At 32.5% G+C, this 71,353-nt stretch overlaps 7 protein-coding genes, 3 long non-coding RNA genes and 1 pseudogene across 15 annotated transcripts; 5 read left to right on the top strand and 6 right to left on the bottom strand.

Moving 5' to 3' along the window:
• Positions 1-738: 738 nt before the first annotated feature.
• Positions 739-1,663, bottom strand: LOC148191950 (bZIP transcription factor 53-like). Its single transcript, XM_088100987.1, has one exon. The coding sequence runs from the start codon at positions 1,616-1,618 to the stop codon at positions 1,094-1,096; it is 525 nt and encodes a 174-aa protein (XP_087957113.1). The 5' UTR covers positions 1,619-1,663; the 3' UTR covers positions 739-1,093.
• Positions 1,664-10,634: 8,971 nt separating this feature from the next.
• Positions 10,635-11,343, top strand: LOC148191951 (uncharacterized). The gene is made up of 2 exons (XR_015782739.1): positions 10,635-10,985; positions 11,093-11,343. It is a non-coding gene; the product is annotated as an uncharacterized LOC148191951 (long non-coding RNA).
• Positions 11,344-19,469: 8,126 nt separating this feature from the next.
• LOC124838502 (protein PHLOEM PROTEIN 2-LIKE A10 pseudogene) lies at positions 19,470-21,412 on the bottom strand (annotated as a pseudogene).
• Positions 21,413-22,168: 756 nt separating this feature from the next.
• On the top strand, positions 22,169-24,450 carry LOC148191952 (uncharacterized). The gene is made up of 2 exons (XR_015782619.1): positions 22,169-22,316; positions 24,192-24,450. It is a non-coding gene; the product is annotated as an uncharacterized LOC148191952 (long non-coding RNA).
• A 5,576-nt stretch (positions 24,451-30,026) lies between these two features.
• Positions 30,027-36,516, top strand: LOC148191953 (uncharacterized). The gene is made up of 3 exons (XR_015782698.1): positions 30,027-31,746; positions 36,230-36,312; positions 36,353-36,516. It is a non-coding gene; the product is annotated as an uncharacterized LOC148191953 (long non-coding RNA).
• Positions 36,517-41,915: 5,399 nt separating this feature from the next.
• On the top strand, positions 41,916-45,950 carry LOC124833072 (ACT domain-containing protein ACR1-like). 3 transcript variants are annotated; one of them, XM_047307449.2, is made up of 8 exons: positions 41,916-42,241; positions 42,701-42,832; positions 42,976-43,021; positions 43,780-43,894; positions 44,140-44,207; positions 44,498-45,142; positions 45,220-45,324; positions 45,402-45,950. In XM_047307449.2, exons 2-8 carry the CDS (start codon positions 42,762-42,764, stop codon positions 45,777-45,779), a joined length of 1,428 nt encoding a protein of 475 aa, XP_047163405.2. In that variant the 5' UTR covers positions 41,916-42,241; positions 42,701-42,761; the 3' UTR covers positions 45,780-45,950. The 3 variants fall into 3 exon arrangements, with proteins under 3 accessions (XP_047163405.2, XP_047163404.2, XP_087956549.1); XM_047307448.2 differs by having other exon boundaries at positions 42,704-42,832; XM_088100423.1 differs by having other exon boundaries at positions 42,704-42,832; positions 45,220-45,328; positions 45,402-45,560.
• A 2,569-nt stretch (positions 45,951-48,519) lies between these two features.
• Positions 48,520-50,903, bottom strand: LOC124833073 (uncharacterized). The gene is made up of 3 exons (XM_047307452.2): positions 50,226-50,903; positions 49,823-50,010; positions 48,520-49,399 (listed from the first exon to the last, which is right to left on the bottom strand). The coding sequence occupies exons 1-3, from the start codon at positions 50,773-50,775 to the stop codon at positions 48,716-48,718; spliced, it is 1,422 nt and encodes a 473-aa protein (XP_047163408.1). The 5' UTR covers positions 50,776-50,903; the 3' UTR covers positions 48,520-48,715.
• A 2,167-nt stretch (positions 50,904-53,070) lies between these two features.
• On the bottom strand, positions 53,071-53,955 carry LOC124833032 (uncharacterized). Its single transcript, XM_047307399.2, has one exon. It carries the CDS (start codon positions 53,588-53,590, stop codon positions 53,147-53,149), a length of 444 nt encoding a protein of 147 aa, XP_047163355.1. The 5' UTR covers positions 53,591-53,955; the 3' UTR covers positions 53,071-53,146.
• Positions 53,956-56,242: 2,287 nt separating this feature from the next.
• Positions 56,243-57,438, top strand: LOC124833034 (uncharacterized). The gene is made up of 4 exons (XM_047307400.2): positions 56,243-56,551; positions 56,622-56,685; positions 56,757-56,978; positions 57,080-57,438. Exons 1-4 carry the CDS (start codon positions 56,477-56,479, stop codon positions 57,223-57,225), a joined length of 507 nt encoding a protein of 168 aa, XP_047163356.1. The 5' UTR covers positions 56,243-56,476; the 3' UTR covers positions 57,226-57,438.
• Positions 57,439-59,193: 1,755 nt separating this feature from the next.
• LOC124833030 (galactomannan galactosyltransferase 1-like) lies at positions 59,194-62,550 on the bottom strand. Its single transcript, XM_047307396.2, has 2 exons — positions 60,949-62,550; positions 59,194-59,657 (listed from the first exon to the last, which is right to left on the bottom strand). Exon 1 carries the CDS (start codon positions 62,340-62,342, stop codon positions 60,984-60,986), a length of 1,359 nt encoding a protein of 452 aa, XP_047163352.2. The 5' UTR covers positions 62,343-62,550; the 3' UTR covers positions 59,194-59,657; positions 60,949-60,983.
• A 4,161-nt stretch (positions 62,551-66,711) lies between these two features.
• Positions 66,712-70,230, bottom strand: LOC124833029 (heptahelical transmembrane protein 4-like). 4 transcript variants are annotated; one of them, XM_047307393.2, is made up of 4 exons: positions 70,039-70,230; positions 69,682-69,917; positions 68,220-68,493; positions 66,712-67,752 (listed from the first exon to the last, which is right to left on the bottom strand). In XM_047307393.2, exons 2-4 carry the CDS (start codon positions 69,912-69,914, stop codon positions 67,099-67,101), a joined length of 1,161 nt encoding a protein of 386 aa, XP_047163349.1. In that variant the 5' UTR covers positions 69,915-69,917; positions 70,039-70,230; the 3' UTR covers positions 66,712-67,098. The 4 variants fall into 4 exon arrangements, with proteins under 4 accessions (XP_047163349.1, XP_047163350.1, XP_047163348.1 ...); XM_047307394.2 differs by having other exon boundaries at positions 68,262-68,493; positions 69,682-69,949; XM_047307392.2 differs by having other exon boundaries at positions 69,682-69,949; positions 70,039-70,229.
• Positions 70,231-71,353: the final 1,123 nt, after the last annotated feature.

Raw genomic sequence — 71,353 nt, forward strand, 5'->3', positions numbered from 1 at the left:
AATATGTCCTATCGAGTTTCTTGAGTCTAATATGACCGATCGGGCGGGCCTCTAAAACTGTTTGGAGACAGCGGTTGAATACTCATGAATGTGTAATTAATGAGGTAACGGTCGTTGCCTGCCGAGTATTTAAGATTAACATTGAAAGTCATTAAGAGGTAAATTAATGGGAAGCTAAACTCTCTGTTTTTTTGATAATTACATAGGCTTGCAAAGACCAATTCTGACTTGAACGTCGGAGTGTTTTCTTACAGGTCACCCCATTTACACTGATACCAAGCGTACATGAGACTAGAAGTGACGGACCGATTGACGAAAGAAAAGCGTTTCCGGACGGAGGTAACAGGAGTTTTCCCGGTCCCAGCAGAAACAACAATTATTACCACTCACTTTCGTTTTTTATTACATTATATCACCAATTATAAATGTTTTAGTTCGAGCACTTCTCATGCAGTACACGTCAGATCTATGTTGATTTGATCTGAGTGTGCGTATTTTTAGGGCATTGGACTCGAATCGGGTCAATATTATGTCATCTGATATTGTTTTATTTTTTTCCCTTTTACTCTCGGATTAGCTGCCATTTTTATTCTTATTGGTATGATTTGAACTCCGCACCACAACCTTGCGTTAACGAAATTGTCTGTAACTCCAGAAAGTGAACAATGGATAATAAGACAATATAAATATACATATACACATATAAATATTCATAGTAATTTTTATGACGGCTCTACATTTTGCTCTTCGTCGCAATAATTCTTTTATTTAAAGATTATTTAATTTCTTATTAACATTTGATCGGCAAAACAACCACAAAAGCTACATTCACAGTAGAATAACTAAAACACTGAGTAATACTTTACATAGTATAATAACTATAACCCTTCTGGTTTTGAAAAAAAATAACATGTATTTTCCAAAACCGTAACCGTGTTTCCAAAAAAAGAACCGGTACCACCCACCCTACTTCACCTTTAACTACTCTAAATATTTTACACAGAAAATAAATTAAGACAAGTTACTGTCTTCAGTTACTTAAGGAACACCGAACTGTGATTAGTAGTTTATGTGGTTAATGGTGATCAAAGGTTTATTCTGCCATGACAATATTGCACGGCCATGCAGTGGAAAATGGTTGTAATTGTCGGAAGAGCAAAATTTGGTTTATGTCGGCCAGTTTTTGGCGGAGCATGGTTCGTTCGGACCGGAGCCACTCGTTTTCGGTTCGTAAACGGTTACAGTGGTGAAGGAGGAACTGAAACCCGTTGTTCAGTTCCCGGTTTTCAACGCGAAACAGGTTCATCTGGTTCCGTAAGTTCTCTAGGTGTCTCTGTTTACGCATGCGTGACCTTCGGGCGGAATCCCGGTTCGATATCATTCTCCTGCGTTTTCGCTCCTCCGTGAGGGACACAACCCGGTTGGACTGGTCCGAGGGCGGTTTTTGGTGGGCAGGGGTTGTTTTGGGGTCGTCCGAAGCGGAACTGGAGGTGACGGGGTTGGGGCTAGTGTGGTTGAAGGCCAAAAAATCAAGCCCATCCCAGGGCGCGAGAGCATAGTCGAACGCCGGGAATGCATTTCCCAGCAGAGAATCGGAAGAAGTAAGATGAGAAAGCATGGTGTGAAACTTGGGAGGGGGAAAGGAAGGAGAGAGAAAGGGAAGAAACGCAGCTTAGGGTGGTCGTATTTAAAGAGATGGGGTAGGGCTAAATCTGCGTAATTGGGTAGGGTTAAGAGGGTATTATGGGGATGGCTTTTGAGTCAGTGAGCACTAGGGTGGTGGAATTACTTTTTTATTCAGTGACCTCAGCCAGTGGGTCCCTGCATTTTAAGCTTACGGGCGAAGGTAAAATTACGAGCAGGGGTCCACGCTTGACACGTGTGAGAGCGTGTCTATGAATGTCCAATGATTGGGAGTATATGTTGATGACGTTGATCCTCCATTCTAACCCAAACCAGAGCTAGCAGTTGTAGCGGGTGTATCAACACACTCCACTTAAACCATCTAATTTGCTTATTCATTCATGACATCTAATTAACACAAGTGGCCGGATTTGGTAGTAGGTCATCTTCGCGCATACGCAAATTATTTATCATTATGCCTATCATTAATGTTAAATATATTGTTTTATCTTTAAATTCGGCTATATCCATCTCCCACCATGTTAAAGGCAGAAAATTGGTTAACCGCAATTCTGATATTAATTAGTACATCAATAAAAGTTGTTGAAAAAATTCACGTATGCAGTCTTTCAGTAGCATTAAATTATTAAATGATGTGTATGAAAATGGCCACGTATTGTACATGCTATCATACGCACGTATTGTATGGAAATGGCCAAGCAGCTAGGTATTGTATTGTTCGGAGTATAATGGTACTTAAAAGTCTGAGGTAGGAGAATCTCTAGGTTGCTAGAATCATAATAGGAGTTGGAAACAAGGTTGGAAAACAAATATATTTTCCTACTTACTCTCTCTGTTGTTATGATTGTTTTATATTTTGAAAGAGATATAAATAATTAACGTGGTTAAAAGTTAAAAAGTCACCTTCAATTACTGTTAAATAGTTTTTTAACATTATTATAACGTAATGAGATTAGCTTATTAATTATATATTTTTTGTTTTAATTTTTTATAAACTAATTAAATCAATATAATATAGGGAAACAGACTGGTGAATCTATATGATTCAAATTAACCTTTGTTACAAGTCCAAGAGACCACTATCATTATGTGACTGATTATGTTTGGTGACTTTAAACTTCACTTTGGAACATCAAGATATTGTGCCTTATACATGTTTTTATATGTTTGGTTGTCTCAAGAAACCATTTTATCATTAATATTATTCCCAAAATAGAGTTTATTTTGGAAGCAGAGATTGACTCATTTTACGTTTTGTTTTTCTAAGTTTGGATTTTAATCACTAACCATTTATTATTCTTTTACAAATTTGTATATGTAGTCAATTAATCCCTTCAATAGATTTGAAACCCTTTTAAACCATTACACAGTAAAAGTATCTTAGCTTTAAATGAACGATTTTCGTTTCGTTAAACGTATACTTTTGGACAAAGAAAAACATCCAAATATAAACTATGTTCTACTAGCTTTTCTCTGGACAAGATTAAGTTCTCAACCTACTTTTAACTCAAACTTTAGTTCGTCAACTTTAAATCAAACACTAGTTTGCTGATAAAAAACCACAAGAGGGAAGAGAAACACTGGAGAGTATAACTGCTAACTCCCCTTAACCTTAAGTATTATTAATTTGCATATTACTATGACATATTTCTTTTTCAGTTAAAACCTCAATCGAATTTAAAGTTTATGTTTTTGGTAACACGAGTTCAATTAAATATTTGGTCGTTCCAAAGGAAAAATAAGCATACCCAATATCCTGTCTGTAAATATACCATTATCTTCTTTATTTATTATTGTAAGATGCACTTACTCTACTTTTTGTGCATCAAGCATAGCTTATATGCTTTTGTTTATCTTAGATAAACCTTTTTTTTCACACACCTTTAGTTATTATATAAGATTAAGCTTTGCTTCAATTCTGATGTTATCTTTTTGATAAATTCTATTTTTACAGATCTGATTATATGTACATAAAGAAACACAACATATACGGAGTCAAAATTTGATCTATTTATCAACTTCCTCTTCCTACTATTTTTCATTGACTCTATCATCAGTGGAATTTTTCATATTTTATTCTTTCTTTTTTAAATATTTTTTTATAAAGTTCAAAAAGAAAATCTACCGATTTATATGTGGATTTTGTATAGGTCGAAAAAAATATTCCCAGAAAAGCGTCTAGAAAATATGAAAATTGTATTTACGCGTGAATATGTTGAGAATAAGTTAGTCGAAGGAAGGAATATAGAAATAGTGACAAGTGTAAGAAACATCCGTATAAAACCATTTCGTGCCAAACCAGGAAAGGAAACAGAGCGTCAGTTGAGATTCTGCTCAGTCATAATATATATATATATATAGCTGGTGAGTTGAAGACTTGAAATAGAGTGTAACAATTTTGAGGAATATTCTTAGGCTGAGGTTTTAAATGATTGCTACAAATCACCACGATTGAAAGAAGCACGCATCACTGGCATGGTTAAACAACATGAACCAAGCTCGAAAACTCTTGGCTCACATGTGTGGCTGGCTTTATTTTAAGGGTAGAAGTACAATGATTGCTGAAAAATATGGTGAAAGGAGGAACGCGGTAAGCAAAACCATGTGAACAGGAAGGAGATAAAAAGTTAGGAAGAGAAAAAAGCAACAAGATATTTGGATGAGAGGCATAGGAAGAAAGAAATTTGCAAGGGGTTACTTTAGGTACCTCTATTTTGCTTTTGGCTAGGTAGTCTGGTCCTATTATGTTCAAGGAAACATGAAGCACGAGTTTATTATTCAAATCGCCTCATTCACGTGGTTCGACATGGATTATCTTTTTAACACAGTCAATTACGTACCATCACCTCATTCATTTAGATACCACTCATCCTCACTTTCATTAGTTTATAAGCCAAAATTAAAAACCCAACTCTTTCACTCTTCAACAACCACAGGACTTAGATTTCCAAATTTTATGTCGCACATGCCAACTTTACAATCTTCTTCTCAAATTAATATCAGCTTTAGGTTTTCCACTTATAACTGTTAACTTCAACACTTGAAGACACTTTCTTCTAAAACAAGTGTATTTTTATGGGTCTAATAAATATATTAAAGTATGCTATTCTTTTAAGTTTTATGAATAATCCAAACTTATGTTTATTTAGATTATATCTATATATAATAATTAAACTTTAAAAATTTGATGTATTGATTATTATTTATCATTATATTATTATTTATTATATTGTTATTATATTATTTAGGTAATATTATTTTAATAGACACATGTTGACTCTATAAATATAACTATTATTTTATAAGGAATACTTACTTCATAAATAATTAGTCTTATCCTATTTTAAAATATTCTAACTTTTTCGTCAAAGGAGAATCTTTTATAAATATATCTCTCACTCTCACTAACAAGAAAACTCTTTTCAAATAAAAGGAAAATCACAGTCACGTATCTACAAATCCATACTCAACATCCGAATAAGAATAAAATAAAATTCCAAAATCACTACTTATAAAAAAGTTTCTTTCAATAATTTGTACACCTAAATAATTTACTGATATTTCCAAATCAAGGAAACGTAAATAATATAACAATATCCAACATAACTATTATCGGGCTTAACTAAGTTGCTTCTCTTAGCTGTGTTAGAGTAGGCATTTGCTTCCTCCACCTCATCAAATTTTTTCTCCGACCCGTCAAAAGTTTCTGGAAAATGCTTTCCATAAAAGAGGACATGTTTGACTTCCGCAAAAAAATTCTGAATTTGTTTATTGTATTCCAGAAAATGAATTTAAAAAATATAAGGTGAAAGAAGAAAATGATGGGATGCAGGAAGTAATTGCCCTTATATTATGCTTACGTTGCTTGGTTTTCTTCGAATTGGTCCAACATGGAACCCGAGCCTGTTTTTGTCTACACGCTTAAGTTGGGCCTCCATTTTTGTCCTTTTTTTTTCGTCGGCTTTGTAAACCAGGCCAAACAAAAATATTCCTTCTATGCAACGAAACGACAAAAATCTCCCTATGGAATGTTGAGCACATAGCAATTATTGGCCCAAATTCGGTTGTGTCGCAATCGGAATCGCGACGAGACGGCGAGTCGAAAAACAAACGGGTTTAAGAAAATATTTTGGGAGTCGTTACCATAATTTATTTTCGAAAAACAATGGAAAACCATAAAATAAGACATGAACTATGAAAACTAGATTTTAGGTTTGGGAATTGATTAAGCGTAAGAAAGGTGTTAACACCGTCTGTCCAAAGGCAATACCTCTAATTAAATGCATAAAGTTTACGTGATTTTTCAAAATACTTAATTTTCCTAAACAAAATAATAATATAAAGAAACTATTAAGAAAAATAATATTTTTTTGTTTTATGAACCCGACAAGGATTGACCTTGCTCCTACGTATATTCATTTATGATGGACAATCAGGATCACCTACTTCTTTATCTAGAAAAATGTTTCTGAGTTTGTTTGAAAATTATTATGACAAATTATATTAATATATTATTTTAATTACTACTTGGCATAATATTGACTCAAATTATTACCATATCAAACTAATATTTCAAAAATATTTTCTAGTGATGTGTCCTGCATTAAGGAAACTTATTTTATTATTTTTTTTTTCATTTTTTTCTTTAACCACCATTAATTATTATTCTCTTATTCTTATTTTTACTTTTAATTTTTATTTTATTAACTTATCCAGACGAAATTGAGTGTTGACAGTTGTCTCTCTTTATTTAGATTTTGTTAGATAACATGAACTTTAGAGTTTTTTGTGTTATCATAGTAAAAGCTAAATAAAGATAAAGACACTAATTTCGTTCGGGTCCAAAGAGATGGAAAAAGATTACCTCGAAGCGTATCTTATAGAGAGTGTAACAACCTTGTGGATTTTGCTGAAGAGTCGTGACACCTGTGGAAGGTGTGTCAAACCCTATGAACTTCACAAGAACCTCGTGAACCTGGAGAGGCGCGAAAACCTCGTAAACTTGAAGAGGCGTGAAAACCTCATAAACCTGGAGAGGTGCGAAAACCTCGTAAACCTGGAGAGGCGCAAAAACCTGGAGAGGCGCGAAAATCTTGTAAACCTGGAGAGGCACGAAAACCTCGTAAACTTGGATAGGCGCGAAAACCTCGTAAACCTGGAGAGGCGCGAAAACCTTGTAAACCTGGAGATGCACGAAAACCTCGTAAACCTGGAGAAGCGCAAAAACCTCATAAACTTGCATACACGCAAAAACCTCATAAATTTGGAGAGGCGTAAAAACTCGTAAACCTGGAGAGAGAAGAAAATCTCATAAACGTGGAAAGGTGCAGAAATTTCGTAAATTGGGTGTTGAAAAATCAAAACTGATTGAAGTCAGCGGAGTGGTAGAGACTTAGACTAGTTTCCATTTTTTAACTGGGAGAGAGTTACTAAAATTTGCACTCATCAGAAATGAAATGAATCGAACAGAGTCCAAATCTAGATTAACATATAGACATGTTGGTCACAATAAGGAAAAAAATTCAATATTTTCTTCTGGATAATGACGCCGACAAAATTGAAAATCAACTATAATTCTCATTTATCGTTATAATTGTGGTCAAAGTTCGTTACCTTATTACTTTTTTTATATGCCTTATATGCATACATTAAAAGCTGAAGCAAAAGAACAAAATCAAATATAACCCCATCCATCACAAACCATAAATAATTTCCACTTCAGATTTATTAACCATAGTTCTTTTATAATCTTATAATTCCAACCGTATGGATTAAGACATAAAACGAAACACTGTCAAAATTTAGTAAATCTTCCAGCATTACATTAACACAACATAAAGTGTTATTCTAGTAAGGTATTCTAATCATGCACAATATTAAAAGCCGTTTTGAGTGTGTTTATTTTCAATGATTTGCCTAATCACTGTTTCTGTACATTTCTACAGTACTATACCTTATTATAATAATTCTCTTCGGTCTTTTAAAAGAAACACACAAAATATAATTGTCAATTTTCGCTAAAAAATTAAATTCAATGACTCGTAGGTTTGGTTATACCATATACCAATTCTAGTGAACTAATATACCAACTTGCATTTAGAAACCAAGTACATCAGTGTAGGTTTGGTTATATTTGTTTTTATTTTCAAAGTAAAAAATTATATTTTCTATTTATTTTTGTTGGGTATAAAATTTATCTTTCATTTTTATCCTTATGGAGTGATTATATATTTATATATGCACTTATATTTATTCTTAGACCATCTCAAATATTAGTTCAATTTTTTCCTTATAAAAAATGAAAAGTAGCAAATAAAATAATATTGTAAAAAATTTAATGTCAATTTTAAAAAATATATATATGAAGATAGATATTAAAATAAAATATCAAATAACAATTACATAAATATCAAGTAATTATAAAGCATCAAATAAAAATTGAAATTTCACAATTATAACATTAATTATTTTGAAAATTGTTAAAACAGGAAATACTTAAAGGATTTAATAAACTTAGTGGATATAAAATAAAGTAAAACAATTATAAATATTTGTATAAAGGACTATATATTAAAAATAAAAAGAAAAAAAAGATAATATAGAGTAGTGAATAATACCATAGTTAGTACTGTAATTTAAAAAAAAACATATAAAATCGTAAACTGAATTAGCAATATAAATATTACAACTAACCAAAACACACTAAAAAAAAGAAAGAGAAAAAGCAAGAAAACCTATGAGATAAGATAACAGTGCGATCTTGGAATGTATCCTGTAGTGAGTGGTTTGTAAAGAAATATAGTGTGAAAGAGGTTTAGCATGTTTGACTCTCTGTTCAAGAGTTTGTTTTCTAGATTACATACAGCTTTAATTAAACTTTGCCGAAAGCTGCATCCTTAATTTGACACGAGATATACAATGACACTGAATGTGGATTTCGAGTTTTAGATCCTCACGACGCTGGCGTAGATTCTTGTTTTTTTTGTCTCTTATTTTTGGTACAAATATTTTTTGGCACAATTTTCTTAAATGAACTATTTATTTTTACTAGCTTGCATGTTAACTTTCCTTTGCTCTGTTACTAATGGCGCCAGTAAAAATTGTTATATATGCATAAAAAAATTTGCAATTATTCATTAAACCAATTAAGAAGCTTAGTTTTAGGAAGGAAAAAAATGGCTAAAATTGAGCTTGAAGAGATGCATAAAGACAATAGTTGTGATATAGACATAGATTAATTGTCCTTTGGAGATGATTTATGTACATGATTTTGTTGTCGATACGGAGTGTTAGGGATCATATTCCACTCTCAGTAATCCTGTCTAGTTTGTCAAGATTCACCAGTCTTCTATTTCTACAAACTCATCAATTACAAATCAGAGCTTTGACAACTCATCATCACACGGGACACTTATGTATAATACAAGGGTTACTTTGTTTGTGTATTTAAGATTGTCTACTCATTGATGTTTTTTTTTTCAGAAAATAGATTTGTCTAAATAGAAGATACTTATGAAAATAAAATTGTGATAGAATTTTATGTGTGTGTTAAATTCATAAGTGAACCTGGTTTATAATAGATTTGAGTTGATTGAATACAAAAAAGATTTAGTTGTTTTAAATGTATGTTAAATTTAACGTATTTCAATTCAGATTATATACTAAAGATAGATTAGTATGTAATTTATAAGTTCTTTTCGTAAATATTAGTTGGGGTCCTTATTAAAAGTTATTTTATATAAAAGTCAGTGATTCAAATATGAAGAAAATAAATACATAATTAATATATAACTTATTTTTTTTATTTTTGATATTTATTTATGGAGTTTGTAAACTTTTTTTATTATGGTTGAGTTTAAATGTAGCTAATCATAATTAAGCTTTTAAACAAGATGGTTTCAAAGTTAATCTATTTTGACTTGACCGTTTGATTTTTATCATATTCAATTCTCGGTCTTATTTCACCTATCAGATTAATCGTTCCATTAATAGTTAATAGAAAAATAAATTATAATTAGAGATAATTTAGATGCTGATTCTTCTAATAGTAAATTTTAGTAATTAATATTAGTGACTAATTTAATATTAATTGATCACTAATTAAATTTTTTTATTCATAATAACTATTTTATAAATCATAATTTTTAATTTATAAATTAATTAATTTTTATTTGAAATTTTTTTATAGTGTTTGAGAACTATCGTAGATTTATTTTTCTAGATTATAAAATTTTAGCAATATGATATCTTAAATTATTACGGTTTCATTTCATTCAATTTTATAATATAACAATTTAATCATTTATAATGCCATTTACATTAATATTTTAGTTTCAATAAAGTGTGTGAAATAAGTTCCATAACTAATAGAGATGGAAATACTCTTGTGGGTTAGTGTGGTAAAGATTAATGCTGCAACTAATGTGCCCTCCCTACCTTCCATAACTTTCTTTATATTTTACATCTAGTAATTTCTTTAATATTAATCCTATTCTTAAAAGGCTATAAGATGCTCATTTATAAAAGTAAATGCTCCTCATCTGAAAAAGAGGTTAAAAATTACAGACAATTTCTTATTTGCCAATTATGAGTCGAAACAATATTTTTAATATAACTTAGCATACATGTACCTGTGGATACATTCTACATGTTGCTGGTCAAAATAGTTTTTTTTATATAACTATTGAAATAATTATACAGAAAAAAAAAATAGTTCATTACAGAGTTCTCTGCCACTGCCATAGCTAAAGACTGCACACATTTACATTGTTCCTATATTAATCCTTTCTAGATTTTTCTTTCATGTTTTCTGGCACTCTTTTCCCTCTATAACTAAAAACAGAGACAAAGAAGAAATCCTATAAATAACAAAAATTCCAGCTTTTAGTTATCAAGTGCAGAATTTCGAAGTTGGAATCTTTCTTTTCTTGCTTTGTTCTTTTGGTTCAATACCTGTGGTTGTGCCTGTCTTTTGGTTCTGCTCAAAATTTCCCCACTATTGATATGACCGTTTATTTATTTTTCTTAAACAAAGAAAAAGGAGAATACTTTTTTTGGATTCTTTTTGGTCCTAGAGAATTTTGTTGCCACCCCATTAAATAAATTCTCTCTTCACCTTTCAAAGTTCACACCTTTATCCCTATAAAATCACAGTCACCATAAATTCAGCACACAAACTCTCCCTTCTTTCTCTTCCATTTTTCAGTTTTCTTCTCTAACACAAACCAAATATGAGAAAGATCACAGCCCTACTGCTCATGACTCTCTTACTCAGCTCCATCATCGCCCATGCTGCGGCACGCCCTGAGTCAACTTTTCTCAGGCGAGGCTCACTGAATCCGGTTCGTTGCGTTTAATGATGTTCTTGTTGGCTTTTACATTAGTTTTTTCTTTTATTCTCAGTAGATATTTCGTAAGGTTCTGATTCATACATTTCTCAAACGCGTAGGAATTTCTGGGAGAAGAGAATTGTCACGGCATTGACGAGGATGAATGTTTGAAGAGGAGGGAACTTGCGGCAAACCTAGATTATATTTATACCCAAGACGATAATAATTAAAGTTAATTGTTTTGTATTAAATGTTATCATTTTAATGTTTTACATATATCATATTATTTTGCTATATGCTACTTCTAGTTTTGTAAGTGTGATGTTTACGAATGAATAATTTATTAGGGGGAATTTTGCAGAGCAGTCTACTCTCAAATTCAAGTGTTTATTAGTTCTTCTACGTTTCAGTTCCATATAAATGTTTTCAATTTAATAAAAATAATTTTTTCAGGTTAACGTATTCTAAAAGTAGAAAATGTTATAAAATTAAGTTTTGCTTTTCTTTTACTAAGGAGGCTCTCGTATATTTGGTAACTGTTTTTCTCTTTCACAGTTTAATTAGCTTTTTCTCCACTCACTAAAATTAAACTAAGCTGCATATCATGTAGTGTTTCTATTCATGAATATGTACTTGACTTTTCTATAAGCACAGTTAAAAAATAAATGAAATAAGAATATAAAATGAATTAACATTTGGTAAAATTAAAAATTTAGATAAATGAATTGACAGAAGATGAGAAGAAACAGAAAGTGAGATAGCTGTTGACTTGAGTTGTAGGAATAGGCATAAGATTGAATTGAATGCAAGTTATTAATATTTTCTGAGAGTGTGTCTGTTGAGTGTTGAAGAGAGTGATCCTGCAAATGGTATTTAAAACTGGTATCGAAGAAATAAACTGGTATTTAAGTAGCCTTTATGTATGTTGCAGGCATTAACTTCCCATTATTCTTCAATACTTATTCAGTTGTCTTCTCAACTACTCTAAACAAATCTACCAGAGAATCCATTCCCTCACTCACAAACTAAGTAAATACTACTTTTTTAAAGAAATTTCTTAGTTAAATAATTAATCTCCAGAGAAACTGTTTTACTTTTATACTCTATTTTATTTTCCTTTAATTTTCAATTTTAATAAATATTATTTTTTTCATATTTGATAATGTCATATACAAATGTAGACTTTTAAATAATTATACGTTAACACATATGTTTTTTAGGAAAATGTCTCTTAATTTTTTAATAACAAATGTGATAGTGTGTGATTGTTCCGTTTCAAATATACGGACTAATAAAATAGTGATACATCTGTTGTCAAAAAATTGTTAAAAAAAATTGTTAAAATATCATTGCCTTTTTTCAAATAATATTTATTTTGATACAATATATATGTAATTTTTTTATTAAATTTAAAATATGTTAATATAATAATAAATTAGTGAAAAGATGACATATGTATTGTATCAAAACATTATTTAAAAATCCATATCAAAATATTTTTTTCCATATCATAAATACTAAATGCAAAAGAAAAATTAAGAAAGATGAACATAAAAATAAAATAAAATAACAATCAAGCTAAAACAGTCTTGTATTTATAATGAAAAAATATATTTTGATACAAATATTTTTACATATTTTAATATAACACACTTGTCACTTTTTTCTAATTTTTATTTATTTATTACTGTATTAACGTATTTTAAATTCAATAAAAAAATAATATAATGTTAGATCAAAATATTATTAAAATATGTATATTAACATATATATCATTATTCATTTTGTAATGATAATGACTTTAAATTTAAATTGTATCATTATATCATCGTACTTGTCTTAATAAATTTAGTTTCATGTATAAATTTTAGTTTCCTCATACATTTGGAAAATTTACATGTATCCTTATTTTTGTTTTGATTAACAATAAAATTTGTATATCCGTTTTACTGATATCCGTAAAGTGATAATTTGTCCCTTAATTAACGAATAAGTGGCAGAGTAAAACTGTGTATTCTTCTTTTAATCCTACAAATATTACATTTTTTCTTTTAATCCTTAATAAATGTATTTTTTCCCATAAAATATTTAAGAAGTGAGAGAATGGTGCTAACGAACGATAATGGTTTATGGTTTAGGCCCAACGCCTTTAATCAGTAAATCCCAAAGAGGTTCACAAAAAATATCTGATTCTAAATTCGGACAACTCTGCAGCACTATTACACTGCAACACGTTACCATTATCGGCGAGGAGCGGTGTGTTGGGATCACCACTGTTTTCTTTCGATTGAGATACTACGAGAAAAGAAGAAAACAGGGACTACCAGAAAATAAAATTGTTTAAATGTAAAAAAGAAGTGTAAATTTTGTAATTGATGTAATAGAAAGAATAGAAAATATTTATATTTATATATTTTTTCGATTCGTATTTAATTTTTATGTTTAATGTTTAATGTTTAATGTTTAATGTTTAATGTTTAATGTTTAATGTTTAATGTTTAATGTTTAATGTTTAATGTTTAATGTTTAATGTTTAATGTTTAATGTTTAATGTTTAATGTTTAATGTTTGATGTGGATTGATTTTATATTTGATCTGTAATTTTTTATGTATTGAAAAATATACTTGAATTTATAATTGAAATTGAATATCATGCTTGTATTTAAAAATAAAACATATTCATTAGTAATTTTAAGACTCTCAAATTTAATGTATGATTGCTAATGAAGAACTCATGGAATTTGAACTTGATGAGTTATGAAATACTTAAAAATTCTAGAGATATGATTTGAGTATAATTGTGAGTTGATTTTGACCAGAGTATGAAATTGAGATGTTTGTAAAGGCAAAAGAGTGAACTAGTTGAACTCTAATCCTAAGAAGTTGTAAATAGTATATATTACATTTTTTTAACAACAATTATTTCATGAAATTATCAAAAAAAGTTTTTTGTGTTTTTATAAATGTGAAGACCTAGAAAATGGTATTTTAGAAGTGGTAGTAAGTTAAAGAAAATGAGACTCCATTATTTTAATATTAAAACATTTTAATATAAAAAGAATTGTTATAAACGAGTTTCATTATTTTAAAACACACCAACTGTCTAGAAACCACTTTTCTAGAGTTCTCTTTCTTCTCTCTAGGTGTTTTTGCTCCTAAGTCATCTGTTTGACGATCGCGAGGTGTCTTTACGTTCACGACGTCAAGGTCTACATATCTAGCCGATCAATTTCAAGAATAGAGCAAGTAAGTTTCGACTCATTTTTCTTCTTCCGTTCCCAAATCTGTTTTAGAATAACCTAGTACTATTGCATGTGTAATCATGCTTCTTCTAGTCATTCTTGGTTAATCTAGAGTTATAAGAACTCCGTCCGCTTCCAATTCGGTGTTTCGTAGGTTCGTCTAGAGATTCCTTACATTCAAGCAATCAGCGAAACATTCCTTAAGTAGGGCAGTTTACTGTGAGGTAAGGGAAGCTAATTTGCTTTTCATAATTATAGTAAGATGTCTGTAATCTGTCATTTAAACCAAAACCGCTTAATAGTATAGAGACTAAAAACATATTTAACCCTATTTGTTACCCATTTTTTTTTAATTCTCTTTAAACATCAAATAATAAAAACAAAGTTAACTATGGAAAAAAAAACATTAATAATTGAGTAATTATTTATACTTTAATGTTAGAAATGTATGTTTTTATTGAAATTTATAAAATAAAAATCGATTTTAAAGAAATTAATTTTATCTAAATTGCATTAGAAAAAATAATTTTATTTATACTAATATTTTTTATGGTATAATTTTATTTAAATTAAACTTTCTAATAATATTTTATTTGAATCGTGTTTTTCAAGCCGTAGACAATACCCCGTGAGGAGAGAGAACTGGTGGGGATAGACCGAGGATGGCAAGACTGTGGGTGACGTCATTCATTTTGGAATGCAAATAGCTCTGAGAACCAATAAAGATGTTCTTCTGAATTTGGGTAAATCACTACCGCTGTGTTCAGGAATTTACAAAGATTATGGAGGATGAATTTGCGAGATGATTTTTTGTTTGACCCTATAAACGAAGACAAATTTATGATAATTTGCAGGATTTACACTTTTTCCTTACGGTTGCACGTTTTCTTGGATTTGGACAGATTTAATATAAAATTTCAATTTCATTTCCAAATTCTTTTAAAATACCACAACCTTTCTTACAATAGGATGTGCAAAATCTAAGGTATTCGATCCTAACTCTTATATAACGCGGTGCTTTATCTTTTGGTAAACCATGTACTGTTAAACACTGGGAGCTCATGAGTTTAAAATGGTTACTTTCACAGCTAGTGTGCCCTAACTGGGTTATTTGCAGAGATTTGATTTTCTGCTTTGAAACAACCACACACAAAAATCCTAAAAACATAATAATTAATTCACTTTCAAATCTATCAAGTCACTCTCTTTAAATCAATCTTATAAATAATAGTCAAATATTTATACATCATCATAATTATTTATAAATAATAGTCAAATATAATAATAATTAACACAAAAATAAATCTAATCTATTTATTTGATATTTAAAAAACGAAAAATAATAATCATTTAATATCTGTTTTTTTGTTTTTATAATTATAGTAAAATCTTATGAGTCATGTCAAAATCATAAGATAAAAATCATGCACCTGTTGGACTGAAGACACACAAATTATGGGACGTGTCGGAGCTTCCTAGCCATGTATACACTTGAGTATGCATATTGATATCCACACTAACGTTGTACTTCAATCTTCTATCCACCGTGGTAAAGTTGGATTTAACAGATGAAAGCACCCGTTGTTTACATCGGAATCCCTATTCTCAAACAAAAAATTATCTAATAACCGTAGTTCAGCTGGTTCATACAAACAAAGTAAAGTAATAATAACCTAACTTGTTGATTTGACAGTTGACATTGAGAATTCCTGTTTATAAAGTCGATTACAACTTCTGATATAGATTCTAATTGGAAAACGTTTCTTCAACAACAGATTTTTGACAACAATTTGACAACAACACGTGTCTCACTGTCATTGGTTGTTTTTATTAAATTTTGTTTAAAGATTCATTTTGTTTTGGAGGGCATTTTTGGAATAATTTTCAGAAACTTTTTGGCGTTTTTCAGAAACCCTGCAAAAGTCTCTTTTCTCATTTTCGAAACTCTCTCTCTATCTTTTCGAAACTTTCTCTCCCCCTTCACCGAAAGATCCTTCAAAATTCTATCTCCGTCATTGAAGTTCCTTCCTTTGAAACTCTCTCCGTCATTGAAGTGGTGTCTCTGTCCACCGTTGTTCGTTCGTCGCTTGGGTCCACCAATGTCTTTGGAGGAAGTCGTCTCTCTCTCTCCGCCATTGAAGTGCTTTCTGTGCGCCATTTCTCCAAAGCTCTCGTTTTTCCGCTGACACCGTTGTTCCTTCGTCGCTTAGGTGCATTGTTCCTTCCTCTTTGGTTAGCGAGTGGTTTTGTTGGCATCATTTCTCCAAAGGTATTGTTTTTTCGTATAAACAACCTATAAACAATGGTGCAGAACGTCACTTCTCAACCTATAAACAACCTTCGTGGGTCTTCCATCCACATAGGACTCACCAAACTCGAAATTGCTTGTTATGGACACCTTAAACCATGGCCAACAGGGGATCAATCCATAAAAACTTGAAAACACAGTCGTCAGGACTGTTGGGGAGTGCTTCAGCCATGTCTGGGTAGCACTCCTTAACTTTTGGTACAAAAGGGGATTTTTGCACTGGTGCAGGGAGCACACCCAATAACGTTTAACTCACTCACCCATCTCAAAAAATGAAAAATTCAACAAAAATAGAGAATGGGGAGTAGTGTTCATCTAGCTAGGGAGTACAGTTGAAGTTTCTGTACAAAATACCCATTTTCTTTTGGTAATCGATTACAGGGGTCTTGTAATCGATTAGCAGAGGAAAAAGCGTAATTTGTACAGAAACTTCAACTGTACTCCCGAGCTAGATGAACATTGCTCCCCAACTCTGTTTTTCTGACCTTTGCTACTTGTTTTGTTATTAAATTTCTCCACCGAACTCCAAATGACTTGATTCTTGTTTTGTTGGAATCTAGACTTAAAGATCTTTCCAACAAAACAAGAATCAACTCATTTGGAGTTCGGTGGAGAAAGTTTTGAGGAAAACAACCAGCAAAAGTCAGAGGTGGTAGAAATATATAAAACCTTAACTTTAAGGAATTAACTGCACCTACTCAGGTGTCCAAAAATTATAAATTAGTAGTCATTGGAAAGATATTTGAGTCTAATTTCTAATAAAAAAAGAATCACATCATTTGGAGGTCTGTGGAAAAAGTTATGATTAAAATAGTCAGTAAAGGTCAAAGTTGACAGCATGGGTTATGCACATCACCTCAATTGGAGAAAACCACCTAAATGAACATTTTTATTTTGAAGAAATCAATGACCTAACCTCATTATTGGTGCAGAGAGCTCACCGAATAACATTGAACTCACTCACCCATCTCAAAAAAGGAAAAATTCAACAAAAATAGAGAATGGGGAGCAGTGTTCATCTAGTTGGGGAGTACAGTTGAAGTTTCGATACAAATTACCCTTTTTCCTCTTGTAATCGATTACAGGGGTCTTGTAATCGATTACCAGAGGAAAAAGGGTAATTTGTACAAAAACTTCAACTGTACTCCCCATCTAGATGAACACTGCTCCCCAACTCTGTTTTTCTGAACTTTGCTACTTGTTTTATTCTTAACTTTCTCCACCGAACTCCAAATGACTTGATTCTTGTTTTGTTGGAATCTAGACTCAAAGAGCTTTCCAACAAAACAAGAATCAATGCATTTGGAGTTCGGTGGAGAAAGTTATGAGCAAAACAACCAGCAAAGGTTAGAGGTGGTAGAAATATATAAAACGTTAACTTTAAAGAATTAACTGCACCTACTCAGGTGTCCAAAAATTATAAATTAGTAGTCATTGGAAAGATATTTGAGTCTACTTTCTAATAAAAAAAGAATCACATCATTTGGAGGTCTGTGGAAAAAGTTATGATTAAAATAGTCAGTAAAGGTCAAAGTTGACAGCATGGATTATGCACCTCACCTCAATTGGAGAAAACCACCTATAGGTGTTTGAACCAAGGTAGTTCAAGTTCATGACAATTTTTGCACAACTCGTAGAGGAAGAAGTTATTAACTTCTGCAATCAATTTGATCGACAACCATCTTCTTATATTACATTTCATTGTATACTGTTATGTATCTTTTCATTTCAAAACTTGTTGTTTCGTGAAATGTCATTACGTTTTTTTATTAATGTATGTGCTTTTTAATATTGTTATAATTTTTCATTACTCAATACCCTTCATTATTTCGTTTATATTTGTTTAATATTGAAGTATTCCAACTTGAAGTGTTCCATTAATGATCCATCCATAAAACCTTCAAAAGACAGTCATAACGAATCCAAAATATTCCTCGGGAGTGCTTAAGCCACGTCTGGGTAGCACTCTTCAACTTTCGGTACAAAAGGAGATTTTTCTACTGGTAAGCGATTACCAGCTCCCTGTAATCGATTACAACAACATCAGTTCTTTGTCAATGGTGCAGGAACTCACCTCTCAACCCAGAAACACCTTAACTTGGTCTTTCAATGATGACGAACAAACAACTACAAAAATGGAGGAGGGAGAACACTGCTATGAAGAGAGAAGTTGAAATGAAATTCAAATCCCTAAAATGGAGAGAGAAGACAGTGATAAGGAGAGAAGATAGAGTTCGAAAACGAAGAGGGCAGTTTCGGAATCCAAACTTCAACCCATTCCAAATCAGATTTTAAATTAAAGAAAACATTCAAATTCGACCAATTAAAACTTGACACGTGGCGTTGTCAAATCTTTGTCAAATTGGCGTTGTTGGAATATCGCGATCCATTCTAATTGTATAACTAACTACCACATCTTTACAATTCCTATGTTGCACGACTCGTCAATTAAAGTTAGTTTTAGCTGTTTTAAATGTTGACTAATGTGAAACTAGCAAACTACGTATCAAACGTGCATAAGTGCAATTTCCTCTCCTATTGCCAGCCAGATATCAAACATTCCACTTTCATTCATGATGAAACGAATAATTCAAAAACGAAGGCCGTTCAAAGAATTTACGAGTACAGGTTGGGTGTCATGTCAGTTGAAATGCACTTTAAACACACCAATGCCAAAATTTCTATAAACACAGTTGGACAGATTAAGAAGTGTAACAGTAATAACTAATAGCAATTGCAGAACACGAATCTGCTCCTCCAACAGCAGATTAAAAACATTAGCCATAAGGGAATTCTAACCACACTAAGTTAACAAGGCATTAGAAAATCTCAGTTAGCATTTCACCTTCCCATTCAGTTTCGTCATAGAACAAAGTGGTTATATCCATAAGAGAACATGAAACAGAGTTGTCATATCCAAAAAGGGAGAGGGTAGCAGAGTTCAAATGACCCAAGGATGCACCCTGGCTAATAGAAAATATCATATCTTCATACTATACAGAAGGATGTATTTACAATAAGTTCCAAGTCAAGAATAGATCTAATCATGATTGATACACCTAAAACAAATAGTATTAATGGTTGATGAGTGCTTTATATGAGAGAGCGGTGGAGTTGGCCCATGAGTTTACAATTTAAGAGAAAACGTACCTTCTATGATCACTGTACATTTATAATATTAAGATTTACAAAGTTAATCCATGTATGGTATATAGAGATTATGACAAAGCTGCAAGCCCAAAGAAGCAGCACCTCCAGAAAATTTTCTAGTTTAGTTACCAATCACATATATTTGGTGAATGAAAAGTAGTCAGAAAAACTACTTAAGCAGGCACCAAAGCCCAGCCTCCACCCATTATGTGCAGATACAACGAGAGACATATAGTCACAATGACGGAGGACTTCGCTGCAAGATATCTCACAATCTCAAGCACTGCCTCTTGAGCAACATGAGCACATCTCCTCACAGAAGCACAAAATGTCTGCAAAACAAACTCCATGAAAGACCTAACAGTCTCAAACGTCACCCTTCCAGTCAGGTCAAGAACAAGCCTCCTATTACTGGGAACCGCCAATGTTGACGAAATTTTGCCCACCCAGCCACTCTTATTTTCTTCATCATAAACATCATCAGCCTTCGATTCAATGGACGACATTTCTCCACCCAAGTCCTCATTTATCAAAGTTTCTCCAATAGCCAAATATGAACCTGAACCTGAACCAACAACTGCATTTGAACTTGTTAACACTTTGTGAGACGTCTTGATGAGAGTCTCCACGGCACCATTACAAACAGAAACCAAGATTTCCCTCACATTGGTCTCATGCTTCGGGTTAGTTAAGCCAGCAAAGAAATCGTCATAGGTGTTGATATGCATGGTCTTATCAAGATAAACCGCAACCGCGGTGCTCACAAACAATTGCACACAATTCCCAATCAGTTCCCCACACTTATCACCACAAACTACATCCACCCAAGCAAGAACAGGATCCGAATTGGATCCAACATGTGTGACACCACTAGTCTCATTGCTGGAGTTCGACTCTCCACCTAAGTGGTTACGTTGATCCGTATAAAACGCAAGAACCAGGTTCCTAGCAAAGCTTCCAAGAACTACCGAAGCAAAACCTGACCCAGCTGGTGTAAACATTTTGTCAAGCACCCGGTCCACGGCCGTTGAACCGGATTGCTCACCACCAGTCCGGTTCATAGATTGATAACCGCGCAGGACTCCGACGGTGACAGCACTGGTGACGCCAACCAAGGACTCCGACAATTGTTGAGAGCGAGCAATCTTGGAAATCTGCTTCAGGCTATTGGGGATTTGATCTGAATCGGACTGCAGAAACTCTTTAACGTCTCTGGATACGATTCCGATGGTATCTGCAGATTCGGACACGGCTTCCGCTACGGAAACCAACGCACCCGCAAGCTTCGAAAGCCTCTTTCTCTTACGAACAACAGAAGGCGCATGAAAGAGCTTGTAAGCGCTGAAACCACCCAACCCAACAGCACACAGAATGAAAATCCATTTCTTTCTTTTACGGACGTAATCAAAACGAAAACCCTGACCAACTAACTGCACTTCCATTAACCCCACTTACGGATATTTAAACTCGCCAATTTATAATTACGATCGCTGCTGACCCAAACCAAACGATGTTAAATATACAGAGAAAAAAAGAGAGACAGAGCTTGGAGAAGGTTGTGAGGTCAAAAATTGAGGGTTTGAGCTGGAGTTCAAGCTGTTTGCTATTGCTTGATTTTGGTGGAAGCAATAGCCCCAACCGTCATCTTCAATTCAGCCGTCACGCCACAAACAAATCACACCCACCACTAATTATTTCAATTTTTGTTGTTGTTGAGATATATTCCTCTACGGACTGGTCTTCGTGGACGCTTCTCTCTTTTGGACCGACTGTCATTGCAGTTAACATAACTAATATTCAAACTATCTACATAGCAAACATATGTAGAAGATTTAACATTCAAGGTTGGCCTAGGGCTGCTGACTTGTTAAAATCTAAAAACTGAAAATGGAAAAGAATGGGTTAAACAGAGTGGAATTACTAGCAACACGATTGTCATATAAAACTAAAATGAAAATTACAGAATGAATGATATTAACAAGTTAAATTTTTTAATTTTACCTGTTTTACACAAATTTTAAACTTAAATAAGATTCTCACTCTGATTGTTTTATGAGATCAATTCATTAATTCTTTAAGATTAACATAAATTTAGCATTAAATTTTTTTAGTATTTGTTTACAAAATTACTCTTTGCAGTATGTAGACAATTTTCAAATCCCCTATTATTTGTAAGTCTTCTGGTTCTTCTTATCTTTGAGATATATAGACAAGAGTGGTGAAATATGTTTAACAAATTATTTTTAGTGTAGAAATATAAGAAAAATAAATATCATATTCTATGTAATAGTCTGAAGATTTTATAAAGTCATTGGGCTCTAATTTGACAAGCCAGACCCATTGACCCAAGGACACTTGAACCTTGGGATGGGCTCTTTCCTTGTAAGTCAGATTTCATTTCACATATTCCTCTCTCTCTCTCTAGAACAGAAATCTTGCCCTAACTCCAATGCTCTGACTTCTCTCTAGGTTTCTAGCCATTTCCACCGATTGAATCCTAATTTGGTGGTGTTTTCTTGTTCCTGGAGTCAAGAGCTACGAGACCATCCGATTGGTTTTGCGTTCCAGCGGGTTTTGTACAGTTTCGCACGGTGTAGGGGGTACTGTTAGAGCATCTGTGAACTGTGTTGAGCAACCCACCAGGTAAGGGGAGCTAATTATTTTTGTATGAATTTATGTTATAAAAATATATGCATATGAATGTTGAACTGGTGTGCTCTTGTGAAACTGTTTTATGACTTTTATTGTATTGGGTATTATAATTGAAATTGTGCATGCTGTGATGTGATGAATTTAATTTGTTTTGAATGAGTTTGTTGGCTAAAATTGATCTTGTTGGAAGGTTGGGAGTAAGGGTTCTGTAATAGCATGTATACAGGTATTAAATAGATGTACAGGTATTGTTTGAGGTTGCTGTGAGAGGAAGTGAAAATATTAAAATTAGGCATTTCAGATTTAGAGCATAAGAGAACAGTGTAGATAATTTAAATAAATTAATTGTTAATTATTGAGAGCCTTTCTTTGTTGGTAGGATAGAGGAACCTTAAAAACCTGAGTTGGCACATCCCTGATCATAGAGCAGCCCTGGCCTGGTCCAGTCAGTTGTGACTAGTCATATGTGTTGGCGTCGAAGGGGAGTTTGATGCGTTCAAACATCTGGGTCCTCTCCGGTGACCAATTGAAGTAAAGAAAGATCTCTACATGAAAATAAAATAAAACAAGTTGATTGTAGATGCATAAAGTTATCATGTGTTAATTTCTAGTCAATTATAATTTAAAAAAAATTGAGTGTTTGGAATTCAAAGTAAGAATCCATATATAAATATATACATATATATATATATATATATATATATATATATTTAATATAATATATATTAATTTAAGGGTTAAATATGTTTTTAGTCCCTAAACTATTGGCCGTTTTTGGTTTTCGTCCCTCTTTCAAAGTAAGGTACAATTTGGCCCTCATTCTTTTCGAAAAGTTCGTTTTAGTCCTCAGAATTTTGGTTTTAGTCCTCATTTGTTGCTAAATGAGGACCAAATTTTTAAACAGTGTTTAGTTTTCGAGGACTAAAACGAACGTTTCGAAATCGAGGACTAAAACGAACGTTTCGAAAAGAATGAGGACCAAATTGTACCTTACTTTGAAAGAGAGACGAAAACCAGAAACGGCCAATAGTTTAAGGACTAAAAACATATTTAACCCTTAATTTAATAATATATATATATATATATATATATATATATATATATATATATAATAAAGTAAGGGTAGTTGTTTATTATATTGAAACGTGAGTGTTAATAAATAATTATATTACTTGTAGGTATGTATAAATTGATGCATTTTATGAGCTGTTATGAATTAGTTGGAGTTGTTTGGTTCTTGGTATTGATTAACTTAGGTTTAATTGTGGAGATGTTAATTTTATAATTTGTAAGTGGTGAATGATGTATATTGTTGAGCTTGTGTATATGTTGATTTTGGTAGAAAGTATATGATTATAAAGTGATGAAAGTATGATCCAAGTTGTAAATCAAGTTCCATCAGTGTAGGATCTCTTGGTGAGATCCTTAGTGTTTTAGAATGAAAGTAGGAGCTCAGTCTTGGGGGTCATTCTGAAACTCCAATGGCTAATCATACTCAAGTAGAGGGATTAATCCATGTGGTGAGGAGTAGTAGGAGGTCTTAGTCTTGGGGGCTTCCAGTATGCCTCAAGGCCCGGAACAGGCTAACCTCGTGAGTGTGGCAGGGTGGGGAACCCAAGTTTCATAAGTCACCATGAGTGCAGGACCCGCCATAGCTCGACTATCATTCTGAAGTCCGGACGAGTCAAGTCTAGAAGATAACATGTTAGGATGTATGCCTTAAACTGCTTTGATTTAAATTAACTCTTGTATGTTATGTGCTTGATATGAGGCATGCTTTTATATAATTAGCTCACCCTTGCTTGTTTGTGTGCTTGTTGTATGTATTTTCTTTTGCAATGATCATCCACTTGTGGATGTGAGCAGAGGAAGATGAGGTTTCTTTGGAGGTAACATTGGAGAGGAATGAAGATGATGCTGCAGCTTAGTCTCTCTAGGAATTTCATAGCTTTCCATGTTTCTGAACAATTCCAGTTCTTGTATTTTGAAGTACTTTAGTATACCTTGTTATATTTTAAGTTTCAAATTCTGGGCATATTTTGGAATACTCTAGTGCTTGAAGTTTTAATTTCTTAGTAAATTCCGGATTACTGTAATCCTATAATATTTTAAGTACATCTCTTAACTGCTTTCTAATATTATAATTTGGTGATGTCTTTGCATATATATCTGCTATATATTTGGGATGTCACATTCTACATAAGTTGTGGTTTTGTTTATCGAGAATTTGACTCGATGTTTGTTCAAATATTATTTTTTTTAAAGTGAGCCAAATATACTTTATGTGAATTCTTATAATATAATCAAAAAATAAATTGGATTTTAATCATAATTATAGTATTTTAATTCAAGATTAATGATTGACACAGTTTATTTATAAAAGGTTTATATCTTGAACCAATTTTACAAATATATATAGTTTTATTAAATTGTCTTTTTATGTGGATATTAATTAAAACTTATGCACTTTATTTCAATAATTAGATTTTTTAAAAAGCTTTAGATAATTTTGAAATTTTAAAACATTGTTGTTTGAAACTCAAAACGTAAATTGACTAGCAAATAAGTAAATTAGAAATGTAAATAAAAGAAAGACAAAAAGGAAGAAAATGAATAAATAAATATATATATATATTACTAACAAGAAAAATCTGTGAGTAATGTTAATATTATATAATTCATTTATTGATATATTTTTTTGTCGATGAAATATATATTACAGATAATCTTTTTCATCGTTAAAATTTCTCAATATTAAAATTTATCAACAAAATTCGTATAATTTAAAATATTTATTATTGATAATGGTATTAATATTTTTAATTATTCATCTTCATTATTAACTATTGATGTTTTGATATTTTTAATTTGTGTGTTAATTAATTAATTAATTCATTTAAATTTTATTGTAAAAATAATTTTGACTATAGAAAAATATTTATCAAAAATTTACTTTCTTTTATATTGTATTATTTTTTTTCATCGTTAATTATTGATATTTTATTACTCTTTCAAATTAATTATTTAATTAATTCATTTAAATTTTATTGATAAAAGTAATGTTAATTAGAGACAAATATTTATTCCAGAATTCCTTTCTTTTATAGTATATAATTTTTTTAATATCATTACACTTTTATTTTTTGTGTTGATTAATTAATTATCTCATTTAAATTTTAATGATAAAAATTATTTTTAATTATAAATAAAAATTTATTACAAATTTTTTATTTAATAGTTTAAGATTTTTTTTCCCGCAATTAAATATTGATATTTTCACTCTTTTAATTTTTGTGTTAATTAATTAATTAATTTAAATGTTATTGATAAAAATAATTTTAATTATAGGAAAAAATTTATCCAATTTTTTTTATAGTATAATATTTTCTCACCATTAATTATTGATATTTTATTACTCTTTTAATTTTTGTGCTAATTAATTAATTTACCTATTTAAATTTTATTGATAAAATAATTTTAATCATAGAAAAAATTCATCTCAAATTTTATTTTTATTGTAGTATAAGATTTTTTCACCATTAATTATTGATATTTTACTATTCTTTTAATTTTTGTGTTAATTAATTAATTAATTCATTTAAATTTTATTGATAAAAATAATTTTAATCATAGAAAAATATTCATTCCAAATTTTATTTCTTTTATAATATAAGATTTTTATTATCCATAAATTACTTCTTATTGAATTATTTAAGAATATTGATGATTGTGTGCGTGAGTTAGAAAATAATTTAATTTTTTACATATATGTGCAATCATTATTTGATATATTCATATATATCAAGCTTTTTATTTTGTTTATTTAAATTTAATATTTACAAAACAAAGACACCAATAGTTAATAATAATAAAATTATAATAGTTTGAGGAAGGAGAGATAAAGTCAATTTAAATGTTGGTTCAATAAAAATTTATGAGCATAGAAAACTTTAATTGTTTCATTTTCACCAACAAACCCTGTTGCCTCCTTTTTGGATTTACACGATGCAACTTGACAATGATTTATATGAATGTTTTTTGTTTAAAACATGTAAGAAAGATAATGGATGAAATTAAAGTATGGTAACGAAAACTATTTGTTGAAATTTGTTTTGTAATTATAAATGTGTGAATAAATTTTATGTTTATGTGTTTTATTTTTTTTATAATTTTTGTTTTGGAATAAAAATAAAAATTGACTAAAAAGAAGTTTTAAAGCACAATAATAAAAATCTAATAATTTAACTTTTTTAATGGAATATCGAAAATCCAATAAAAATAACCAAATAATCAATACACATAATAAGTAACAATTAGTCAAGGAATATATTAGTAGGTAATTAGTTATGGAAGAAATTTATTAATAAATGTTATCTACAAAACCTTTATAAATGGATTTTAGCTTTCAGTAATCTATCAAATAAAAATATTATCGAATTTTTAATGAATATATAAGTATTCAACCATATTCTCGTATATATATATATATATATATATATATATATATATATATATATATATATATATATATATATATATATATATATATATATATATAATTAAGACTTTTTTATTTGGTATGCTTTAACAAAATGTACTATGTTTTAAGTTAAAAGAAATTTTTATTAAAAAAAACTAACTTAAAATCAAGAGTATTTTAATAATTTTAAAATTTAATTTAAAAAAAATGGTAGTTATTTATTAGTAGTTATTATCTTTTATTTTAAAAAATAACTACCTTTTAAAAAATATATAATAAAATGTAATAACTATTAATACCGACAATCATAGATGATAAATAACTACGTGGCAGCAATTATGGATAATAGGATATAGGGTATAGGGGTTAGGGTTTATGATTTAGGATTTATGATTTAGGGTTTAGGGTTTATGATTTAGGATTTATGATCTACTGCTTATAATTTAGAGTTTATGGTTTATGTTTTTTTTAAATAAAAAAATAAAAAGTAATTATTAAGTCATTGTAAATAACTAACTTTTATTTTTATTTTTTTAAATTAAATATTAAAATTATTAAAAGGTATGTTTTTCTTTGAATTAAATTTTTTTTATTAAAACTTGATACACTTTTTAACAACTAAAAAAAACTCTTAACAAACCCTATATATATATATATATATATATATATATATATATATATATATATATATATATATAACTTCCCTGGTATAATTTCGCTCTAAGAATACTTTTCACATTAGATTTTCAATCCTCTATTATTATTTATTAGCGAAACATGATAGAGGGTAGATATGTTCAGTTTCACAAATTGGTTCCAACTGTCCATATTTATATCAAGAGAATAAGTTGTTCCTTTACTCTTAATAATTAGTTTAAGACTGATCGTTATAGCATTTTTTCTTCTACAAAATTGTTACTTGTTATTTGACCAAAATCACAACAACAAAAATTCCGGTAGTAATTTAAAATCTAAAACCAATACAAATATGATAACTTCTGAAGTGAGATGTTCACTTTATAAATCAATTATTCAACAATAGATATAAAATATATATTTTTTACGATGTATTTTTTTATGAGCATAGAATATATATATTAGTAGAACAAGGATGCTTGAACCCAGAAAAAAAAATACATACATTAAATAGTACTAAAAAACACTTAAATATTGGTTCAACACATCTTTAATGAAAATCCCATTATATCCTCCCAAACAGTACCATATAATCTTAAAACTTAGAAGCTACCTGTGTATATAAGTTACCAAAACAGAGCAGTCACAATTACATTAAAGTATAGTTGTTTCATTTGCTTACTTGATGTTAGATCAATCTGTTTGGTAACTTTTGCTTGTTGTTTCTTTGAAGAAGCTTGAAAGGAGCATGTTGTTATTGGATCATCTATGTTAAATGTTGTTAAATTTGTCCAAGTCATATTAATCCTGAATATACTGGAAAAGATAAAACATAACTCCAGACTAAAATTCTGGTCAGGTTACACCATAGAAAGAATATATTTATCTCCATTTTCATGCTTAGGGATTTGTGTTTCCTATTAGTATTTTGGTAAAAAATCTTTTATTAACTCTAAATCTATTAAGGAGAGGTGAGATGGAAGGAGCGGATAATTCCTCAAATTCGTTTTATGCCTCGCTCGCAGATCGCTCAATTGCGAATATCCACTATCAATGTAAATTCGTCCTTTTCAATATCTTTCAACAGTAAATCGATGCAAGCGAGTATACTTTTAAGGTTTAAACGTTTATACTTATAAGAGCGTCTATGTGAAGAAAATTCACATTGTCCAATAAATTGTTGAATATTCAAATTTAAGTCAGTCCCAACTGGAATCGGAGACGGCGAAACTTTTAAAATAATAAATAAAACTTTTGAAAATAAGAGAGTTTGGAGTGGCTGTTTATTTTGAAAATCATAAAAAAATCATAAAATAAGACATGTTCTCTAAAAAAGATTTTGAGTATAAGTTGATTAAGTGTAAGGAAGCTATTCAGATTTTACTATTTCTGAAAGTATTATCTTTAATTAATGATACAAAATTGATGTAATTTTCAACATGATTATTTTTTTTCAAAAATAACAATGCAAGTTAACACAAAAAAAAAAAAAAATTTATTTTTAAGAAGTTCGACAATCATGTGAGAAATCAAGAATACATGATTTTTTTAGAAAATTTATTTGAAAAGTTTATTTAGAAAATTATTTGAAAATTTTGATTAAAAATGTTTAGATTTATGAAATGAACCTAAAAATGACTAGCCTTCTTTTATATATATATATATATATATGCGGGAAAATCAAAGATTATATAATTCTGACTAGATTATTTATATGAGAATTTTTATATTTTTGACTTTTTCGAGATTTTGCATTTTTTTTGTTATTTTTTTATATGATTGAGAAATTTAAGATAATGAGCACTAAAATGAGTACTAAGTTCTTCCAGATGATTGCACAAATACTCATACTTATATTTTAGGGTTAAATATGTTTTTAGTCCCTAAACTATTGACTGTTTCTGGTTTTCGTCCCTCTTCCAAAGTAAGTACAATTTAGTCTTCAATCTTTAAAAAACGTTTGTTTTAGTCGAAAAAACGAACGTTTTGAGGACTAAAACGAGGACTAAAAACAAAATTTTGAGAACTAAAACGAACGTTTTTCTAAACAATGAGGACCAAATTGTACCTTACTTTGGAAGAGGGACGAAAACCAGAAACGGCCAATAGTTTAGGGACTAAAAACATATTTAACCCTATATTTTATTATTTTTTATTTTTTACTTTATAGTATTTTATTTTTGTTACTAATTTTATGATATTAAAATAATATTTGGATAAAATGTTTAAAATATAATTATAAAAGTAATATTGTTATTTACATAATCATTTGTAAAGGAAAGTGTAAAAATAGAAAATAAGTTAAAATCATATTTAGTCATTAAAAAATACTAAGTGCTAAAAACATTAAATTTTATTTAATATATTTTTATACTTTATTCTTTTTATTTAGTAAAAACAAAATTCACACTAGAATACTAACCAATAAAAAAATATATTTAGTTATTAACAAAAGAAATATTAAATACAATAAACATGACAAACCAATTTATGTAATTTTAATATTTTATCTTTTTTTTATTTTTATCTTTTTGTTTTGTAATATTGAATATTTATTAATGAGTGTGTCCAAGAGATATTGAAGTACAGTAAACAAAAATGAAACAAGCCCATAAACAAATCACAAAATACAAGGGATGTGGAGACATCAATTACAGTCGTGTATAAACTAAAAATTAAATAAGATAATAACACAATAAAAAGAGGTAAAAAAAAAACATATTTTTTTCTGAAATCTGAAACCCTAGAGCTCCTTCTCCGTTACGAAGATTGCAATCTGTTATGATACCCCTTTTTCTCTTCTTCTCCCATGTGCTCTGGTCTTGGAGCCACACTGTCCCACCCTGCCGCAGTACCACGTCCAAATCCCCAAGGTCGCTCCTTCTCCATCCATCTTCTCGTTTCAGCCACGTAGAACGAGCTCCTCTGCACGTCACCGCTGGCACCATCCTCCACCAGACCTGTATGAAACATTACAGAGCCAAAACCATTACGCCACGATGCAATCCATGATGAAACCGAAAATCGTGATGCACACCAAACTAGCGAACCACTCAGACGCAAATCGATCTCGGGCTCTTTCAACTCTAATACAGGGAGGTCAATCAAATTTATTGGCGTCATTCCTGTTAGCTCTTTTATTCTGAAAACCCTCTGTCTTTCTCTTAACATTTTTTAGAGTTAATTGTTTGGTATTATGATGATTAAACTTGTGTATGAATTGGATTTTAACTGTAGTGAAATTATATTTATTATGTTCAGAGTTTTGATGCTTGTACATGGATGCCAAATTTAAAAGGAATTTACTTTTTAGTTTGATTTTTGTTTTTCCATGTTCCCCTTACCAAACCTAATGTTTCTCTTGCCAAACCTAATGTTCCCCTTACCAAATCTAATGTTCCCCTTACCAAACCTAATGTTCCTCTTGCCAAACCTAATGTTCCCTTGCCAAACTTAATGTTTTCTCTGTCCAACTCACTAAGTTTCCTTCAGAATGTTTTTTTTTATATTCATTTAATCATATTACTAATATACATTTTTTTCCGGGAACAAAGGCCAAGTTCTCTATATATACTCTAGCTAAGGTATAATATTCTAACATTTTCTCATTCAACTTCTTCTTCTTCTCACTTGCCACAAAACTATTCTGATCTCTGGATGGCGTAGCATATAGAAAACAACAAAGAAATATATTATGTGCATCTCTAAGAACCTGGTTTTTGGTAGCACAGAATAATTAACTGTTTTGTATGCACATGCTTCGAGAGAAAGTGTTTCAATGCATCAAAGAAAAAAAGAGGTGATGGCTGGATTTACATGAGCATCAAAGATGTGGTCAATGACAAAGATGACTATCATACATCGGTCAATGGCAAAGATGACTATCATACATCGGAGATGTGGTTAATGACAAAGATGACTTATAACTGTAAGATCAGTTGTACATATTTAAGGACTAAACCTTCGTTCTCATGTGTTCACTTTTTCTCTTTACTACATTCTTGGAAGTATATGTCTCACTTCTTCTCTTTTCTACATTCTTGGAATTCTTGGAAGTACGTGTACAAACTTTTATTTTAGTTAATTATTCTCTGTAATTCCACCCCTCATGAAAGGATGATAAACCCTTTCAAAGCAAATGCAGCACGTATATCATTGAAGACGCAGAGAATAATTAATTAAAATAAAAATTTGTACACACATACTTCCAAAATAAGAGTTTCTATACACATACTTCCAAGAATGCACTAAAGAAAGAGAAAAGTAAAGTGACGGCTGGATTTACGTGAGCACATGAGAAGGAAGGTGTTAGAATCGCTGCAGCGGAATTATTAGCATGATAACAAACCAAGAGGGGGGGTGAATTGGTTATATTCTTTTATTATGCCTTTTTAATATTTTTCTCTTAATTTTTCTTACTGGGCGAATGATTAAATATAAATGACAGAGTAAGGGAAAGAGAAAAATTGCACAGGTGATTTTATCCTGGTTCAGATCACTAGGATCCTACGTCCAGTCGCTTATCTCAAACAAGATAAACCTTTTTCACTATCACAAAACAGTTACAAATATTAGTCACACAGAAAAACAATTTGTAACAGTTTAGAAATTACCACCTCTCTTGAAACCACAAGAGATGAACTTACACCTCCTTTGAATCTTCACAAAGGATGACCACCTCCTTCGAATGCTTCACGAAGGATGATTCTCTTCCAGACACTTCCTCAGACACACCAAGGATGATCAAGCTATTCCTCTGTCACCGCAGTACCACTTCAGGACTTTGCAGACAAGAGTTTCCTTAGCTTCAGCAATTTCACAGAGTTCTCAAAAGAGTTCAGAGTACTAGAGCACAAGGGAAGAGTTATTTTTGAGATAAAGAGTGAGCCATTTTATAGACTCAGCCTAATACCCTTCCATTCTTCGAAAACGGGCCATCTAACGCATTTAATCGATTAACATAAATATTAATCGATTAATAATGAGTACAACGGCTAGTTTTTCAAATCTGAAACCCCCAACGGCTAGTTTTTCAAATCTGAAACCCCCAACGGCTAGTGTTAATTGATTATTCTCAGGAATAATCGATTAACTAAATAAATCAAATATAAATTACAAGAATCAACCCTAATACAAATTTGAGCACTATTACATCAACTTTGATTATTATAAAAGCTTTATAAAATACAGAGATCTTCAATTTGTCTTTATGAATCTTGACTTGTGCAAATATGTTCATCATCAAAACTTTATCTTTGATTTTTGCTAACATTCTCCCCCTTTTTGATGATGATCAAAAATTCTTCTGAGTTTAAAGCTTTTTAATAATAATCTGGATAAAACACAACTTATGGAAGAAAAAGTGCATTAGTGAATAAACACAAATAAGCAAACACAAATAAGCAAACACAAATAAGCAAATAAGCTTTAAACATTTTCTCCCCCTTTTTGATCATAATTAAAAAGTTGTGTTTGATGTTCTCCCCCTAAGATAATACTCCCCCTTAATAAAAGCATGTATGCATATGAGCTAAAAAAATTTCAAATTTAAAGATTCATTCAAACATACACAATAGGATATTTAAAGCAAATAATTTTAGGATAAAGAACTTATAAAACATTGTTTAAACATACATTAAACTATATAAGATAGGAATTTTAAAGCATACAAAAATATGGCTAGTTTTTCAAAATTGCAAAACTGGAACGCATTTAAAAATTCAATCCTAAGATATTTCTAAAAATTCTTAGATCTCTTCTAATGTTTACCCCTTTAGATATGCCTCCAACTTCGTAATGATAATCCTCTAGGTTGTTTCCACATTTTGTTTAGATCTTCATCTTGAGGATTGTCATCATTCTTCGCTTCATTTGTTGTCTTCTACAAATCTTCATCATTGCCTGCATCTTATTCAACTGACTCAAGAGGTTTTGCCTCAAGGTCTACAATTTCATCAAAGACAACATGCACACATTCTTCTATTTCAAATGTTTTCCGATTGAAAACTATATATGCTTTGTATATTAGAAGATATAAAAAAAATAGTTTCATCGGCCTTGGAATAAAATTTTCTTAAATTTTGTTTTAAAGAAATTCTAAATATTAAACAATAGGTACCCAACTACTTGTATGGGTCCTTTGGGTTAGATTTAGAAAAAAGAAATCATTTTACAACCCAAACATATCTACCACTTGGAACACCATAATGCTTAATTTTACATTTATTTGAAGTATGACCCTTTTTCATACAATAAAAGCATGATACAAAGTTTGTGTTCCTATAAGTTGTTCCTTTTTCTACCCATGTTCTACAGGTTCTATTATTATGTTTATTTTTAATTTTAGGAACACACTTATTTTTAACAACCTTATTTTCGTTATTTTTACTACATTCTCCTAAGGTTGTGTGTTCTAGTAGTTTCTTAAAATTTTCACAAGAAGCACATTCATCACTACTAGTAAATTTACCCTTTTCAAAAAATAAAACTTTATTTTTCAAATCTTTATTTTCTTCAAAAATACTTTCAAAATTTAATTTTAAATTTTTATTTTCTTCAAGAATATTTTCAAAGTCTGATTTCAAATTTTTAAAATCCTTTTTCAATTTCTTATGAGCTTTATCTAATTTTTCAGATTCTACTATTAAAGCAGCATAAGTTTCATGCAATTCATCTTCACTAATTTGACTATAATTATCAGAATCGCTAGATGTACTTACTTGGCTTCCAGCGTCGTCGTTCACCACTAAACAGATGTTTGCTTCTTCATCAAATTCGCTCAAATCGGAAATTGTTTCGTTGCCATCGTCCCATGCGATGTAGGCTTTCTTTTTCTTGAAGTTTTTCTTTTCCTTTATTTCTTCATTCTTTTTTTGATTTGGGCAGTCCGCTTTTAAGTGCCCCATTTCTCCGCAACCATAACATTTATAGTGTGAGGAAGATCCTTGATTTTCTTTCTTTTCGAATTTTAATCTTCCTTTGTCTTTTGATTTCATGAACCTGTTGAGCCTTTTTATCATGAGTCTCAAATTTTCTTCATCTTCTGAATCTTCATCTTCCATTTTGCTCTTGCTCCTTTCTACCTCAGATTTCAAGGCTAGACTCTTTTTCTTGGTTTTTGCTTTTGCTTCTTCTTCATCTAGTCTTCCGAGGTCAAGTTCATGTTCCCTCAACTTTCCAAAAAGTGCCGCCATAGTCATGGTGTTGAGATTTTGTGACTCCGAGATTGCAGTCACCTTAGGTTGCCACGACCTGTCTAAAGACTTCAAGATTTTAATGTTTAATTCATCAGTATCAAATGACTTACCTAGTCCAATGAGATGATTGACAATGTTGGTGAAGCGTTTTTGAACGTCGGAAATTGTTTCTCCTTGCTTCATCCGGAACATTTCATACTCTTGAATTAGGGAGTTCTTTCTTGCCCTCTTTACGTCATCCGTTCCTTCATGTGTCACTCTGAGCACGTCCCACATTTCTTGAGCAGTTTTGCAGACAGAAACTCTGTAGAACTCATCAACAGTCAATGCTGATGCAATAATATTCCGAGCTTTTATATCATTCTGAATTCTTTTCTTTTCTTCAATGGTCCATTGACCACGGGGCTTTGTTTCCTGTATATTGTTAGTAGGAACAGAAGAACCAGATGCAATAACATCCCAAATTTCACAATCAATAGATTCAATAAATATTTGCATTCTTACCTTCCAGAATGCATAGTTCTCACCTGTGAATAGTGGGGGTCTATTGATTGATGCACCCTCTGCAAAGGTTTGATGTGATCCTGCCATTTGAATGACTATCAAAGCAAGCTCTGATGCCAATTGTTAGAATCGCTGTAGCGGAATTATTAGCGTGGTAACAAACCAAGAGGGGGGTGAATTGGTTATATTCTCTTATTATGCCTTTTATTATTTTTCTCTTAATTTTTCTTACTGGGCGAATGATTGAATGTAAATAACAGAGTAAGGGAAAGAGAAAAATTGCACAGGTGATTTTATCCTGGTTCAGATCACTAGGATCCTACGTCCAGTCGCTTATCTCAAACAAGATAAACCTTTTTCACTATCACAAAACAGTTACAAATATTAGTCACACAGAAAAACAATTTGTAACAGTTTAGAAATTACCACCTCTCTTGAAACCACAAGAGATGAACTTACACCTCCTTTGAATCTTCACAAAGGATGACCACCTCCTTCGAATGCTTCACGAAGGATGATTCTCTTCCAGACACTTCCTCAGACACACCAAGGATGATCAAGCTATTCCTCTGTCACCGCAGTACCACTTCAGGACTTTGCAGACAAGAGTTTCCTTAGCTTCAGCAATTTCACAGAGTTCTCAAAAGAGTTCAGAGTACTAGAGCACAAGGGAAGAGTTATTTTTGAGATAAAGAGTGAGCCATTTTATAGACTCAGCCTAATACCCTTCCATTCTTCGAAAACGGGCCATCTAACGCATTTAATCGATTAACATAAATATTAATCGATTAATAATGAGTACAACGGCTAGTTTTTCAAATCTGAAACCCCCAACGGCTAGTTTTTCAAATCTGAAACCCCCAACGGCTAGTGTTAATTGATTATTCTCAGGAATAATCGATTAACTAAATAAATCAAATATAAATTACAAGAATCAACCCTAATACAAATTTGAGCACTATTACATCAACTTTGATTATTATAAAAGCTTTATAAAATACAGAGATCTTCAATTTGTCTTTATGAATCTTGACTTGTGCAAATATGTTCATCATCAAAACTTTATCTTTGATTTTTGCTAACAGAAGGTTTCACCCTTAGAGGCACATCTGGTCTTATACAATTATGATAGTCATCTTTGTCATTAACCACATCTCCGATGTAATTGCAGGTGGAAAAACTTGCAGAATAGCAGTGGGATGTAATAGCAGGTGGAAAAACTTGCAGAATAGCAGTGGGAGGCACTCTGATGCTCAACATACTAATAGCATGGTACATCTTTATGAAATTGATGGTTTATATGTACACGCTACTATACAATTATATTTACAAAATTAGTACATGTATATTTACAAATACATGAATATTTACAAAATTAGTACAGGTGTCATTCATTATATTCTATTTTCTCAATTTTGCTAACATAATATTGGTTAAGACATTAATTTTATATAGTTTACTAAATTTATTCATGTGTGATTTATATAATGATAAAAAGTATATAAAAATAAGAATTTTAATACAAAATTTAATCGTATGACTTCTTACAAAATTAAAAATTAAATTATAATTTTGAAAGAATAGCTAAAATGGTTCACATCAATTATGAGAAATAGTATATTTTTGGTAGAGTTGTTTAAAATTACTCCTAAAAAATGGAGTTTGTTTAAATATCCTTGAACTTAATTGCAGGCCAAGGGTCTTAAGGAACCTAGTAAGAACACTAGGTCCTGTTATTCATCACAGATAATTATAAAGCTATATGAATTTATATGATAACTCGTTTCTAGAGCTTTAGTCGGTGCATGTATCTATACTATCCAAAGAAGATGATGATGCTAAAGCAAAGGTTTCAACCACTTTCATGACTTGTTTTTATTGTCATCCATCATCATACCATTTAAAGATTAAACTTGGATACTACAACATGATGATACAATTCAGACGATATTATATAAATATTGTATAAAACAAGAAAAAAAGAAAGTTTGGTTCGCGGGGAAAGATGTGTAAAATATCTATTTTAATCTATATAAATGACAACACCTCTGATCGGATTACACAATCTGATCAATGTAGCTTGGTCCACCTAATGGAAGAGTTTGCGGTAGAGTGAGATAAAAGCCATAAAAATAACTGGAAGTGATGGGTAATTATGTAAAAATGAATTGTACTCAAAGAGAAGAAAAATAAACATATGGTTCAAAAAGATGAGCAATTAACCATAATTTGGATAAAAATCGATTAGAATATTATCCAATCGAAAATTATAGAGCATAAGAACATGCACACAAACTAAAAGATAAAAGTTGTAGAGTACTTAGATGGTGGAACTTCATGTTCAAGATAAGCAAATGGATGAGAATCACTTTCACATGTGTTTGCTTCAAATTCTCAATTTTTCATATATTTCAAAAGTTATTTAAAAAAAAAAAAGAAAACTGCAATATTTAGCAACTCATGCTAGCCTTGGCCCAAAATATTACAGAAAAATGTGAGAAAAAAAATCATTTTAAAACTTTTAGATTTAGGTCAATGGCCAAGATTATTCCAATACTTTTTATGTTTGTATTACACTTCCTATGCCTGTAAAATTGTCTTGTTTCTCCTCTTCGTCATCGAAATTGATTTTACTCTTTACGCATGATTGAAATTTTTAATTTAGACCCAATTTCAATACAAACTACGATTACTATTTGAACCTTGATATCACAAAAAAAAAAAAAATCACAAGAAATGGATACTACATTTTACAAGTCCAAAAAGTATAAAATAAAATGAAAAACTATTTTTATGAGCGAAAGTATTTTCTCATGTTCCTAGTAACTCTTATTGGAATTATGTATTCTTATTCGTTTTCTTTATTTTCAGTCATCCAATCATCATATTTGTATTTAAACGAGAGACTATCCAAAATAATCAATGCAACTCTTGCAGCTTGCACTCCATTTTTGTTATCCATTATACTATATTTGTTTTTGTTTTTTTGTTCTGTACATGTGTATGATTTCAATAAGGCTTTCTAACGTTTTAACGAGCTTATAACATTTTAGGCTATTATATTGACCATAAATTTTGTATAATTTGTATTATTTAGTTATTAAATTGTTTTCTTCATTTTCTATAGAATAGACACGTTAAAAAAACATTTTCCTAGTCAAGAGGGATTGCATGAACTTCATAATATTGCTCAAAGGGTGGAAGAAAACATATTTACTCTTGCAACAAGTTAAGTACATGTTTGATTAGAGATTTATCAATTTGTTGATAGTTTAACGTGGTATTCCCTTATCTTAGTCTGGTTATCTACGGAAAATATCTTTGAAAATGCTTATTGTGGAGACTAATTCAAAAGGCACCAGGACCAACCTGTAAAATTAAAGTGGTTCTAGGATTATCTAACTCGGAGGTTTTTCTAATTTAGGTTAAGTTATCGGGACTGTGTTGTGTGATTTTTTCACCCCAATAATACACATGGATACAAAAATTACTTAAATATATAATTTTCCAAAATGTTTACATATAGTATTGTTTTTTTTTTGTCAAATCTTTAAGTAGTAAAAACTATGCTTATTTTTTAGTCATTTTTATTTCAATAATCGTTTTTCTCTTTTTTTTTTTAAATGAAAACGAAAAAAGAAGAAGAAAAAAACCATTTCATAATTCAATTTTAAGGAACTAAATTCTATTTTGTTTTCAACTAGTTTCTTTTCAATCACACCTCATAATTCAATTTTCAAGGAATTAAATTCCAACATGAAAAAAAAAAACTTGTACTATTTAAATAAATATTTGACGCATTATGTTTAGGTAACATTTGATTCATGCGTGCTATTAGATAAAAAAAAGTCGTATTATGTCGTATCATAGATATGTAAAATATCATTATCATTTTATTTTTGTTTTGGAGATAGATATGTTCTTGGTAGTTTATTTGAGTAAGTTATTTTATTTAAAGGAGTTTATATAAGATTATGAATCAAATTCAATGTTTATTTGATATTGGAAATTGATTTTTTTTTTCAATTTAAACAACTCATATATTAAATTTTATTTTTAAGATTTTCACTTTGTAATTTTTATATAGCTAGCGCCATATAATAAAATACTAATTATTTTAAATTATAATGTTAACTTTTTTAACTTTTTAATTTCAATTAAATAAAGAATTAAAAAGTAATTTAACAAATATATAAAATAGTGTGAAAATTTATTATTTCTATAAAAAGAAAATAAGAAATAGTAATAAAAAGAAAACTAAAAGTAATAAAAAATATATATTAAAATATAAGATATAGTAGTCAAAGAAAATTAGTCTTAATGTGTGGCTGTGGTTATATTTCTTGATAGATTGAATGCAATAAATTAGGCAAAGAATCCAAGAAAAATTAACATTACCAATTTTATGTTTCATCCAAGTCCAAGCATTTAGTCGTGTCAAAATAAATGTCTCATTTGCATCCGTTTTCCTTTGCTAAAAACTATATTATTTTTATGATCCAATATATTATTTATAGAAAAATGTCCTTTTGAGAATTTTTTTTTATAACTTTTTAATAACAACCTTCCATAATTTATTCTCTTTAGTATTAAGGTTGAACAAATTAAAATGATGGAAGTGGTTTTTTAGCTTATTGTTTCGGCAGGATTTAGAACCCTAATCTAAAACATTCAAAGTTGTCAGTTTCGAGTTTCGATGTCCAGCTGTGTTATCTTCTCTATTCTCCTTGTCCAAGCTGTGAGGGAGGGTGTCTGCAAAAGACACTTCGACGCTCAAGTCAGTGACTTTGCGTAATAATCTTGTAATCAAGATTTAGTTATTAGAATTCAAAGTTCAGTTCAAGTTCAGTCCAAAGTTACATGTCCTGGCTGTTTTTACTGATCGGTTCATTGACCTGAGAGGTATCATCGGTCGACCGACTCTTCTGACCTTTACCGTTCGGTCGGCTACGAGCCCATTTTACCGAGCGGTTAACTGTTTGTCCGCTCGGTTCATTTGCCTAGGCGGTACCATCGGTCGACCACGAGCTCAATAACTTAGAGACTCCTCTACACCTTTACCGTTTCGTTGGTTACGATGGGCTCGTAATAAGTGTTACTATGGGCTCGTAACCAACCGAACGGTAAAGGTGTAGAGGAGTCTCTAAGTTATTGAGCTCGTGGTCGACCGATGGTATCGCCTAGGCAAATGAACCGAGCGGACAAACAGTTAACCGCTCGGTAAAATGGGCTCGTAGCCGACCGAACGATAAAGGTGCAGAAGAGACGGCCGACCGGTGATACCTCTCAGGTCAATGAACTGATAGGTAAAAACAGTGTTAAGGTAATCAATAATAATAACTATCGGGGGAGTTAATGAAAATAATTGTCATTTATTGATAATTAATATTGTCATTCATTGGTGATTAATGAGTCAGACCTAACGGTAAGCTCATTATAATTTATAAATATTTGTGAGGACAGGTAACTTTGGACTGAACTTTGAATTCTGATAACTAAATCTTGATTACAAGATTATTATGCAAAGTCACTTACTTGAGCGTCGACTTGAGCGTCGGAGTGTCTTTTGCAGGCACTCTCCCCCGCGGCTTGGGCAAGGAGAAGAGAGAAGACAACACAACTGGACATTGAAACTGACAACTTTGAATATTTTGAATTAGGATTCTAAATCCTGCCGAAACACTTTGTAATCTAGTCTGACTTACCATTCTAATAGACCCCAAGCCACTAACACAAATGGTGCTATAGAGTCACTTTGCCTCAGTCTTGTTGGATTAAATTTGGACTACCATTTACCAAAACTGAATTAGAGACCGACAAAACTGCTTAATTTAACTTATCCATTGCATGTAAAAACCTACCCTCTCCATCATATAATAAAGAAAATCTTAACTTACCGAATCATGTGTCTTCTCATAATCTATCTTCACTATTATCCTTTTTTTTAATCTCTTCCACTACCTCATTAGCTATATAAGTATGTTGTTCAACCATCATCTCCCTGATGTAAGTACATATTGACACAAATTAATTACTTTATATATAACCTTTTTTAATTTATCAGTTAGAATTTTTTATATTATCTTAAAATGGATGCTTTTAAAGAAATCAGTCTAGAATTGTCTATTTATATCAAACTAAGAGAATAAATATTAATTTTAGAAATAATTTTATGTGATATTTTTATGTTTTGCATCCGTTGAAAACTGAAACAGAAACGGCTACGTAAACTATTTCTAGAATGATGTATGCATATGGCCTTTTACTAACGTATGATTAAAAATATAAGATGAAAATATATTATACTTTTATATCTATTGATAGAAAAAAATAATAATGTAGTTTAAAGTGCTTTTACAAGACATTCGAAATTACTTCTAAAAATATAAAAGAAGTCAAAGGTATGTGTAGTTGCTTTAAAACGTTAGTCTACACAGTCATTGGAAGTTGTGTTGTGACTTCACATACGAGAGAAGAGTAGAAATTGGAAACAAGGTATGATACGATTCCAGAAGGGAACCAGTAAGTGGATAAAGTGAACACGTGGATTCCCCTTGAACAGGGAAATAATCATGATGCCACGACAACGTCATTAGTGGTAGTAATATTTGACTGCATCATGTTCCACAACTGCACACCTACAGAACAAAGGACACGTGGCATTACCACAATAATAGTTCACACTCTACCTGTGTCCCAGTTACTAGATTCACCCTGTCACAACACGTTCGCTTTTCTATTTTACTATTTGTTCCCATTTCCCAAGAACCAAGAACCAAGAACCAAGAACCACCTCTCTTATTATTTCTAGCAGTGTTGTGTCGTATCTCCAGATGCCACGGAGAAACGCAGCTCCCAACAACATATAAGAAAGAGAAGAGAACCCAGAATTTTTGCATTTTCGTTGTGTTTGAATTTTCCAATCGTTAAGGCTACGCGGGGTTTAGCTTATACTACGTGTGAGAACTGAACGCACTGCCAAAGATAGAAAATATCAAGATTTGGCCCGTTCTTTAATCCTCTTCTCTCTCCAATTCTTTCTCAAACCGAAACCTCCACTCAATGTATTTCACCTGCTGCTATTCCTTCCTCAACAGCAGGTAATCGCCCTATCACATTATTTCTCATTCATTCTACCTTTCAAATTCCTTATAATGCATCAATTTTTTCAAACCTTCGGTGCTACGAACAATGGAAAACCCTCTCAATTTCCACACAACTTTTCTTTTCGCTTTTAACAAATATAATTTGTTATGATACATGTCGCTATTCCTGCGTTATCGCTTCGGAAACGAGATATTCGGCGCTTCATTATACCCACGTTTTCTTTTTATTGCATATATTGAATATGCGCTTCTGTTCATTCCCTTTGAACGCTTCTTAATCTATATATGTCCGATTGTTTGTTTTGATTTTTCACGTTCTTTGGAAGCTATTAATTTTCCCAGGTCTCAAACATGATCTCTCTATCCTAAAGTTTCTAAACATGTGAAGTTTTATTTCTTTTGATAGATAATCATGTTAAGTTAACAGCCTGTGAATCTTTATTATACTGATAGCAGTTCAGGTTCTGGGGTTATTGTCCAATAGCCTCCAAATTCAAATAGCTAATAAGAAAGAATGGAAATATGTTACCACGCTCACATCGATCGCGAGATTGAATCGCTCATAGAAAGAATACATCCTCCCAGGTACTGCTGCAACCTCTCTGGCAATTTCTTGTCGTCTTCTTATTCTTGTTCAACTTGACAGATATCATTGTTTTTCTTGCTTAGCCGAATCATGGTGGATTGATTCCTTAATGAATTACACGTATTTGATCATGTGTTGGCAGGGTCTGCATCGATAATGATTCTTGCCGAGACTGCACTGTGGTGAAGGTTAGATTTAATTTCTATGGTCAAGTTGCATATATCTTAAATTATCATTTTGTAATTGACTATTTAATCATGCTTGTATACGTTGTGTGTTTCCAATTCGTCCTTTGTGGTTTTCAATGATCACCTCATCAACCACAGCTAGTATGTCCTAATGCTATTTCTTTGGCTAAATCATTGAGCACACTGTTGGAAAATGGGAAGGGCATGATACATGTTAGATTAATGTCCATTCTGCACATTACCACTTGGCTCTTAAGTATGATAACTAATCATTATTATATTATATTATTATATTAGATGCAAAGAAACTGAGTTGTCCCTCTAACACTTGGTACCAAAAGCCAATGCAAATTACAATACGTGCTTGCTTTTTTAACCATTAAAAGAGGATATGAATGACAAAGGATAAAAGGAGTTTGCTTTTTGTCATCTTATTAGAAGAAAAAGCTCCTCTTCTTTAAGAAAACTAAATCTTGATTGTATTCAATCAAAATGACGTAATCCTTTAGAAAGGAGTGTCACGGGTTATATTAGATAGATGAACGGGATAAGATGTTTAGCGATAGAGAGAAAAAGACCAATTTTACAGAAAGTATATAACATGAAATATGTAATTGAAAAAAGAAATACTTGGTAGCATGGCAATCAGGAGGCAAAAGCTGGGTGCAGCAAGCAAGTGCTAATTAATTAAGAGCTTGACTTGAGTTTGTTTTAGGAAAACGAAGATTAATTAAATATAGTGTGTTGTGAAAAAGCAGGTAGACAGTGCAAACAGGAAGGGGATATTACTGGAGATGGTCCAAGTGCTGACAGGTCTTGATCTCATCATTTCCAAATCATACATTTCCTCCGATGGTGGATGGTTTATGGACGGTCAGTGTCTCTCTCACGAGTCCCTTTTATTCCTCAGCTTTCTGCATTTTCCGCAATCAACCCAAATATGTATAATTATTAAATAAATACCTTGTCACTTTCTACAAATGCATGAGCTATGCATGCGTCATATATTACCAAGCCCCATAACTTGGTAGGACAGTCTCATTATCTGCAAACGTACGTCAGTAGTCCGGTTCTGATCCATGCCGCGTGGGTCTTTTTTTTTTTATTGCAAAGTTCAGTGTTCCACGTGACTGATGAAGCTGGCAAGAAGCTCACAGACGAAACGCTCATGCTCCACATCCAGCAGGTCATTCTGTCTATTTCTAGAAATATTATTCGCACTGAAAAATAATGCTGTCACACTCAAATTGTTAGAAAAACATAAAAATTCATAAATGAATTCTATGAATGTTATTATTAAATTACAACTTAACTTATTGAAGCGTTAAATTACATTTTAACAATATCATTGAAACTTCTCTACATAACTCGTGGTTGTTGAAGTTGAGAAACAAAATTGAAACAAAAAGATTAAGAGGAAGATTGGAAAGAAATGAGTGATTTGAAGCATTTGAAATAAAGATAATAATGGTACAGGAACTGTGCGTGACAAGAAACAAAGGAGAGATTTCAAGGGATAGAGAAGGAGGTAGTGAGAAAGGAGCAGAGGAAGAGGTGGTGGGAAAGGAGATAACAGCGATGGAGATGAGTGGGGTGGATCGAGCTGGCCTACTATCAGAGCTAGCAGGAGTGTTGGTTGAGCAGGAATGTGTCGTTACCGCTGCAACTGCATGGACCCACAACGACAGAGTGGCCTGTATAATATTGGTGGAGGATGCGTTAAAAGCAGGGCCCATAAGCGACCCAAAACGGCTGGGCCTAATGGAGGAGCAGCTGGAAAATGTGGTGGCGGCCCATAGGGGAGAGAGGAAGAGGGTGAGGGTGACGAGGTTGGGGGCGGGGCACACCCACAGGGAGCGGAGGCTCCACCAGCTGATGTACGCGGACAGGGATTACGAGAGTTGCCGCGCGTGTGACGGGGACAGTAGCGGGGCACACAAGAAGGGCTGTGATGGGACCCACGTGTCTGTCGGGAAATGCGAGGACAAAGGGTACTTGGTGGTTAACGTGAGAAGCAGGGATCGTCCTAAGCTCTTGTTCGACACCGTGTGCGTGTTAACGGACATGCAGTATGTGGTGTTCCACGCCGCCATCAGTTCCAAGAGATCCATGGCTCATCAGGTACATAATAATTTCTCACAACTTAGTTTAGTCATTGGTGGGCCTGTTGTTCTAATACGTGCTATTGTCATGCATAGGAGTACTACATAAGGCAGATGGGTAGTTCAGGTATTCCCAGCGAAAGCGAGAAGCAAAAACTAACCTTATGCTTAATCGCTGCAGTGGAGCGCAGAGTGTCGCATGTATGTATGTATGTTGTACTTACATTTTAAAAATTAAGTGAAATGTTGGATTTTGAATGTATATATGTCTGGTGCAGGGATTGAGAATGGATATTGTAACTGAAAATAGAGCGGGGCTACTGTCGAATGTGACGCGGGTGTTTCGTGAAAATGGGTTATCCATATCGAGATTTGAGATCGGAACGGAGGGAGGAAAAGCGGTAGGATCATTCTTTGTGACAGATTGTTCAGGTGAAGAAGTGAACCCAAATATCGTTGAATTGGTGAGACAAGAGACCGGTGGATCCGTCGTTATTGATCACAAGTCGCCCCATAGACTTCATCAATCATCGTCCTCCTCCTCCTCTGTTATACACCAAACCACCGACACAGAGGAAGGCAAGCCAAAATTCTCACTCGGAAGCTTGCTATGGTCTCGATTAGAACGCCTCTCCAGCGGTTTTGGTCCCCATTAGATCCTGACAACCTTATTCCCCCTCAATTATTTTCTTTACTTCAATCAATGTCGCTCCTAAATAGTTCTGTACATAGACTCTTTTTTTTTTTTTTAATTTGCCTTTTTCCTTTTACTTTGAAGAGTGAACAGCTGGCCACATTATAAGCATGCGTTTTTATTTTATGGTCATTGTACACATTCTTCTCACATCAATATCAAGGTCGTTACACGATCAGAAATGACTTTTTACAAATTCATCTGTGTACGTTACCAGGTAGGATGAGCATTTAGCCATGTAGAAATAGTTTTATCGATATTCTCGTTCCATTTCCAGTGTTTGATTTTGGTTTCATCTGGTGATATTATTAAGAGATAATGATACGTTGATGTTGAAAACTATTTTATAATTATATTTTTTAATTAAAAAGGGCACTATGATACTTTCTTTCTATGCAAAACTAATTCTCGTGTATTTTCGTTTATTAAAAAAATAACTTTCACTCTCAAGATATAATTTTCCAAATGAAAAGCTTCCAACTTATAATTAGTATGTATCTTAACGTTTAGGCCTACCCGCCTCTAAGGTGCTAATAAAATCCCACTGTGATTTCTAGTTCCTAATAATTTTCTGTTGTTAACCTAGATTTGACAGAGTTTATTTTGTAGACAATGATTCTTCGTGTCTATTACCAAAGCTACCAGACTAATTTTTAAGCACTAATGAAGTTACGTGGGTATTGGGTAATGAAGAAAATAAAACACAAGGTTTTTCTTTTTTGTTAAAATGTACTGGCTCTGGCTATCATCCTCCTACTCATATTGACGCTTGCTACGAAAATAAAATCTAATTCAAATTTCTACTTGCATGTGTGGATAGAGAAATGTTCCAAGAAACGTTCAAAGTAGAAAAAGAAACGAGACACATGATATTTTTGACATATTTACAACAGCTAAATTACTTTTTACCGAGAGGAATGTCATGTGTTACTTACAAAAACTCGTGTAAAAATCAATAAATTAAAACTAATTGCTAGTAAATTTGGTAAATTCGACCCAATAATGAACACAACTGAAAAGAGTATGCTGGAAATTTATTACTATAATTTATCATACTAATCATTGTCAAGCTGCACACTGACTTGCATAACAGTCGGCCATAAAACTGCGACAACACTAGTTAAAGTTATTGCAACACTACAACACAACTAACAATGGACAAAGTCTACATTAAGTATCATAGGTATCGTCAATAATATTCTAATGAATATTGATACCACATTCAACAAGTGTCACTTTCATATAGATAACCAAAATTGGTAACAATTAGGAATCATAGTTGTAAAACATGTATTCATTTGTTTATTACAAAATAAATGTCACTTTATTTTATTTTATTTCTTGTTTTCAAATTTTCATATAGAAAACAGTGAAAATAGAAATAAAAATAGAAAATAATACAATTATTTTCATTATTTCTGTGTGTTGTATATATTTATTAAAATAAAGAGTAAAATAAAAGAATGCTTCATAATTTGTAATAAAAAAGTAATAAACAAGTAATAAAAGTGGAAAATATTTTCTAAAATCAAATAGCTCCTTAACTTAAAAAGTAAGGTTGACTTTGATTAAAAACAATCCAATAAAACATTAATTTGTGCATCGAGCTATTCTTTCTCAGTTCTTAAAATATTTAAGCATAATAAGTACCTTAAGTAAGGTTTTATGATCTTTAACAACAAAAAATTGGACTATTATTTTTGGTCATTAAAACCAATTTTCTTTCAAATTCTTCACTTACTTGTATCTCGTGTCAAACCATTAATAATGAAAAAATCAAGAAACAAAACATGTATATACTTAAGCAAAATAAATTCCTAAACAAAGCATCTCAGACAAAATGCTACAAGTTTAAGACACTCATTGAGTACTATGTGTTGCATATAATCCTGAGGAATCATACTTATCTTGTTTTAGAGAAAAGATCAAATAGATACAACACTAGAGAAGGGAAATGAAAGAAGTCCTAAGTCAGCCTGTCACTTAAACTCGAGAACAGTTTCAGAACCAGAGAAACTAACACGATAGGTGGTACAAAACTTTAAAAATTTCAAATAAATGAGATAATGATACTACACGGACCAAATTAATTATTTACTAAAAAACAATCATATTCAGCATCTACAGTTGTCCAACAACAATTAATCTTACAATCTTAGTTTTGTTTCCATGTCTTCTATTAATATTGAAGAGGTAATATTATTTATCACTACAATATGCAAACCTTTTAGGCTGTAACTTGTCAACATAGTTAACCCAGTAATTTAAACCACCGATAAAATAAAGCAGAACCAATAAATATTTTCTAATTAAAATTCAAAAAGGAAATAACACCGAGAAAGGTGTAAAGATTATGGAAGTTACAAAAGAAAGACGGATGCTTCGAAAGTCAAGAGAAACACCAAAGCCCAATACAAGTAGTGAGCAGAAACTACTTATGATATCTGACGTTTAGGCACAACAGCTATATGTTTCATGTCTGTAGTAATGGTAGTGAAAGGGTCTTAAATTTAGTAGTTTGTCCTGAAAAGAAACATCTAGGATTCTAGGTAGCTCAGAACCAAATAGCCCTAGTAAGACTATGGCATTGGACGCTAAGAAACTTTGCTATAGATAACGCCTGCAGTATATGTTCATAAAGTGTCGTTGTTCGCATCTTTTAAATAAATATTTATCATAACCATTTACTAGAAATTCAGATATCAAATAGAAGATTTAGTTTATGTACGGTGCAATAAATAACCATACACAACACAATGCCCAGTGGAGACTGGTTTTATTTACAGACAGTCTTTCAGAATGTCAATCGTAGAGTACACATACTATATGCAGATATTCACAAAAATATAAGGGAATCACATAAAAAAACTTACCTCTGGGACATATTCCAAGGCATTGTCATATTACATCAATGTCATCAACGTTAAGCCAATCATTGGACTCCTTGGTCACAGAATTACGAGAACTTGAATGCTCAGAACCAGCATGTTTGCTTTCAACAGAGAACCTATCCTTATCAGAGCTAGGAGAACTTCTACCTAACTGAACCCAATCTCGGGAGTCTTTTGTTGAAGAGTCAGAACCTGATCTAGTTTTCTTATTACTTTCATGTACATCAACATCGTCCTCCTCAAGATCACTGAATGACACATCCTCATCATTACCAGTTTGAATATAAGTTCCACTGGGACCAACCATTTCAGAACTATCCTCTTCTTTCAGCCAATCATCGGCATCGTCCTCATAGGTTTCATCCAAAAATCTATTGGTTGAACCAGATGCTGATTGCTCTGCAGATGGTTTTACCGGTTCCTCTTTAGCCAAGGACTTGACAATAATTTCTGGAACATCACTTTGAGTGGCATTTTTCTCCATTTCAATATCAGACGTAACCGTAGATGGGACTGCTTCAACAACAGATGCCTGAAGAGGTAGAGATTCAAGTGGAGAACTGTTTGGCACAAAGAGATGTTGCTCCTCCTCTTTTGGAGGAATATTGCCTCCGGCGGATAGCTCCGATTCTTTCTTTTCCTTACCTCTTTTATCTAAGGCCTGAGTTAACATTGCTCTAGCTTCCACTATCTGCACACATACCACGATTGGTAGTAACAAAGGCAAGGACGATTCAAGTAATACCAAAATTACCACATAGCTAACATCAAATGTGACAAGCATGACAATGTTTATTTTGGAGCATGATGGACACATTTTTTCAGTCATAAAAAGGGATCACAGATAACTTATAACTTCATGAATCATGAAGGACTTTCCTAACAAGATTTAAGATTCCGATGCCATGTTTATCCTGAACAATGAAATACCTTAGTTTTCTCTGCTTCAATTATTAGTAGCACTCAATAAAAGTTAAAGCAATTAAGACAAGCAAACAAAGAAACCAAAACAACACAATCATTTTACTTAAGAGGCATCAGCTCACATTTGCCCGACAAAAACTATACAGATGCAACGAATATAGAAAACGAACGCCAATAAAATTTAACTTACTTGGGGGGTGGATAAAATATCAGCATCACTTTTGCTGAGTCTAGGATGCAGGAGTACAAAATAAATCTTCCAAAAGTTACCATCACTCATGTATCCGGGGCACAGTTCCATTCTAAGAGCAGCTAAGCTTGGTGCCAGATGTTCAACAGCTAAAGCGTGCTCATGTTGCGCATCGGACAAATCAAAATCTAAGCAACAAAATTCCAGAGATAGTGAAACATCAGCCACGATCAAATATCATCTAAAATACACACATGAACATCTTAAGAAGCCCATTAGGGCAAACTGCGAGAATAGCCATAACTATTATATATCTGTCTAGAAGTAAAAATAAATCATCTCGAAATTTCGATTGGAACGGTAAACAGAATTTGCATAACCAAGAGTGAAAAAGTCGATATACCATCAGAATCAGCATCGTCAGGAAGAGGAAAATCGAGCCAAGTTTCTGGATGCAGCGCTACGCTTCTGGCAAAGGCAACCACGTCCTCGGTAACTCCGACAACGCCTTCCAGATCGTATTCCTCTTGGGATCCAAGCTGAAGGAAATTCGAAGCAATCTTGGTGAATTCAGATACCGTCTTATTGCCAGAAATCTTGGAGATCCCGCTCTTGAACTTGCCACCAATCTCGGCGAAATCGTTACGGATTCCGGCGATAATATCTTCCTCGGAGGAGGTGGGATCGGCGTCGGGAGTACGGGGTTGAGGATCAGGCGGCGGGGCGAGGAAGGAGGCGACGCCCCATATCTGGCGGGAAAAGGATTTGGTGAGCTCGTTGAAATCCTCTTTGACCCCGCGCGCGGTGGGACTGGGAGTGGATGCGGAATCGGGTTGAACGGGTTCTGATTCGGGTTTCTGCGGAGGGGATTTTAGGTTACCGCCATTGTCATCGTCGATATCGTCGTCGTCGAGTCTGAGTGAGTTTGCGATTGTCTTTGCAAACCACGACATGGTTTGGTTTGATTGATTGATTGATTACAGCTTCTTACCAGATTTCGATCGCCACTTCCTCCCAACTCAAGACTCCCCTCCTTCACCAGATAAGACCATACTCTGCGACACCGTTTCAGATTGCACAAACCAAAAAATTTTATTATTTGAGTTTAATTATAATTTCCCATTAACTTTTTCTAATTCATTCTTATTTCTAACTCTGCAACCTTCCTTCATTTAAAATGAGAGTAGAGATTAATTTGTAATTTTCAAAAACATGTCATTTTTCTTTGTTAATTATGTTTACGTTTATATTTCTTCACATTGTAATTAATTAAATATTTTTAATCAAACCTTAAATGAATATATTATGTTTCAATTTATTCAAATAAAACTTGTGAAGTTGAGACTTAGTTCAAAGTGCTCAATTTACGAGACATTTATATCTTCGAAAACTTTATCATTTGAACTCCTAGTGTCAATTTTAACCACAATCTATGAATATCAAGAAACAAAATAAGATGCTTAAACATGTGTAAGAATCTAAAAAAATAATAAAGCATAAGAGATAGTAACTATTTTAAAATAATAAAATCGAATTTTTTATTTTATTTTAAAATAATTAAATAAGATTAATATAATTTTCTAAATTCATATTCTTTAAAATATCGTTTATTTCTCTAAAATTATATTTTTTTTGTTTCTTCTCGTTTTTCGTATTTATATGAAGATTCTAATTCTTGAGTTATGTGTTTGACGATCAAGAAATATCTAAACAATTATAACGATGAGTTATATAATTCTAGCCGATCAATTTTTATTATAAAACAAGTAAGATTTTACTTTCTTTTTTTTCTTTTCTCACTCCTAATATGTTTTAAGAAGAGTTTAGAATTGTTACATGTGCTATAATTGCTTCTCTTATTCATTATTGGTTGGTAGATAACATGAAGATCAACTCAAACTATACTTTCTTACTTGAATCAAGAATATAGGAGAAAAACAATGTAAACCTACTACGATCAACGGTTGAAGCATAATACATGACTTTTGTTTAAACAATGAATTAAGCTATATGACTTCGAAATATATTTAAAGATATAGGAGAAAAACAATGTGAACCTACTACAATTAACTCCAACAATAAATCAACTTTCAATAACAAAAAATTTAGTGCATTACAGTAGTACAAAACATATAGCAATTAAATATCTTTTTATCATCGAAACAAAGACAAATATAAAAATTTGATTTGAGTATTACTTTACAAAATATTAAATCAAAAATATTTTTACAAAGATGTTAGAAAGACTAAAGTTCAAAACTACTCGTAGGCACTATGTTTCGAGTTATCAAATTTTACATAAATGAAATATAATCCAAAATCTAGAATAATATAGAAAAGTTTAAGATGTGATATATAAGTGATTGTAGCTGGCATTTTCTAAAATAATTAAGTAGATAAAATGATTTTATTAATACATATTTATGATACTAATTAACGTAGACAATTACAAAATATATTTCTTTTCACTACAGTTTTTACATTTTACTCCATATTGTTTTAAAAGTTATCTCCACATCTTTTTATCCCATCAACTATTCTTTGACGAATTCAAAATACTTACAAAAACATTGAAGGGCCATCAACAACGAAGAACACGTGCTTTGATTATAGTGAAAACTATTATTATTATGATAAAGCGAACTTAGTCTTATCTATCTATATGTAATGAGCAGAACATGATTGCGTAGTGATGCAGCAGTGAAACAGGAGTCTTACAAACGTTGAATTCGTAAATTATCCGCATACAGTTTTTGTTTAATACATTCTTTTCATTTTTGAACAATTTTTTTCTTCTCACTTGGAGTTCGTTTCGTCTGCTCCACGTGCATTCTATGGCATTCGTGAAATATTTGTCCATTTTACTTCATGGTACGTGTGTATCAAAACACACTTGAATTCATTGAGTAAACTACCTGCATTGAATTATATTCTCTTTTCCATCTTGAATTTATAGCCTTTTATTTTCAATTCAGTTTAACACCCATCACATGAATCTGCACATTTCGCGTAACTTTTTTTCCTAATGAAACAGCCTTACTGATTAACCAAACGTTTCTATACTTTTATTTTATGTAAATTTTAATAATTTCATCTATACAAAAGAGTACATAATGAAAAAAAGGTGTAGCTAGCATCTGCTGGATGCTAGATCTAGAATCTAGACAGCTGAAGTCCAGAAGAAACAAATTGTGGACAAAAACTATCTGCACCAGACAAAATGATTGAACATATGTAGCTAAAGGAGATAGTTTAAATTATGTTATTTCATTATAGCATCAAGAAAATAAAAAGCAAAATAAAAAGAAAACAGTAATAGAAAAACTAAAGAACCCGACCCGGTTCCAAGGTGGCCATGGTTCCTTGGGTGGTACGAGGGACAGAGCACCAGTTATGAGAAGAGGAAGATGATAAATTAAACTCCAATGTTTGAGGTTTCTGCTCCTGGTACCAGTTAGCGGAGGACACAGTTGAGGATGGTGCAACGATGTTGTCTCTGCTTGACAACATTGCCTGTGGGGGCGCGGTAGCAATAGGTGAAACCCTTTGGAAAAGTTGATTATGAAGTTCAGGGTTGAATCCGGGTGCACCCGTAAGCCGCTGAACAAGGTCGCGGAAGTTGATAGCATCCACCTTGTACACTCTGATCGGTGTCGGTGCCGGTGGTGCCACCGGCGCTTTCTTCCACGGTTTTGCTTGTGCCTTCCTCACAGAATGAAGCATAGAATTAGACTTGGACACAGGGTAAGAGCTGGAATAAGCTTCCATAACTTAGATCGCTAGTTTAGTTGGCTTGATTTGATTTTCTGTGGGAATGATGATTAAAATTGAGGTTTATATGAGAATCAAGCTGCGTGGGTGGAGGCTATAACAGGGCACGATGATGGTGTGCTGCTTTTGAACTATTATTTATAGATTGTCGTGTGCACATTGAGGGTAACGATGATGAAGGAGAGTTCATTGTTGCATGGAATGTCAATAAAAGACAACGACTTGAGGACGAGGCAGCTCAGGATTCAGACGTGATTTTTGTCTTGACCGTCGGCGGAATATATCATCATTAATGCATATGCGAACTCATATCGTTCCATGGTCAAAATAGTGAGGTTGGATGGATCACCATTTTAATTATAATATTATTATTATTATTATTTATAATATCCTCCATGCTTGTCTTCTTTCCACATTATGTTTTCAATCATGTGATTTATTGTCTTTTAAAAAGATGCTTCTCTTGTGTATGAATCATGTGATTTTTTGTTATATGCTTGTGTTAAATAATAATTTTTAGATTTTATTCTTATAACTACGTGTCCCTGTTCTGTGAATTGATAGCAAACTACTCATAGAATGAAAAGACACTTTCATTCACTTGGCAATAACATAATTTATTTACTTTTAAACGATTTTTCCAATATAATGTTAATGTTTTAACTATAGCCGCCTAGCTACTCATAAGCTGTCAATTTCAAACTCTATATTGATGCTTTTAAATGAATGTTCGTGCCTTTTGGAATTCAGAATGAAGATTGAACACTTACTAGAAATGGCCAACATCACAAAGAAGACATAGTGTTTTTCTTTTTACTATTTTGGGAAAGGGAAATGATAAATTATTCAAGTGCATGTATGTTATGGATTGGTCCCTGTTGTTAACCTTGTTAATGATGTGCAGGTGTCCATTTTATTTTTGTATTATTATTATTATTATTATTATTATTATTATTATTATTATTATTATTATTATTATTATTATTATTATTATTATTATTATTATTAATAATAATAATATTAAAGGTTGAAGAACTAATGGTATCTTCATTTAACCAAATTCCGTACCATAAGCTATTAAACTCCTGCCTTTTCTTTTAGAAAAATGCCTTTGTTATTCCATTTATTTAATATATGCTACAAAGATAAAGTCTGCAACAGTTTTTTTTTCCAACGATGGTATTCTCTAAATTTCAACCGATTCAGTTGTTGGCAATTAATACTTAAAATGGTTTATGTGTGAATTAATTATCAAAAGAACTCTGAAATTCTCATAGTGATTTTGTTGTTTCTATATACATTACTATTTGTTATTTACAAAAGTGAGAGTAAATAATCATAAGATGATGGAATGAAAGTGTCGCAAGAAAAATGTGTGAAACTTGGTGAAATGGATTTCAACTTTTTCCATCTAATATACACGTTGTGCTTTTTCTTTTGATTTGGAAACGTGATAGAAAAAAAGTTTTATCATTAAAGTTTCTTAACAAATAAATAAATAAATTGTTATGGTTTTGTATTTACACTATTTTATTTTATCTCATTTTATTCTGTTCTACACTCCATTAAATATTCCAACATAAATTTAAAGTTATCACGGTAAGGCTGAATTTCATAAGAAACAAGTTGAAGTTTTGAGTTACATATTTTTTTTTTATAATTAACTCGACTTAAGTCAAATATAGTTCAATTCAAGCTATGCATGTTTTAAAATACGAATATTTATTAAAATATAATATATTTTTTCTTGCTCACAATATATATATATATATATATATATATATATATATATGAGAAGGGGATGATGCGAGTCAATGTTTATGTGCTGAATTTTTAGGTTTATTCTTCACTCTTTAACTCACAATCTTGTTATCCTCCAGTGACGAGTCAACAAAAAACGTGAGTCAATTAAGCCATTTTTTTTCACATCAGCCATTCGCGCAGACACCATGCTTTTGACTTAAGACTTTTTCTCTTATCTCTACCCTTTGAGTATTCCCAATATTGAGTTTTAATTTATTCAAACCTTCTATTGTTTTAAGCGTTAAAAAAATCATTATATTTTAATTAAAAGAAATTATTTATATTATATAAAGTTAGTTAATACATTTCAATAATTTTTAATCATTATATTATAACTTAAAAGTAACAATAGTTCCCTCAATTCGTAAATGAAGACAGTATTAAAAATATCTTTTATATTTCAACAATTTCACTACGGTAGTGAGATGAGATTCGAGGTGGTGAAGCAGTAGAATGTAAAATGTAACAAGTTATCATGTAGTTCAAAAGGGGGATGAAAAATATATTTTGTTTGGTTCATTTACCCAAATGAAAATGAATAAATCCTTATATTTAAATGCTGAGAAAGAAATCAATGTATATTTTTTAGCATATGGTTTAACAAAGTCGAGGCATAAGAACAAGAGGGCCTTCAAAATTAGCAATTTCTGGGTCTTGTGTAGCTACATTTCTTAATTATTTAAACTTGGTTCTAACATTAGACTCTATTTTTTCTGGTGACCACATTCTTTGTAGTGATGTGGTGGGCTATAGCATATTTAAAATAATAAAAAAATAAAAAACATATTACCTATTTATATTTTGTAGTTTAGAACCGAACAATGTATTTAATACGTATAATTGATTTTTAGAAACGCCACTATGAATATGACTAAAAATTTTCAAGCCTTGTGAGAGTTATTGTCTTCCATCCCCATTGATGATAATATTTTGTTGAAAAATATTGGTTAAAAGAATTCATGACAACGTAGTTTCTTGAGAATAATTTAAAAAACTTGGTACTAAAGAAAAATAGCCCCCAAAATAAGAGACAGAACCTTAACGAGAGTCCTAAAAATTTCAAATTTTGACATTGATTTGATGAATCCTGATGACAGAAAACGCAGGTTCAATGAAGCCATCGTTAATATGCTATATCCCTCCTCCTCTCCTCAGGTATATCTTTCTGCCTCTCGTTATTTTCTTTCAATTCCAAGGTTAATAGTATACTTTTATCGTCGTCTAGAGCGAACGAGAGTTGGAACCTGCGGAACCCTTGATCGAAGAGTCTGCTGCTGACGTTATTTCAGGTATGATTTTGGACAGCAGGAACCATGCTTTAACAATCGCAAAAGTTGAAAGAAACATTGTTGAAATGTAGGTGCTTTGGATCATTGTGACAACAATTCCTCGACTAGCGTTGAAGAAGAGCATGACTCGGAGACAGAGAAGCTCAGCAGGGCCCAGCGAAAGAAAATTCGGAAGAAGAAACTGAAGGAAGAAGTCATCCATCGCGGAAAACTTATTGGACCGTTGTTGCCTCTGACTTCCACTCAAGTTACACGTGATGCTCCACCTGTTCGATCAAATGCTTCTGAAGAAGGTTCCAAGAACATTCTCACTACCTTTTATCAATGTCTTGTTATGTTATTGATTGCGTTATGTGTGTTATCTCTGACTTTTATGCAACACACCTTGGTTTAGGTGGTGTGGCGGATTGTGGTGGTAAATCAGGGAAAGTGAAGCACCGTAGGATGGCAAAAAGGCTTGCCAAACAAAAGGGAAATGCCTCTACTTTGGACAACACAAATCAAAGTTCCGCTGAGGACCTAAAAGAAGCCCGTTTATAACTAAATGCTGGAAACAATCACAAAATAGAGATGCGATTTTTTAGATTGAAGTTGAGCTCGTGATACAGTGGTTAATTTTTTAAAGTAGTTTCAGAATGGATGGCTGTATTAAAACGAGTTTGCTTCTTGTTACTCAACAAATTTCCTTGGTTAACAGCATCGTTCTGTGACTGCGGTTTACTTCATAATTTCATTTATTACCCCCTCAATTTATATGGGAATGTGTGAAATAGATCATCGATCACGAGAGGAGAAAGTGATAAACGCATTTAATGGGTTTACAGTTCTTGCATCCAGGGGGTGAAAAACGAGAAGTCCTGTAATGCTGGTTCCTTTATTAAACCTACATGTTCTTGAGGACACGCAGTTTCTTGACCTCCTATGGTTTAAGTTGGTAATCTATCCGTCTCGAAGCAAAGGGTTTCGCAATTCCTCTCAAGTTTTCATTCTCTCACCTTTTTGCGATTTCCTTGACCATTTGTAGTGTCCATCCAAGAACTGAAAGGTTGTTTCTTCTTGCACCTTTCTTTTTTTCTTCCTAGCACAATTATAAAATCAATAATCCCCAAATTATCTCACATTAAAATCATAATAAAAAGTTCAAAGTTACACTCTTTCTTTTTAATGAATTTCAGATTGTTCAGTATTTTCGAATTCGAAAAAATGTTTCATAATATGCATTAAAAAATATATTATAGAGTATGTATTCTAGAACGTATTTTCGAATCAAAAAATAACTTTTTAGATTAAAAATCTGAAATAAGTTAAAAAAATTACATTCAAAATTGTTTATTCTAAAATATATTTTTAAATAGGAAATTACAGTTTGAAACCTATTTCTGGAATGAATTAAAAAAAAAAACTTAGGATTCTCAAAATTCGGAAGGTATTTTCACACTGGATCTTCATCTTCTTCGCTCATTCCTCACCACCATCACTCATTCTTCTGCATCTACATCATCAGAGTGCCAACAATGTTCGTGCAACTGTCAATGTAAGTGCCCTCGCCATTATATTCAAAGACCGTTGGACCTGCGCGATTCTCACAAACTTAGAATCAGAGGCAGCACAACAAGGTGATGAAGTCGCGGTGGTCTACTTGCTATTTGTTGCTCCAATGTGAAGGCGTCGTTGAGGGCTCCAGCCAGGGAGCTGCAATCGATGTAAAAGGAGAGGTTCTCGCAAGAGAAGCAACAGTTGCGATGGACCTCTTTGATGAAGAGGAACTCCGTCGAGGTTAGGGAGGTGCTAGAGGAACTCCGATGAAGAGGAAATCGCATCTTCAGTTTCCTCATCTGCCACAGGCCAGTGACAAAGAGCGGCAGGGTAGAATTGCCAATTTATGATACTGGGGTGCAGGAAGAAAAAATTGGGGTGCGGAAGACATAGCAGTAATGAAATCTTGACCGTTAATGGACCGGACCTCAAAGAACTTGGGGCGCTGATATCACACGTGTGAAAAAAAAAACACAGTTTGTAACGAAGGTTGGATTGATCTGCTGTAATTTAAAAAGAGTCCAAATGGGTTGTAAAAGAATAGTGAATTGATTTACCAAATGAATTGAAAAACATATCAGCCAAAAAAATACAATAATCACTAATTAATAAATTAAAACAGCAAATACACTCACTGACCAATGAGATTAAAAGATTAAAAAAAACTATAAATGCTAACCATTTAATTTATTAATATTAATAAACTTGCAATCATAATTCAATTTTAGTGAATTATAATGAATATTAAAAAGAAACAAGCCCAACGGGTAGACTCAAACAAACACACCTTCAACTCACTTAAAAATAGTCAGATTGAATTGAATGAATTCTAAAATTAAATAGAAATTTTAACTCACCTTAACTCATTTAATTAAATGGAGCGATTCGCCTCATTTTGCCACAATAATTTCCTACTTATTTAAATGACACCTAATGGAAATCTGGGGAGTTTTGCAGTGCCAACTTTCAACATGAACAAAAAAAAAAATATATTGATTGGAGAGTACTGTAGTGTATTTAGAAATGAGTTTAGAGAGGTTTGGTAACGGAAAAACTCATATTCCAAAAATTCACGTCACAGTCCATAGGCTTATTTGGCCATCTTGATATTGGGAACACTAAAAGAGCTGCCATAACAACGTCACAAAGCTTAACACTGTTATTTTGCTATACTTGTATACATGTAACATGTGCAGCCACTAGCCTTGGAGGAAGGGGAAACAAAAACAGCCAAACTTCACCACAGTAACTAATATATTGACATGGGTGGGTATGGTACTAAATGGTATAAGTGTTGAGTGTGACCCCACAATCCCATAATAATACAGATAGACGAAAGAAAACTCTGTACTCATGCACATGCTCATGCCCATCATCCATCCATGTTTACTAGTGGTCCGCAGTAAAATGTATCCAACCTCACTGGGTCCTTCACACTGCACATCCAAAATTAAGCATTTATTAGATCCACGATAAAATGTTTCCGCAACAAACAACAAACAACGTAGGGTTTTCAATTTTTTGGAATTATCTTGCACACTTTAAACACCTCGAGATTCAAGTAAAGAAAAGGTTCTTTAAAATCATCTTATCAGCTGTATGAATGCATGCGCGGACTTATGCAAACAATTAGTAAAAGTGGCATTTTAGCCAATGCCATGATTGTCAGAATCAATACTCCATGGAAGTAATGATAAACATGGTTGGGTATGTAGATTGACTTCCTTGGATTGAATGATTTGAAGATCATGTTGGTTGAGCGACAATCAACAACGTAACTGGCACCCTACCCGCATGTTTCAATAATACAAGGTATCATTTCATTCGATTGCCCCAATCCATGTCATATTGAAATCTTGTCAGTGTGCACAAACTCAACTTCCTTCATTTGTTCACCACTTCCTATTTTGTCTTCATTCACGTTCACTACTGTTATGCCCACACTGTAACCCTCAGTGTTTACGCTTTTCTAATGCAATTACGCAAAGCTTTGCTTCAGTATTCCAATTCCCACTAAACCTACTTTATTTCAAAATTTAGTTTTTATCGTATTTTTATATAACTTCAAAATTTTAGTATCTCAGCAAAAATTGTTGATTTCTATAACAAAACTAATATTTTATCTCCACAACAAGTATTGTAATTTTGGTAAGTAAAAGGACTGATGTTGTTGAGGTAAAATGAAATGTCATTTTTCATCAGAAAATAATGCTCTGCTAATACTGATCGTACAATACCTAAGTTTTATATGCTCACGAGGTGCTGCTATTATGTTAGTTTCAATAGAATTTAAAATCAATGTCCTAAGAGTAGACAAAAGTTTTTAGTCATGCTGAACAGAACAATGTAAAACTCGAGACTACAGAGGATTTCACTTTATGGTTTCACCGGTGGTTTGGGAGGATATTTCGGCGTGGGCTTCGTGGATTCGTTTGAACCAGAATAGTTGGGTTATAATTTACACGACATGCAGCAAGGTGATAATGACCAAAAAGAGCATTTATTTAGTCAAAAAAATAGTGAGGGAGACAAGATTACCAAAGAACATGGGACAAAGCACCAAACAAATTAAAATAGAATTTCGGGATTCGGGAAGAATGAAATTATCCCTTTCATTTAAATTATCACTTAAACTGGAATGAAATATTATAATTATAAAGAAACTACTGGTTCAGGAATATTAGTTGACATTGGTGAAGAATAATAGTAGATTAGTTAAAGAATTACCTGGGGTCATGGTCATAATCGTCATGATGATGATGTCATGGATGAGGATAATCATAAGGAAGAGGGGAAACGGAGTTAAGGAGTAGATCGGAGCGCTGGAAACCGTAATTGCGCATGACCTGATTATCGGCGAAATTGAGAGCCTTGTGCATTCCGTTCCAGCAATCGTCGGCGGAATACATGGCATTGTACTTTCCACTGCAGGGTTGGCATCCGGTGAAGTGCGTGATGAAGGGTCTCCGCAAGCTCCCTTTACCGAACCCGGAATCCTTCAAATACTCTTCCCTGATGTCACCGTAGCTCTCGCTCACCTTCTCGGCGTGCCGCCTCCTTAACCTGCGCACCCTCTTCTCCATCTCCATGTATTTCTCGCTGATGTTCTGCAGCGTTCCCACGATCTCCTTCCAGTAACCTTCGAAGTAGTAATCGTTCTCCAGGTAAATCCTGTCCGCCCATTTATCCTTCTCGATCGCGATCAGATACGCCAGGCCCGTCTGATCGTCTGACTCCGGGAAGAACTTGTCCTTGAAAGTTGACCGCAGCGTCTTTCCCCATTTTTCGTAATTGGGCGTCTGCGGGCCCATGCTGGCCCACGACTCCATGAAGTCCAAAGACCACTGACAGTTTCGGATCAAGAAGACGCCGGCGTTCAGGCCCGTCCAGCTTCTCTTCTCGTGAATCAGGTGGGGCCACCCGTGAACGACAAGGTTGTACCCCTTGTAACGCTCCAGAGGGAGCTTGAACTCCATGTCGGTGAACAACGCGTCCGAGTCAACCCACCAGATCCACTCGGCCTCTGGGTGGGCCATCATCGCGGCCCGCACCACAGGGTACTTGGCCCAATACGCAAACATCTTGGGGTGTAAGAGTGCGTTGTTGTACAAAATATCGTATCCGTGTAGCCGACAGTAGTCCACCTTGTTCTTAAAAAACCGCAGGAGAAGGTGGTCGCCGATAGGGTTCCGGCACGGCTCCGGCTGCGAGCCGGTGATCATCACAACCCTTTCTCTTGCTCCGGCGGAAAACGAAGGGTGGAGTTTGAGCCACTCCTCGCGCTTCTCGTCCCAGTTCCGGACTTTCTTGCCCATGGTGTACCCCATTTGCGGGTCGTCGAAGAAAGTTTTGTCCGGAGGGTCGAAAGTTAAGTCGGGAGTGCGGGACGATGCGGCGTCGTTTTGGGAAAGGGTTTCGAAGTTAAGGGTGTCGTTGGGGAAGGTGGTGAAGGAGGAGAAACCCCAGACGAGGATAAGAGCGGATAATGCTCCTCCAAGGAAAAGGCAACCGTCGGAGAGAAATATAGAGGAGTTTTTGTTTCGGGAAATGGGCTTCGCCATGGGAGAATGGTTGCTAATGTGCTGGTGGTGGTGGTGATTAGAGAGTTCAGATGTTACCATTTTAGTGGAGTGTGGAAACTGGAAACCTTGCGTGCTGTTGCGCAGAATTCTGGCCACTTTACTAGTGTTGGTTACAATAAAATTAGCAGAGTTTGTGACTCGAAGCAGAAGAGTAACACGTACTATAGGTTTCTAACATTGGAAACTCTCTGGGACTATCTTTATGCGCATTGTTGTTGTTTATAAGAAAGAGGTAGCGCGCCATCTACGGCATGGCAGAACTCCCAAAAATAAAGTTAAAGGTAAAAAACAACTAAAGGAGATTAACCAAACAAATAAACGACAAATTTCTAAACGTTAACTGCCAGACTCTGTTTTCCTCTAATTTAATTTAATGTTACGCATCTACGTTTTATTCTGCCTTTTAATGAAAAAGAATCAGAAAACTGACTTTCAAGATTCTAATTTCTTTTCTGATGACTGTTTCATTCAGGCATGTATACATGGACAGTGATGGATGAAGAAATAAAATAAGAGATGAGCATGTGAAAGCTTTAAATCATGTACAGTACAAAATTGGCCAAGTAAACTGATTTTATAGATTTATATCGTGATTGAAGCTGCTGACCATAATTAAAGAAACCAGGGGACTGGAAAGTTTTTTTTTTTAACCCAAGCCAAATATATATGGAATGCCACTGATGAAAATCACCATGGTAGCAATAAGAATAGCTCAGTTAATTTATATTCTTTGGAAGAATGAAAGGAGGTAGGGTACTGTAGTACACCATTTATTTACCTTGCATGTTGCTCCGGTGCTGATATTAATTCCTTTCAAAGGGATTACCTAAGTAGGGTACGTACATTTACTTTCTTTCGTTAGAATTCACGTGCCTTTCATCATATTATAGACACGTGGAATGTGACCGACACGTTGGTCCCGCCAAACACCTTAAAGTCCATTCCAACTTTCTTTCTACCAGTATACTTCTCAATCTAACAAGCATACTTCCGCATATTTAAGGTTATTTCAGATTCACAAACAGAATAATATTAACTAACTTCATGTAAAACTGTATAGATTATCAAAGTATAATATTCTCTGTAAAGTAATTAAGTTTTTCTAGAAAACCTAAAAATTATCTGTGTTGCGATTTTTCTTACTTGTCATTATATATACCTATTCAGTCAAAGATGTTTTACTGCACTGCTCCATAACGTGTTAAAACACAAACAAGAATAAAGTTATCTTCAACATGAAAATTTTTCCGTTTATCATGCAAGTTAGCGAGGAACAAAATCTAATTTTTTTTTCCACTGTTCTGAGTGTGAAGAATTTAACTGTTAGTCTGTGGTCCAAGTATTTCCAATCAATTTAAGAATTTCTGCTCTGGGACAGACACACTATTGGTTATTGACCGGTTACAGTTGAAACAAAACAGTACACATTCTCATTTCATAATCACGTGTTCATGAAGGGGCACTGACGGTCGCAATTTAAGGTTTACTAAGCAAGAGACATAAGTTAGAGTTAGAGTCTTAGAAGATAATCGTCAAAGCGATAACGATGGTCATCAATGAGTAATTAATAGAGTTAGTAACAGTTATTAATGGACAATTATTAAGTTTGATTGTCTTTATTTATAAATACGTGTTTAATTTTAAGATAAATGACACTTTTTTAAATAATCTAAACCTGCACAAAAGCTCTCTTGAGAAACATACCGTAGTTGGAGTTTGGGCAACAGCAGTCTCTGACCCCATAAGAAGAACCGAACAGTACCATGTTGAATCAAATTTTCTTTTTATCTTCCATGACCAATTTTATTACACGAATTTTTATGACATTATCTTTTGTTGCGCTATTTTAATTATGAGATGCTTCCGGCATTTAAGCTGAGATTCGACTTTAACGAGTCAACAATAACTTTTTTATGTAAAAGATTGAATGAATGTGCAAAAGGGTGTGTGCAAAGTGGTAAAGTATAGAGGGAAAAATAGTATGAAGAGGCCAAACATATATATGAAAGGCGCAATTATACTAATTAACGAATGCACGTTTTTTGTTGTCGGTTTTTGAGGAACTCGGTTGGGTCCAAAACTAAGAAAGGGTGGGTACAACGTGAGACATTTCAGTTTCCTTTTTCTTTTGATGAAAAAAAACGTAACAACGTAGTCGCGGAGAGCCAATATTTTTGACAAGTAACAATTTATTAGGGCAACGAAATGATCGTTATGCATAAGTATTGCCTTCAATCATGCACTGATTAAAGGCCCCCTCTTTAAGCCCATTTCATGCGCTCCTTTCAAGGACCATCACCCATATAGATAATGCTTATTTATTAATTATATTAATTTAAACTGATTCCAGCTGAAATTTTCCATCATTCCTAAATCAAAAATAAGTTCATCCTAGTTAGAATTCGGAATTCGGTATATCCACAAAAGATAACTGACCCTAAAAAACACCATCTATAATCTAAAATAAAAAATATATATTTTATTTATTTAATCTTATTTGACAGGATGCACTATCTATAAATAAAATGATAAATACGAATTAATTCTAAATCTATACATATATCTATGCACCATTATCATAAACGATATCTATATACTATCATTAAAAACTATACTTATTGAATCCTTATAGTTCAAAGTCTCAATGAATTTTGCTATACTATCAAAATGGAAAATTTAATGCGTGTGAAAATAAAGCTCCCTCCGAAGCCACGTGACTTGTCTCCAAAACTTAGCCATTGGATTTTGACAAGAATTGATATGTTGGTGCAGATTGTTTGTTTCTTTTATTTTTGATAAGGTTACATGCAATTACAATTGACTCAGTAAACCAAAAAGGCATAAAAACAGTTTTTTAATATACTCTCTTTTATTAATTAAAATTTACAGTTGCAAAATTTGTAGACGTCACACAATATTTGATCAGTATATTTTAATTTTTATAATTTGAAATAACTTAAATTAATAAAAAAAAATCGTGTCGTAATAATATGTTAGGGGTTGTATTATTTTCCAGCACTCTTCTTCGTTTGATTGCTTTCGTATCCGTACACAATATTGGGCCAGCAGTGGACCCTAAGGCTGTGGTCCTCGTGGGCCTATTGGGACCATGAACTTCCGGTCCGTGAACCTACGCTCCAGTTATCAGATCATCCAGTTTGGGTTAGCTACCGTGGCCCATCGTTGTGCCTCAGTAATTTCAGACCAGTTTTCGATTTATTTTGGGCAATTGCTTCACGCACCTTCCTAATTTCTTTCTGCATCTTTCCACTAAAGTTAAATGATAAATATACTTTTCTGGAAATTCTTAGAATTTTAGAAAAAATATGTTGTAAAATATCTTCTTTTTCAATTATTTTAAAAATATAAAATTTAAAGCCTTCTAAAACTGAAAAACTTTCTAAGACTTTCTCCAGAATATTTTTTTTGTAAGTTTTACTCTGATAAACCTTGCGTCATCGTAGTTTGTTTTTGAAAGAAGATTAGTTTTCGTTATTTATCATTGTAACAAATAGTCACTTATATGGCTTACGAGGTAACATAATGTAAAGCTTTCGGGAAAAAAATTGAGAAGAGTCAAAGAAGTGGAATCCTAGATAGAGTACTCTTAAGGTTATATAATTTATTTTCAAAATAAATATTCAATTCAAAATAAGTTTTTTTCACAGGCTTTAAATTTATATTGGGATGTTGTGGAATGAAAAATTCATATTTCTTTATATTGTGAAAGTAATTCTGCAAATAAAATATAAATTTGTATAGTTTAATTTAAAAATTAATAATTTTCCTTATTTATAAAAACATCAAATTAAAAGTCAGTTTTTAAAATTGTATGTAATTTTAATTGAAATTTGTTATTTAAATATGTTTTGTTATGTTGTAACCTTATTGTTTTATCGTATTATATTCTCTTCAGTTTTTAAAATTGTATGTAATTTTAATTGAAATTTGTTATTTAAATATGTTTTGTTATGTTGTAACCTTATTGTTTTATCGTATTATATTCTCTTATTTTATTATATGATAAGATATTCGTCAAACAAACTTTACATTTGCGATTTATATTACTCTCTCAGTCTAATCAATTGTTTTAAAATCATTCCCTTTTTATCTTTCAATTTTGAACTCTTAAAACTTTCAACACTTTTACAACATAATGATTTTGTATTTGATTATTTTCTATACTTGATAGCAAATATTATATTTCTGTTGTTTTATTTACATATAATTTTGAGCTTGTCAGTTCTTATTATCAATCTTCAATGGGAGACAAACAACTAATTACGCACTTGTGAGGCTTTTTTTGCATCATATTAAGCCTCATACTACTAAAATTTTAATATGGCAATATTATACTTGAAAAATAGAATCGGTACATACGTTCTAAAAATTCACAAAACAGTTTAGATAAAACAAACTGCACATTAAATTAATAAAGGTTCTTTTCCTTTAAAAAAGATTATATATTGCAAATACAGAAAAAGAAAAAAAAAACAGTTACTAAATAGTATCTCGACTTCCCGAGCAAGCAGATTACTTACACAGCTTTAATAAGAAGCATACGCCCACCCAAATAGAGAAAAACGTTTCTGGTATGCCATGAGAGAGTAAATGAACTTTTATTCCTTATTAATGGTTTGTTCTGAGGGTCTAAGTGTGTACATAATGCCTATGGTTGCATAAACATCCCCAACTGGAATCACAAATTCACATCAGTTAGAGGATTGTATACTAAACATACTTACTGGTAACATCACAGCAGAGTATTCAACCACTGTTATAGATGCTTATTAAATCAGCAACCTTGAAGATCACGCCACCTGAGATAAACCAACCCAGCCCGATAATGAACATATGCTCCAGCCACCACCAATATATGAAACAATTGGTGACTATGTCCGGCAATGTCAAACTTCCCAGGCATCCATCGTTCTGGAATCCTAGTGGCATAAACCAGTGCACCAATTCCATAGAGAACACCCATCAGGATCTCGTATCCGGTTGTGTGAAATACTTCTGGCTGGCCCCAGAATAGAAAAAGTTTGTGCAGTATAGGTGCTGCTCCGGACAAACCCATTCCGAAGAAGAGAGATGCTCGGATGGTGCGGAATTCAGGATTTTGGAACACTGGAAGCAGAGAAACCAAGATGGTGGCAATACCCAATACGGTGATAAATCCTAAGTAAAGGTTGCAGAAAAATGGATAACACATAAAAGAGTAATATACTGGAGGGTAGAAAGAGGTGGATATGAGGGCTGCAATTCCAGCATAGTCAAGCCTCAGCATGATGTATGCCATCCGCTCAGAGTGACATGATAGAAGATGGCAAATACTGCTAGCTAGCAAGCAAAACATGGCACCCCCTAAAAATGCGAAAAAAGGCCACCTTGTAATTGGTCTAATCATAAGTGGTGCTATTATGTTCGCCAGGTCATCCTTTACGCTATGCTGCACATAATCAACAAAGAAATAAACAATGTTGCATTAGCTCCCAAAACCTAGTCCTTAGTCAATCATCAATATAAACAGTATGGTACGGAAAAAAATCAAAGGTGCAGCAAAACTTTCCAACGGAGAAACATACGAAATATCACAGCAGAAGGTTCTACCGGAATTATCATCATCAATCCATCATTCAGTATAACAAGTCTAATTTATAAGTCCAGGATTTTAATTTTTTAAAATTTCGTCAACCACAAGATTAAAAGATTTTTTACCCTGACACATTGATTATTATTAATCAGATCCCTATTGTGGGTATCTGTAAAAAGGAATCTATCATCAAGTAGGAAAAAAGAGAGGATAAACCCAACTGAGATAGCAACCAGAGGGCTAGTTTAAAACCTCACGGCCTATCCCCCCAGCAACAAAAGGAAAAAGAGAAATGAAACAAGTATTAGTTGTAAAGCAATTACCAGAACACACACATCAGTATGATTGCTACTGGAAAATCTTACAGGCAAACAATTATACAGATGTTCTTTAATATGCCAACTTGAGATTTCCTCTCTGAGTCTGTGTAAATCGGGAACGGAAGGGAGACACGTCAAGAGTTCTGACTGTAATTTCTGCAGATCGGGCTTCATGATGTCAGGAAAATGCTGTAGGGAATTAAGATCTACAACCTTTGGAATTTTCATGGCAGTGTATATGGTCAATGCCAGAAATATGAAGAACCCGACCAAATGCCTTCAAAAGATAGCATTTTGTCATTTAATGGTTGAGAACAAGAAAACTACGAACTAAACTAAAAACATATATCTTTAATCCAAATATTGGTTGTGCCATTATAGTTGCCAATGTCTTTATAAAAGAACCAAAAATATAAAGTAAAAATTTTGTAAGGCAATAGTTATTTAACATGAACAATTAACAGACAGGGTCAAGACCAGGAAAACCAAACAGATGGCAAAAAGGCAGAGCTAACTCAATACAATTCAATTGTAGACAACCTTGTTCTAAAACTATTTTGAAAATTCGACAGATTTATTTACAAGATATTTCCTCCTCCAAAAAGAGCAAATAATAATTTGAATATAAAAAGGACATGATTGATAGTTACGGTCTGTGGACTCTTGATCATGGATTCTGATTGCAGAAACTGCCTTTCGGTTCACAGGGCTAAGAGTGAGAACCATGCACATTAGGCTTCCCTCATAAAGCAGTCCAAAATTGAACTATGCTCTCACAGTCACAGTCCCCCTCATTGATAACAAACACTAAAGGAAAGGCTGGAAACAAGGCTGGAAATCATATGTAGAGGCCCTAAATTCTGTAGTGCCCATGAAGTCACTCTAGCCATCACTTTCTGAAAGCTAATAACAACAATGATACTGTAGCCTTTTCCTTTTGTGGGAAAATGAACCAGAGTTATAATGCTTGTCTGGGTTACTGTTGAGGGTGTTACCAATTTACTTTTGCAAAAACAACCCTTTATTGTTTCTCTGATTAAATACAGGAATTAGGGTTACCATGAACGGGAAAACAAACATACATGTAGCAATTATATTCATGCACATACTTTCTCTTCTATATCTCTCACATACCAATTTTCTTCCTATCTCTCTTTATTCTCAATCATCGCACCTATTATCTTTTCTTTCATTCTTTCTTTATTGTTTTACACTCTGTCTCTCTTCTTTCCACCTATTCATTCAAAAAAGGGTTGACTTCCTCATATAATATTGAAGTATTTAGACGATGACGGGATATTATCCAGCAAAACAGATCCCCAAAACGAAAACAAACGCTCAGAAGCAGCGCATGTACAAAAACTAAGAAATCCTGAGAAAAACTCCAGAAAAAAGACAGTAAAACTTGCAACATTTTGGTGGGAAACACTAAATAGGAAGCGGAATGTGAAATGCAAATCCTTACGTCCAAACGTTGAGAGTTTCGTTGTGTATGGTGAACATGCTCAACAGAACCTGCTTGAGGGGCCATTCAGATCGATAGTGACCGAGAATGTACTCGTTGTCTCTCAAGTAACCGGGCAAAGAATGGTACTCCACCAGCTGGTACTTCACCTTCTTCCAGAGCCTCCTCCCTTTCCCTTCCCTTCCGCGACACGCCCCTTCGTTCTCCATCAAATTCAAATCCTCAGCCCCCATCTTCTGTCAATTCGACAGCCAAAACGACAATTAACCTAAAACAGACCCAATTAAACGCTCTTCGAGATCTCCAAGACGAAATAAAATAGATATTATTAGGCAAAACATAGGGATTAAAAGGTACCTAGAAATGTAGATTAACGAAGATGTGGCGATAATTGTGAGGAAGGGAGGGAGAGAAAAACAAAAGTTGATGCGACAAATGTAAGGAAGGTGATTGCGGAAACGCAGTTTATTAGAGTTGCAAGAAATTTCGACGTTAACAGGTGTGATGTGACGAGGAAGATTCTTCAACTAGATGCTGTGGTGCCACCTACAGTTTCGTTCTTTGTTTTTTAAGTCCGTTTAGACGCGATATTTCCTTTGCCTGTTGCGCCACGCCAGCCATAGTTTCCAAAAGCCAGATTAATTACCCACAAAACATCATTACACCAAGTTAATCACGGTTCAAATTTTTGTTAGCAAAAAATAATCACGTCCTATTTTTATTTTCTGGTGGATAATGCCTACACGTCTCACTCCTCGTGACTCTCATTTTCTTAATGAAGGTTACTTAATAGACATGGACACTCTGATTCAATTGGAAATAAATTAAAATTAAAGATGGATTAGTTTATATATTTATCAAGTATAATCTTATCAATTCAAATATTCAATAACAATTATAAGTTTTTATTTAAATATCTGTCTTGAAAATTAACAATAAGAAAAAGGAGGTGGTCAGTGATCTTTGATTCTATATACTTTCAGAAAGAGGATAAAAATGCTGGTTGAGATGCTTATTCCTTTTTTATAAAGACTACGTTTAGTTCTTTTTTCACTTTTATGTGTAATATATAAATAATGAGAATAAAACTAAATAATATCATTTTCAGAATTAAGATAAATAGTTAAAAGTAAAAAATTGTTATCAATATTAGTATTGTTATTGTCACTATTATTGGTATATTTTTATTTTTAGTATTATCTTTGTTATCCTTAAATTTTGTTATTTTCTTAAAATTTGGATTTTGTTTGGTGTTTTTAATGGATATAAAATTTGAGATTCGTAATCTTAAATAAAAAGCTCCATCATAAAAGTAAAAATAAAAATATTTTATTGTTTAAAAGTATCACTGGGTAAAACATAAATTAAAATGTATTTTTTTACGAAACACTTTTATTTAAATAAAATATAAATTATAAAAATGCCTTGAAAATATGGTTCATTATCATGACCTTAGCACAACTATTACAAATAATTAATATGTCAAAAAAGTATTTTATAAATATGATGAAAATTATTATAGTAAAGATAATATTTAATGAGATAATTGGCAATTAGATACAGGTATTTGCTGATATTAACACTGAGAATAGTGTGAATTAGAGTGAAGAAAATTAGATAAAGGGAGATGTGAAGAAAATTAATTGAGACTTTGGATGAGAAGTGTTAGTTC

The sequence above is a fragment of the Vigna umbellata genome, chromosome 10, assembly GCF_029865625.1.
Source record: "Vigna umbellata cultivar VRB3 chromosome 10, Vumbellata_1.0, whole genome shotgun sequence".
Classification (NCBI taxonomy): Eukaryota; Viridiplantae; Streptophyta; class Magnoliopsida; order Fabales; family Fabaceae; genus Vigna; species Vigna umbellata.

Coding starts and splice junctions, on each gene's coding strand:
- LOC124833034 (XM_047307400.2), top strand. CDS start 56,477: ATGAATCCTGATGACAGAAAACGCAGGTTCAATGAAGCCATCGTTAAT. Junction 56,552..56,621: donor ATCCCTCCTCCTCTCCTCAG/GTATATCTTTCT, acceptor ATCGTCGTCTAG/AGCGAACGAGAGTTGGAACC. Junction 56,979..57,079: donor ATCAAATGCTTCTGAAGAAG/GTTCCAAGAACA, acceptor ACCTTGGTTTAG/GTGGTGTGGCGGATTGTGGT.
- LOC148191950 (XM_088100987.1), bottom strand. CDS start 1,618: ATGCTTTCTCATCTTACTTCTTCCGATTCTCTGCTGGGAAATGCATTC.
- LOC124833072 (XM_047307449.2), top strand. CDS start 42,762: ATGGAAATATGTTACCACGCTCACATCGATCGCGAGATTGAATCGCTC. Junction 43,895..44,139: donor TGGTGGATGGTTTATGGACG/GTCAGTGTCTCT, acceptor TGCAAAGTTCAG/TGTTCCACGTGACTGATGAA. Junction 45,325..45,401: donor TGGAGCGCAGAGTGTCGCAT/GTATGTATGTAT, acceptor TGTCTGGTGCAG/GGATTGAGAATGGATATTGT.
- LOC124833032 (XM_047307399.2), bottom strand. CDS start 53,590: ATGGAAGCTTATTCCAGCTCTTACCCTGTGTCCAAGTCTAATTCTATG.
- LOC124833073 (XM_047307452.2), bottom strand. CDS start 50,775: ATGTCGTGGTTTGCAAAGACAATCGCAAACTCACTCAGACTCGACGAC. Junction 50,011..50,225: donor TGACGATGCTGATTCTGATG/GTATATCGACTT, acceptor TTTGTTGCTTAG/ATTTTGATTTGTCCGATGCG. Junction 49,400..49,822: donor ATATTTTATCCACCCCCCAA/GTAAGTTAAATT, acceptor GTATGTGTGCAG/ATAGTGGAAGCTAGAGCAAT.
- LOC124833030 (XM_047307396.2), bottom strand. CDS start 62,342: ATGGTAACATCTGAACTCTCTAATCACCACCACCACCAGCACATTAGC.
- LOC124833029 (XM_047307393.2), bottom strand. CDS start 69,914: ATGGGGGCTGAGGATTTGAATTTGATGGAGAACGAAGGGGCGTGTCGC. Junction 68,494..69,681: donor GAAACTCTCAACGTTTGGAC/GTAAGGATTTGC, acceptor TATCTTTTGAAG/GCATTTGGTCGGGTTCTTCA. Junction 67,753..68,219: donor ATACTGATGTGTGTGTTCTG/GTAATTGCTTTA, acceptor GATTATGTGCAG/CATAGCGTAAAGGATGACCT.